At 43.4% G+C, this 67,798-nt stretch overlaps 1 protein-coding gene across 3 annotated transcripts; it reads left to right on the top strand.

The window, feature by feature from the left end:
• Nucleotides 1–10,267: 10,267 nt before the first annotated feature.
• znf516 (zinc finger protein 516) lies at nucleotides 10,268–52,841 on the top strand. 3 transcript variants are annotated; one of them, XM_036539723.1, is made up of 6 exons: nucleotides 12,184–12,444; nucleotides 35,914–37,955; nucleotides 42,729–44,090; nucleotides 47,086–47,190; nucleotides 48,702–48,769; nucleotides 51,775–51,909. In XM_036539723.1, the coding sequence occupies exons 2-6, from the start codon at nucleotides 36,158–36,160 to the stop codon at nucleotides 51,832–51,834; spliced, it is 3,393 nt and encodes a 1,130-aa protein (XP_036395616.1). In that variant the 5' UTR covers nucleotides 12,184–12,444; nucleotides 35,914–36,157; the 3' UTR covers nucleotides 51,835–51,909. The 3 variants fall into 3 exon arrangements, with proteins under 3 accessions (XP_036395615.1, XP_036395616.1, XP_036395614.1); XM_036539722.1 differs by lacking the exons at nucleotides 12,184–12,444; nucleotides 48,702–48,769 and adding an exon at nucleotides 10,268–10,292 and having other exon boundaries at nucleotides 51,775–52,841; XM_036539721.1 differs by lacking the exon at nucleotides 48,702–48,769 and having other exon boundaries at nucleotides 51,775–52,841.
• Nucleotides 52,842–67,798: the final 14,957 nt, after the last annotated feature.

The raw sequence follows: 67,798 nt of genomic DNA, 5'->3' as shown, positions 1-67,798 counted from the left end.
CAAAAACTGGAACTGGAATACAATGTTAAAATATAACTCACATTGTGACAACATAAAACAACAACAAATTTATCAAATTCAGATATTATGAAATGATTATTGAAAATCTAAATTAAGGATTATGTAGTTTACTCAACAAAAGATACAGCCACTTGTTTCGAAAGACGACACCGCAACACAGCGGTAGGCTATTCGCTCCGCGTTTATTACTACATTAGAAGCTGAGCGCTGGCGGCGCACTGAGAATGCGCACACTACATGAAGCATGCGAACTTTGAACTAGTTATGCCCATGGATTTCCGCGTGGTTCTTTTCGGGTTCAATATCAGAACGCTCCACAGCGCAAGCCCTGTTCCCCATGTTGTTTAATCAGAGGGGGAAGGAAAACCATAGACAACAGATGGCATTGTCGGGTTGTGCGGTTCCAGAGGCAGTAACCTGTGATACTGCTCTACTGGTTGTAATATGCAAATTCATTAGGGGTCAATAGCTTTTTTCCAATAAAGGATTTGAAGTTATACACATACACCTCCCTCTATGTATATATATATATGTGTGTGTGTGTGTGTGTGTGTGTGTATATACACACACACACATAGAGAGAGAGATTATATATAGATGTATATATGTATAGATTTATATATGTATCATACACACACACACAACACACACACACACGCACACATATATATATATATATATATATATATATATATACACATAGACAGATACAGATATAGATTGATAGATAGTGAGTAATTATTACATATGCTTTATGTTACTTCATGCTATTATGGAACCAGAAATAAGTGAATAAGAGTGTGTTGGGTGCTGCTGTAGTTCAGACCTCGTGTTTCTGGTCCTCTGTCCAGAATCAGGGCATTGATTCAACAGACACAATGTAGGACTCAGAGAGGAAGGGGGGGTTTACCACTGCCCATCCCCCCACTGCAAAACATCAGCAGCTCTATTATTTCCTCTTCCCCCTCCAGAGTTAAGACACATTTCAGCCTTGTTATTACTCCAAGACCAATGCTTCAGACTGCTGTCGTCACTGTAAATTTAAACTTCACCTCACAGCTATCCAACACATGACTGCATCTTGGTGTCTGTCATAGTTTTGTTTATCCTCAGAAAAAAAGGGTATGATAAAAAAAAAGTGAGTTACCGATTTGCTTATGAAAATAAATAAATGCAAACAACACACTGTATCTTTTGTTTTTACCTTAGAAAAATAGCCTTATTTTCTGTGTTCTTTTTTGTTAGTGTTCTTCCGTTATACAACAAAGAAACAAGGCTGTTAGTCTTTCACATAATTAGGAGTCGGGGGGATTACATTTCTGTGGGGTAATAGGAGATTAGGGAATCGAGTTGCTGGTCTTTTCAGACACATTGGCTAAACTGAAGCATTTGCCTGATTGCAGGACGGAGAAGTGGGCACAGCCCCACGCAAGCAACAGCTGTCTGTCACATCAGTGTCACAAGGAGTGGCCTGGCTACTGCACATGCATCTCAACAACTGCACTCTCCCACCCACAGGAGAACAGCAAGTCAGGGTAGCAACACATGTTCAAAGATGGTTGAAACAGTTTCGTTAATAAAAAAATAAGATCATAAAAATTACAATTAAAAGGGCTGTCATTTCATTTTTGTGACATTTCAAAGGAGAGATATGCAAATAGTTTTGGAGTGACACCAAAAGCGGTAATAACCCAATAAGTAATACCACAATTACTCATGTGTTTCCCTGTGCAAGAGCCAGGTTTCACACTCAACTGTCTGCCCTTGAGGGACTGCATCAAACCACGTGCATCGGTGGAACATGAAAAAAAATAGCCCAGCAGAGAGTCAACCACTTATTCTACAACTGCTGCTGCTAATAACAATGTCATTATTTATACAGAGCTTTTTAAACAGTGTCCTCACAGTGCTTAATAACCAGTGTAGCAAAGACAAAAACTAAACAAAGTATAGTACAGTATAGTATAGTATAGTATAGTATAGTATATAAATATATTTATATTTACAAACAAACTGTAAACTGTTTGTAAAATACAAACAAATATAAAAGGAAAAAAAACAAAATACATTTAAATCCTACATAAATTAAAAAGAGAAATTTAAATAAAGCACAAACTCATTAAATTAAAGACAAATGATATACATAAATCTTTAGGGAGTTAATTTGGGGTATTTAGTAACGAACTGAAACTGAAAACAATAGGGACAGGCCGGAGAGGTTCTGGCAGGACATTCCACTTGGCAAGTGAATGAGGGGCAGGGAAGCTGAGAGCTGACACAATTGTTATCATGTAACTGTCAACTCCCAGTTAACGACTAAACAAACTGTTAACATGCCTGAGCACTTTTCCCTCAGCACTGTTACCATCCTGATTTTCAACATGGACTAATACTCAGACAGCTGGAACCACATTTGTAAAACAATGCCATAATAAATATTCATTTATTTGGTCTGCATTGAAACGCACAGGGGATGGTGGTTGGAGAGCCAAATTATTTGGAGTAGATGGACCTGGGGCTAAATTATACGTGTTTTACCCACAGGGAGCAGGGGAATTACAGAAATAGTTTGGCCAAAGATAATCAATAACTTTCGTTGTGTCGTCTAGACGACTCCTCTTTGTTCTGCCATGGACACAACCGCTCCCAGCGTCTAGCCCTGTCTGTCATAACCCAGTTGTGATCACGGGGGCCTTATGTTAGCAATTATGCTACCGTCTGCCACAGATTGAAAATAATGGAGCAGGATCCAAGCTTTAAAATGAGACAGTGTGTCTGATAATACGTTGATTTGCTTCAGTGTTGTGGCATTTCAAAGTCTTCTTGCTGAAAAAACACAACATCAAAACAATTGCTAGCAATGCTTCTTGAACAATAAACCCAGAGGCATAAGGTAATAACTGACCAATTTAGTCTCAGCAACATACTCTTTCATGTTTACATTACGTTTGCTAAAAATGTCAAAAATTGAAATAAAAATGGAATGATACACTTAATGGATATATTAAATAGAAATGTCTCTTCTATTGTATGTATACTTATTTAAACAGAAGACCATGAGCACAACATTAATACACATTCAATGATATCAATATACATTCTTATGGCTTCTTTTAATGCCTGCTATTTAACTGAATATAAAGTGATAGTGCATTGAACACATCACAGTGTGTGGGGTCAAGTGAGTATGCAAATTTGCAGAAGCTGGTTTGTCTCAAATTCAAACTAATATAACATTATTATTCTCTATATAACCAATCATGTTCCTTGAGTCTCTTCAGGCTTTGATGGGCTTTGTGGAGCGTCACATTTGATTAGCATATTTCACCATACCTTATGCATCTTTTACACTTGCTCATATGCATTGCATGCAAGCTGATTGACTGATGTTTTCTTTCATCCACAAGGACTGAGACAGATACATATGGCTGGAGTTGCAGCTTGTCATCGCATAGTGCATCCCTAGTCCATAGGTTTATGCATTGCACCTTTAATTCCAATATAACCATAAGATGCTGCTAGTTCTTCCACTGCCTTGGTTTTCTTTTGAATTTTAGGTTCTATCATTTTATTCTGTGGCACACTGACCTCATGAATATTATGACTCAGCCTCAATGGAAGAATATCCCCTTGCAGTAATGTGTGTGTGTGTGTGTGTGTGTGTGTTGGTGCAAGGGGGTAGCGCAGATATCCCCGACATGTTAATGATGCACACATGCAGCTGTGGAGCTTCCAGGGTCTTCACAAGCATGTGAAAAATAATACATTTTCTTTATATTCATCGTGTCTAAAAGCCCAATCTGCCATAACAGTACAGGTTATGGACACCATGAATGAAACGGCACTTTACATCTTTTTTGAAAACAATATGTCCCATTTATTTTACTATAACAATACAGCAGTTTTTTTCTGCAAAAGTGAAAGGGAAGTGGACTGTTGAAATGACAATGGTGAGTCTGAAGAACAAGTGTGCCTTGCCAAACGTAAGACGTGAACAGCCGCTGTTCAAAGGCTGTGGCTAATTTTCACAATAATGTTAAAACATCCTTACTGCAGAAGCCACTTGGTGAGTCGGTGAGCGTGCCGGAGACACATGGCCTTTTTTAGTGCCATTTCCTCTGCGTGTGAATCATAAAGTAACAGTAACAGTTTGGATGTAAACCATAACAGCTTTCAAAATGTTTAATATAGGCTATTTTGGGGTGGCGCTGGTTTCAAACTAGCAACATTTGCACTCCTACTTGAGAATGTTAGCTATGAGACCCTCTGTTCTTAAATGGGACTAAAGCTAAACATTTAATTTTTCAGCATGAAAACAACAATTTGCAGAACAGAGCACACCAAATCACAAACCGCATGGTAAAACGTGTCAACTTAAAATAATGAAAAAAATATTTGAAGTCAGTGCCTAAACGACAGTCCGATGTGAATGTGTGTAACAACGGTCTTTTGCTGTTTGAATTTCTGCACCTTTTGTGTCAATTCAGTAGATTGATGAATTGCCAGAATTGTCAGGAAATATAAACATTAACACTGATATTAATAATCTACATTTGGTTCATATTTCATCTTCAATATTTTTTGGTGTCATTCACTAAATTCTGACGAAAATAATACAACAATAACCTCCTATTTGATATAAATTAAAACTGAAGAACTGGAGCTGATATCCTTACATACAGAGAGCACACAGGCAGGCTGCACTTTTGCCATACTGCCATTTTGAATCTTTACACACAGAATGAGTACTGATTTTTGCATTCCAAGAAATGAGACAACTACTGTCCCCAGTAAGGGGATATGGAGATCTGATTCAAAAGCACTGAGGAGGGCAAAGCAACCGCTGAAGTTCATTCTGCTTTGGCGGTAAGGCTTTGTGAAACTTGATATATCATGATTCATTTCACGCCATAAGAAGCCTCTTCTAAGAGAAGGTATGAATGTGAAACTGACAGCAAGAACACAGTTCTGTTGCCTTTCCGTTTCAGTGTGTCTCAGTCAGTAAAGTTAAGGTCTTTATCGGTTAACAAATAAGTTATACCTCTGTTTCATAGGAAATACTCCCTTTCAATCTATTTTCAGAGCACATGTCACCTAATGCTAATATATTTCAGTAGTCCAATAGTGAGATGAATGGAAGAACATACTGGTTTAAGAGGAATAGAATCATCAGTTAGACTATAACATTGTAATAATCTTGCATTCCTCAGATGGCATGTCAAAAAATGTGACACTTCAAGTGAAAAATGCAAATGAGGACAAATGAAAAAAACGGTGTTATTAATGGGACGTTCCTCCAATTTCTGTACTGAGTTATGTCTGGAACACACTCTGTTACTGCTAAAAAGAGAGTATTATCACATGTATGGCCTGTATCATTTCTGTTTTTGATTTCAGTTAAAAATTAGCGTAATTCTTGTAAGACCGACATGCTACTCTGTGTGATGCTCACTGTTAGAGTGTTCAAAGCTCTCCTCTTTTTTAAATTAAAACAGTCACAAAAAACCGAGTCTGAGTGTTGTGAAAGTGTTGTGAAAGTGACCTAATAATAAGATCATTATTACTAAGAAGGTGACAAAGTGCAATGACACATGTCTGTCGTATGTGAGGAGGCCATTACTGTACCGGCAAAATAAACCTTGTCTGACAAGATATTAAGACATGCCCTTTAACATTGTGCTGAAAGAAGAAGATATCCACATATGGGAATACAATGCATCAAGATATCAGACTGTGACGTGCGTTCTGTATCAGTGTGAGCATTATTACTCCTGGAATGACACCCTTTGCCAGTTTGTGGTCATAAAAAAAACCCTCCCTGTCACACGGGCAGGGTATACTGAAAAAGACAAAACCTCAAGACTCCTGAGGTTCCAAGCTTGAGTGTCTGTGTGGCTCGGCTCAGCTTGTTTGAATTAGTTCATTCTACGGTAAATGTATTACAGCCTGGGGTCCACAGACACTTAGTGCTTCATCATTCTGTTCCCTCAGCTAATGTCAACAGCCTTACTCCAGCTGTCAGTGTGCTTTAATACCATGACATACATGCTTACAGGAACAAGGATGAACACACACTGGGGCATTTTTGCTCTCTGGCTCTTTCTGGCATGTTCATTCATTCCAAACATAATAATTGTGTTCAGCAATCATTAAATGGCACAATTTGCAACCTTAAAATCAGCTACTTTTTCATGTTAAGGAGAATAAATATTTTCTTCTTTGTTTAGACCTGTCAGAGATGCAAATAATGGCACGCGTTTTTTAAATAAGCAGATGAATATTCTTGACACTTGTGCAGGTCAAGTGTTATGATTCTACACTTAAAGGGAAGTACTGTCCATGTCACTGCTACCTCGATGGATTATTAATAAGATAACGACATAGGTTTGGGGCCCATCTGGTGCTGAAGTGCTGCGTAGAGCTTGTCATTCTGCGGTTTCCATTGCACATTAGGGCCTGAGGCCGGATGTATTTTCCCTTTGGAACAATGAGGATGGCACAGAATGATCAATTGTACAGGTGAAGCACTCTCTAACGCACAAAGACATAAGGGAACATGATAAGAGTAGCACAAGAAGAAAATGATGGCCCTCGGTCAAAGAAAAAAAGTGTTATCTGGCCGTTTTTCAATAGGGTTGGTTTTGAGGGGTGGGGTAGGGGGGGAGGGGTGGGGTAAGTCGATATCTCATTAATATTTAAAAAAATGTAGTGCAGGTCCGCTGTATTGGAGATGCTCCTGTGGATGTAGCCGGAGCTGTAACACGGCACTCAGAGCCCTGCATTTGTCACCCCGTGGAACACAACTTCCGGCACAATCCATTCGGCACGCCACAGCACTGTGCGTCGGGGGGCTAATCCAGGTCTTTGTCCGTGAATCTGAAGGGTGACATCACCACACATTAACGAGCTCCCCTGCACAATGAAACCTGTTCAGTGCACCTCCAGCGCACAGTGACTCTCAAACCCACCTCGTTCAACAGGGCTGAGGTTTATAATGAAGCCAAATGATTGTCACTCTAAGGGGATAATTTAATTGCAATGGATTAAATGCCTATTTGCTCTAATACTCACACTGAAGCTGTGCGTGAAAAGGGGATGAATACTGACCTGGAAGGCTACTGAGAGTGGTAAGAACATGCTATTTCATGCCATGCTAATGTGTTGTTATTTTTTCCCCTGCAGTTAAGAGACAAGCCACGTGCAGACAGTTAACAAGTGACAAGGGGATAGGTAATGAGCATGGCGCCTGTAAATTTATCTAGAACATCTCACGATGTGTTTGCAATTCACACCACACTCTTAGAGGGCAGGATCAAGTGCTGTTTGTGTTGAAATACACCGGCACTCTGCACACTTTTAATGGCAGACATGAACGCAAGGCCCTAAGCAGTGACTCAGGGGAAATCCAGCACCACAATTCTACTGTAACACGTTTACTCTGTGTGCTCATAGACTCCCACCCTATCTTCTCTGCTTGGAGACTGCGTCAGATAGCATCAGAAGCTACCACTGAATCCAACACATCCTGTACGGTAGAGTTGTGGCAAAATGGTTAAAGACTGGGAGCTGTACACAAAACGTGACAGGTTTGCTATTAACAGGTAAGGAACAATGTACTAAACTTAATTGTTTCAGTTAATATCAAGCTGTGCAGACATACAATGTGTAAACTGTATGCTGTACATATCTTCTTGGATAAAGGCTTCTGCCAAGTAAATGAATAATATAGTATTCAAAACACAAACTTTGAAAGACCTTTGAAAGTTACACCTACACTGCTCCCTGAAAACACACTCAATATTAATGAAACACAGTCTGGAGGAGGACCTCTGTAACCACACAATGTATTACCTAGCTACCCAGCTAAAAGAATAAATGGGGAATGTCATAAATAGCCTGTAAAGGGTGAGAGCAAATTAGGTCAGCTAAGATCACTGTCTTTATAGAAGCTCCTCGACACAGACGCTTTGTCTGTTCCACTACAGTCTAATACATATACACAATAAAGACATAGCAGATGTCCCTTACAAGCTGTTCTATTAAAAACTGTACAATATATTTCGAGGAATACAGGAAAATAGTTTTATCATATTTTTACATCTCGTACATCATATTATTTAGTACAATGGATAGGAATTGTGTGTCCAATTTTCAAGGCTAAAAATAATAAGCATATAATTAACATATTACTTATCTGACATGTAATTTCCATGTCAGATAGCATGCTCGACATCTATATTAGCAAGAAACAGACCATAATTCTGAAGCCAGCATGTAAAATGAACAGCAGCATGCTTTGAACATACAAGCTAGAGGATGATAGTTGTTCTTGGGGAAATGGGACCAAATGGCTAACAGAATGGCACAAGGAGTTCATTTCTTTCAACTCATCATTTGATAACGGATAGAGGTATCGCAGACCTGCCATTGCAGAGTGTCACTAAAATAAAATGCTTTATAGTCTTCGAATCTGTGAAATCTGTAAAGAAGAAAATTGAAAGATAAAAGTGCACATGCACACGCACGCACACACACATACACACACACACACACACACACCCTTGCAAGGAGATGGTGAACATCTCATGACTCATGAAAACATATATTCAAAATTCTGACGTTTTCTTTCTTAAAACAGACAAATCTGCTGGTAGAGGGAGGGACAGTAAGCAGCCAGTTACTGAAAAAATTTCAGGGTCAGGAAGAAGACAATGGGAAGTATATCCACATTTAGAGGTATAATGAGCACAGCACTGCTCAGGAACAATGTCTGTTGAAACAAGGTTTAGGCTCCGCCTTACCCCAAAGCCATCTTAACAACATCAATGGTAAAGCTGTCATTAGCATTGCCTGTTTATGATGCAGGTAATTACTGCATAAACACAAACTAAAGTTGCATTCCTTTCGGGGAAAACATCTATTTGCTGTAACTACATAACGAAGAGGTATTAATGGATCTGACAAATACTCGTCGTCTTGCTTGCAAATCTAAGACCCCTGGCAAGAAGTGCTAGGATTGAAATAGAATAATAAAGCCCTTTTTTCCAATGAATGTTCCACAGTGTTTGTCCTAAAAAATTAAAATCGGCTCAAATTCCAATCCCACTCAAACATTCAAAAGCCGACCTGTTCATTTGGACAATGTTTGGATGCCATTCAAGTCTTGATTTCTCCAGCGTTTCTTCCTGTACAGTCTTTTATGAACATTCGGCATTCTTTACATATAGAGCAATGACACAAAACAACCATGCAATGGCGTTTGCTACCACGTTCCTGCTATCTTGTCAAATGTTGTCAAGTTTCGGACGTTTCGACATGTACACGTTACTTTCATCGTAGGCAACTGCAAATTTAGATTGCGGCAGAGCAAAAAGCACCACTGGTCAATCACGGAGAAGGTCACGCCGATGGTTAACAAACGTCTCATTCAGGGTTTCGTTTTCAGAAACCTTACCTGAAGGAAAAGTAACGGATATGCCATTTACAAATAAACTGTTTTTATATGTATATTATTTTTTTTCAGGAAATGTATATTATACATTTCCTGTAAAATGTATGCTCCAAATAAGATAAATAAACTAAAAACTATATATACATATCTATATATATTTGCACGGAGATGATTTCCAAACACAACACATAGCCTGCTTAATGTTTAGATGCGTAATTGTAGGCCTATGAGACAAACTCATTTTGAATCTCAGGATATGAGCACACCCAAAATCAACGCAATGAATAATTTAGCAGCAATTAGCTAATACGTTTGAACGTCTTATGTCAATATAACCACTTACAAACAATAAGGGAACTGTTACTGAAATGTGTCAGAACTACCCCAAAGTACACAGTAAATGTATTGCACATTACGTGCGCTCATAGGGTTCAAATCAGTTTCCCTGCAATGTAAGAACTTTATGCTGATGAGACAACAGTAGATAGTGAGTGCGGAAGAAACCATCCGTTGCCTCCAAAAGGTGTAGCACGACAACATTTGACGTGCAAACACAACCTGCATTCCTTTAAAAAGTGGATTATCCATCGTGGGTCTCGATCGACTCTAGACAACATCTTCTCGTTACGACAGTCAAAATGAGGAAAGGGTTGTTTTGAATTTTGGTCAGGATACGTACGCCTGATTTAAAGTAATCCCCTTTGGAATAATGGATCCGACTCATTCGTGTGCAGTTCTAGATACAGCGCATGGTTTCACCTTCAGCTTTTTTTCTTCTTTATAGCTCTGTCCATTCTGAAATATTGAATATAACAAGAAGGTAAGTTTGATTATTATGTTGCTGCTGTCTGCTATTCTTTGTTGTGCGATGCTATTCTAAAATACTCGGACTCACGCTGCTATCCCAAATAATTGGCATTTAACGATATGAAACAAAAATGATAAACTTTCCTTTACCAGAAATGCATCGTTTTGGTGTTGCAGCGTTACACTCAGTGGCATCCCCTTTAAAGCCATACTGTATAGTTTGCGTAGCAGTGACGGTCCTTCCATTATTAAGTCGAAACGGTTGCACGAATAAACGAATAAAACCGTGAGCAGAACAACAGTCGTTCTAAATTAGTCGTGCGTTTTTAAAATATTATTCATTCAATGTGTATGTGTATAATCGTTAACGTTATGTTTAATGTCGTCACCTTGACTGCGCAAACCAGTTTAGACCTAGGGACATATATTCCTTTCTCTATCTTAGGAAGTTGCAACTCGTACAGATATAATCATTACCTTGCTATGATTTTGTTTTAACTATACGGAGCACAACGACAGTCACATCTCAATCACGAGTGGGGCGATGGCACAAACAGAGTGTAACACTAAGCAAATATCTGTAAGTGCCGGAATTCAAACGAAGACTTTTCGCATCGCTTTCTTTTACTAGAACTGTCCTTACAAACGGCAGAAGAAAAGGAACAGAGTTTGAGAAAATTAGCCATGGGACTTTGAGGTGGAGGTGGGGGTGGGGGCGGGATGCAAAGGGTGAGTGTGTGTGTGTGTGTGTATGTGTTGGGGAGGGGTAGTCTTAAACTCCTGATGTTCCTGACAGGATCCTTATGAGATGGCAATGGCTGTACATTAATGTTGCCATTATTATGTGTTCTCTCCGGTGTGGACATATTCGAAGAGGTGTACATGACATCGATTCTCATCCTCGAAAATTTCAGAAATACTTGTTACTTTTAAAAGACCGATAGCTAATGTATTACGTAATGGTGTTAAAGGCTACGTCGGATAGGTCGCCGTCGACAAGACTGTATCGAGCACCCCTGTACAGTCATGCTTTGGTCAACCGTTTGTCTCATTTCTGGATTAATTTTAAGACAATGACCGTTCCCTTAAATTCACATATGGGAAATGCGAGTGTTGTTGCAATCCAGTGTAATTGTACCACGCGAACAAAGACAAGTGCACTTAACATGTGTAGAGCGAAAACTGGTGTTGCTATAATTGCCTTGAAACAGACATAATTAATACGTCCCACTAAAAGTGGTCTAGACATTTTTACAGTAGCCTACCTACTGTGTCTACGGTGAGAACCAGCTGTTTTATGATGTAACTAGATTAACTGCACGGTCTATATGATTCTTAGTCTCGCCCGATAACGCCGCGGTCTGTTATTTCATCCGCAGACTGAGCATTTCAACATTAGAAATACAGGTATCACACTGAAAGAATGTAGACACGAGTATGAAAGGTGAGTTATTTTGTTCTCCTCCAAAGCGTTGCGTTCTTACAATGATGTCAGGATTTTACATCGTTTTAGAAATAAGATTTTATTCAGTGCATACCGGTAACCTACAAGGAGCACCCCTGATGTACTGTTTATGGCGATGGCAGTTAATCATATAAACAAGTGCGTTAAGATAACAATAGCAGGCATTGTGTGTCTAGAGTGAATATTTTAATAGCTCATATTATTGACAAATACGTCTAAACACGGAAGTCGGTGTTTGAACGGATGGTGAGCTTTTTTGCTTTTGCCGTTGCTTTTACCTGACAGTAGCTTGTGCTTGTAGTCATCTGGTCAAACACTCAGAACCCCCCCCCCCCCCCCCCCCCCCCCCCCCCCCCCCAAGAGCCACTTGTCATCCGTGCTCACTTGCGAGGACGTCACGCCAGTCTACTCTTTCAATGCAAGTGAATCGGCAGAGGAAGTGAGGCTGCGAGTAACGACAAGCAGGGTACAAAACTTATAACCTTTGTGGTGCCGAGGGACAGACCGCGCGTCAGGAATTTACCATGCGATGGGAGTATATAGTCGAATAGAAAGAAGAGCGAAGAGGAAGACGTTCAGATCGAGAAGACTGTAGGGCACTCCCGCAATATCTACAATCGAGTCAAGTGTGCGTGCGGATGTATGGATATATCTGTTCCCAAGGAGGGATATTATTGTCTTGCTGAATCGACGTAGTCTGGTAAGGAAGTTATGTTGCTAAGATTTCAGGATGATCTTTTGAGGGGTGTGTTCTCGGGTGCCAAGAGTGTTATGGCATTAGGGAAGTGGTTATTTTGGAAGTTTTGTTTAATTCCTTTTCGTAGCTTGTAAAGGTTCACAGTGGTATTAGAGTGAGGGAGCGGTACTCGTTTTTTATGTCCCCGTACATTCTTTTACACCGTCTTTCACCGTTCCTCTACGTCTTCATGTATTGTCATCGTGTTATCGCTTGCTTGTTCATAGTCTTGTACTTTACGAGTAGAGACTCATTGCACGAAGTGCTCTGACTTTTAAATATTGTTTTCAAGGGCTCGAAAGCTGGCTCATCATTTTGGATAGTCATTTGGCGTGCAGTGTTTATTAACTTTTTGACCTACAGCGCTGTCTCTGGTTGTTGGTTTTATGCTGCAAACTAAGGTTGATGTAAAAGAAGCAATACTGAAAAATATTATTGTATGTCGGTTTTTATTCGAAGGTTCAATTTAAAACGTTAAATTAGACCAAAGATACCAAATACACCTATACTGTCTACTCATTGGTAGACATTTTTGCAGACATATGGCACAGTAGGAGAACAATAAAGTGATTGGTCAATATGAGCCATCTGTCATCCTCCTGGATAGTTTAATCAGAACTTGGCGTGTAATAATAACTATACCTTCTTAACCGATTTTAACCTATTTTAATTTTCTTCAGTGCCACCTACTGTTAGTTACGGATATTGCAACCAATAACACATCAACAAGCAAACAAGGCTTTTCTTGCATTTATACACATCACCGGACCTGTGGAAATCAGTTAAAATTTACAATAGTTAAAACAACAACAACAAATAATAAATTAGTATTATGACAAGTATGTAAGCAGGCTCGATCAGTGGCAGCTCAATAATTTTGACTTTCTGATTTATGTCAGGCAAAAACAGGTCTGTGGCATGGCATTTCGAAATGTTCGCCTTAAAAATGAACATCCTTTGAGTTGCTGAATTTGAAACCCAACCATTACCAGCACTGTGGCCTCATGATATTTAAAAGTAAGATTAGGTGGTATAACACCAGTTAACCATAATTCCAGATGTAAAACATGTAGAGGCCGTTTCGCAAGTGTCCTTCCTGTGAACAAAACCTCCTCAGTCTATACTGAACCCCCTTGCGAACTGGATGGCTAAATTGTTTCACTGAAGAATGTGAAGAATTTTTTGAAACTGCTAAATGCAGCTGATTAGGGTTGCCCTCCACAAATCCGTTCCATATATTCCGAATGAATTGGAAATGGACTGCACTAACTAGATTTCTGTGACCTCAAAATTAACCCCCTTTGGCTACAGAGGAATGCAGAGGAATGCTGTTGAACACTGAAGCATTTAGTTGTCAATTGTGTGTAGTTCTGCGACTGGAGGTATTCTTTGGGTATGCTGTGGTATGAAGATATATTATCTTATTCCAAGCAGGAATTTACAGAAGCCATCAGTGAGTTCTTGCAGCATGGTTTCTTGTCCTGTGCCTTGCAGTTATGACTCAGACCACGCTCTCCAGCCACCAGACCTCTAGTGCTTTCCTCATTGGTCATTCAGGAGGGTGACTGTTAAGACAAAGAAGATTAGACATGGAGTTTTTAGTTAAGTTTGAAAAGGGATGGTTGAATAAAGAACACAGAATTCCCTTAGGGTCATTTGAAACCAACGAGTAGCAATCCAGTACTCTGTCATTCTCTGTCCCACAAGAAAAAACTTACACAGGGGTTTTTGGATGATAACAAGGTAGACAAGGTACCACATTTGATTGGGCCATTTTAAGTATGTTAGGGTTTTTTGTCCTTTTTCCCCGACATGGTCTTGTTTTTTTTTTTTTTTTTTTTGTTTCACGGGATGATCTGTTGCCATGTCAGTTTTTTAGGGGATTTTTAAGAAAATAAATCACTAATTTCTGTATTTGGTAGCTGCGAAAACCCCCAGATTTTACCCAGGGAAATCTGAGATAGACTTGCTAGAAGAATGGTCCAATTGGCATGGCTTGGTCTATTGTGTTAGTCTGTGTCTCATCATAATCCTGGTGGGAAGATGGCACTGTTTTGGCTGCTAGGGTGAGTGTTAAATTTTGATTGGTCGCCCAAGTAAAGAAAAAAAAAAGTAAAACCCCAAACCTCTTTGGTTGCTTGTTATTAGGTGGGCATTTCGTCTCACAAAAGTAAAGCCATTGCTATTACTCTGATCTCTACTGAATTCAGATGGAGTTCTGTGTGGAATACAAAGCAGTCTCTTTGTTTGCGTTGAACTTAAGGAGTTTTGTTTTGCTGTTGTGGCTTTGTCAGGACGAGTAGACTGGGGATATACCACAAGATATTAACACTGTTTTCAGAGGCTTTGAAATGCTATGCAGAGGTATCAGTCCTTGTCTTTATACCCTGTAAAGGGTTTTTTAAAAAGAAGCCAACAGAGTACATGTGATATTAACATCTGTGTCACTGTGGTGCACTTTTTTTTTTGAAAATATAGACACCTATTCTCTGAAAGAGGAAGCAGTGCCACAGTTTCGAGAACAGAACAAGTGTGGCAGTGAATCTTTGGGCTGATATCAAACTCGAGTCATTCCTGGCTCCACCTGAAAGATTGCATTTTTTCATTCAAAGTACAACAATAAAGAAACATTTCAAACTTTATGAACTCTTTTGGAAGATTAATTCAGTGCTGCGGTTGAAGAGAGTTTGATATTCATTGGAAAGCCCTTGTAAGTCTTACATATTCATGAAACATTTCACAGTGGCTCACACACGATGGAAGCGAACAATTTATTTGATTGCCTCCTCCAGTGTAATTTGTCTTCAGTACTTGGAAACGAGGATGAAGACTTGAGTGCTTAACAGGTCAATACCACCCATTCGTCTTTGGCAGCTTATTTATTTTCTGGTCCCCTCTGCCTGCATATTGGTAGGACTCAGCACTGCGCGGTGTGTACCTTTACTACATTTGTTCAATAAAGGTCATTGTTTTTATTCTTCCTCCCTTACTGCTAGAGTTTATCAGCAGTATCACCCTTTGCTTCTGTTGTGGCTGACAGCATGAAGTGTATTTTTATTGTATAAATGAACTTTCAGTTCCCCATCTAGTTGTGCAAAATGTTACCCCTGGCTGCCTTTCATTACTTTACTTGTACTTTTTCAAGTTACTCATAAGTTCATTTTCATTATACTGTAGCGTACTCATTATTGTAGTGTTATTTTTTGAAACAGAAGTCTCTCCCCAGGGTAAACACCTAAAGTAATTTTCTAACTACTTTACAGCGGCCCACCACAAGTTCAAACTCATGTCCTTCAGGGCCAGAGTTCCGGATTGGAACCAGTACACAACACATCTCCCTGTTTTGGGAACAGAACAGAAAACCACTGAGCATGAATCGGCATTGGTGCAATCCCTGTGAGCAAGACGGAGAGCACGCCCTAAGGTTCAGTACATAAGCACACCGCTGTGTGTAAATGCAAGAAGAGCCAGGTAGCATAGCAAGGGCACGTACTTAGCTCAGCGCATAAACAGCAGGCCGCTGCATTTGCATACAGCGGTGATTTGAATAACTGAGTACGGCTTCCAGATGAAGGCGAAGCTTCTCTTTTTCTTTTGCCCTGAAAGACTTAACGTGCATGGGTTAAATTATAGATGAGAAGCGCTGGACAGGAAACACAAGAGAAGCAGACGGGTGGTTTTTTTTTTCCAAAAGGAAGTTGTTTTCCAGGGGGAAAATCTGTCTGTGCTACAACAGATTTCCCTCTTCATCCGTGCTGCTTGGGCTTCATTATTTACAAGTGCTTGCAGGGTTAACAGGTGTGTCTTAATCCCACTATTAGGGTCATCTTGATCTGCGTGGCCATCGGCAGGAGCGTGTCCAGCAGCTAACAAGCAAGGTCCCTGGCAAAATTTGAACGAAAGAAAACGATTTGGTAATCTTCAGGATTAAGGGAGGAGGGGGGTAGGATAGGGCCTGTGCCAGGGGTGATTTAATAGGCCACATTTGGTATTGCCTGGTTGGTGGAGCAGGCCGAGGTCTCAGGAGGAGATTGGTTTGCTCTGGGGTTTTCTAGGTTGATTAGGGATTAAGAGATATATTGTCCTAATTTGGTGGGATTTTCGTTTGGAATCTATTTTACAGGGAGTTTGGCTCCATCCCCCTTTCTTTGCTCAGTGCATTTATTGAATTAAAAATAATAATCTCACATAGAATAGACTCATTTTTTGTTTTCCTTTGCCTCTGACATTTAGAGTTTTTAATCCATTATGAAATAATAATAATAATAATGATAATAATAATAATAATAATAATAATTTATCAGAAGTCGTAATACTAGTTGCCTTAATAGGAGTACTAGTAGTGACACATGCTCTGTATCTTGCCATGATGGTCTTGTAAGTCTTGTAAGGTCTTTTAATGGGTAAAAGCTAAAGTAAATATCCGTAAATAATTGCTGCAATAGTAAAGAAATTACACCATCCATATATTGTGCCTGGTTTTTACCCTGAAATATGATGTGAATGTAGCAGTGGACTGTTAGCAGAAAGGGGCCCAGTACAGAAACAGGATGGTATGCTGATCTGTTATTGACACAGCTGCTGTATTAATGCACAATAAATCAAATTGCATGTGAGAGTAGCTCCTGGGAATTTTCACTGGGATATACAGGCCTGGATGGCAGCCCCTTGCTCATGGATACTGCAGTACCTTGAAAATGATGGCTGCCGTCTGCTGTCTCCTGCTGGTAGTGAAGTATTTATAATATTCTGAGGGCAGCTCTGTGAGACGCCCTTCAGTTGGTGCCCTCGCTGTTACCCCTCCCATGTGGCAGAGGGTTGGGTTGATGTGGGAAGGATGAGTGTCAGGTGTCTTGGAAAGGGGTCAGGGTGTGGCGTCAGCCGTATGGAACAACAAGCACCGAACTTGGCACGCTCCCTCAGAGGCCTGTAAAAGACTCCAGTTCATCAAGACTTCGGCAGCTGCAGGGGTACTGTTGGCCCTGCCGCAGACTGCTAATATGCACATATGATGTATCCCACACTGCATTTTGTAAATATCCATTTGCTGGGTATTTATTTAGTCTGTTCTGGGTAAGCACCTTGCTCGAGGGTACCAGCGGCTCAAGGGACTTGCACCTGCAGCTTTCTGGATACAAGCCCAATTCCCCGACCGCAACACCAAACACCGCCGTTACGAGGTTGCATCACTGTGTTATTAAGGCGGGTCATGAGTGTTTATTCTCTCTGCTAGTTAGGACGAGGTGAAGAGGTTGAAGTGGTGTATTCAGATTAGAAACAGTGTGGACTGAAACTTCAACTTGGACATGTCACAGATAAGACATCAGGGTTTGCCTTGATATGATATTTTCATTCCACACTGTATCGTGTACACCATTCAGTTACCCTTGGTTGTGAGTGAAGTTAGATGATTCTGATGGCTTGTTTTCCTTCCTTCTTTCAAATAAAGAACAGCTTCCCTCCTGACTCAGAAAAGTTGATGTCTTCTTAAGTCCTTGACTCATTTTTGTGCTGCTAGAATATATATATATATATATATATATATATATATATATATATATTTTTATCTCTCACCATTTTAAAATGAATGTTTCTTCAGGAAACAGGCCTACACTTATTTTTCTGTCTTAGAATAACTTTTCCACATTGTCTAAAGTCACATATAAACTGCAAATCATTCAAATTTTAAATATAACCTCTTTTCTGGGAAGTAATATTTGTATAAATAAATTTACGTGTTCCATTCTTGAACCTCTCGGTGTCACTTTTGTGAGCAAGCTCTAGCAGTCTCATTGCTGTCTTCGCCCGCTAATTAGTTTACAGGGTGTGTTTCGATTGGTGTTACACCACACATGAATCATTTTTGCTGACTACTGAAGGGTCTAAGCCTTCTTAAGCAGTTTCTTTTCAATCTTCCTCATGTGAGGTTCACTCTTGCACTGTGCATGCCATTTTTTTGTGTGTGCACCAATTATCATTAAGAGTTTAGGTAGAAGCGAATGAGCTTAAGGGATGTAGCTGGGTGTCGCGTGGCAACGGGCTGGGATTCATTCAGGGTCCGGTTCTTTGTCAGCCCCAGATGTCACCGCTGTGCTTGTATTGATTTCTCCCCCCTCCACACACTGCTCAATAGACTAATTACATTATAAGCAGAGTTTGTTGAACTAAGCTCTTTTCTCCCCTGCACAGAACTATAACAAGCGAAAATGATTCATTCAGCTCAATTTTCTATTTTTTTCAATTTTTGTTGAAAAAATTGTATTAGAAGGAGTTTCCACAAGGATAGTGAGCAATTTTTTTCGTGCGGTTTGAAAAGGCAAACAGAAAAAGCCAGTGTGCCAGTAATGTGAAATGATCTGTCAAAGCAAACTATTTAAGCGTAAAATTTTATAACAGTCTTCAGATTGAAAAACTCTACAGCTGTTTGTCTCATCAAACTACTGAAGATTTTGACTACTGAAAACTTCTGATAATAAACCTGACAATGTGGAACTCAAGATTTTGTTAATACACTGAAGATCAATCAAAAGCTTCAGGAGGAAGAGTGCACCTGCTGTAGTAAGGGTGCGGGATGTGTAACCCTGGAAAGATTAAAAAGTTATCTGAATTGCTTCTGCAGATGTCCAACCGCAAACATGCTGTGTGGATAATGTGTACAAACATAAGCTTTGTCAGTCACTCTGGGTAAGCTTGTTGACAAATAATTAAGCACCCATAAGTAACCCATAATTATGTACCCATAATAATTATGCACCCATAAATTTTCATAAAGTCTTTTACAGCCAACAGGCAGTGCTTATGAAAAATCATCGGCTTTGCAACAGGAGTTTGCTGTCGCGAGCAGCGGAATGCTTATGAATACGCCCCGGTGCTTGAGGTTGCTGTGGTGTTCCTGGCAGTGGCGCGGTGATCCTCACACCACCGCCACGCCTCTCTCAGTGTGCCACTCAGCAGTCTTCTCTTACCTGGGCGCCTCCTTCATATTTCATGAGCCCTGTGCATGAAACCGCGGGCCGTACGGGGACGACGGGGGCTCATGTTGCAGGCGGGCAGGGCACGGGGCCAAGCCTTACCCAGCCTCGGTGTCCACGAGGGGCGCCTCATTAAAAGGGATTGCTCCCAGGGCTCCGCTCCCTCTCCGCCCGTTCGTCCGATGCGCGGAGCCGCTGTTCCCGTGTGCTCCCGGTCCTGCCCCAGAAAGGCTCGGCCCGGCTGTAGGGTGGACCTCCTGCTCAGAGAATGCATCGGCTGGGGGGGATGGTGAAGGTCTGGAATATTGATGAAGTACAGATGCTGCGATTCAAAAAAAAAAAAACAACAAAGAAGTGCCGCCAAGGGAGATTTACATTTTGTGGGCATTGCAGATTTATTTATTTATTTATTTATTTTACTGTACAAACACGATAAGGTGCAGTAATTAAGTGCTCTCGCTGTGTGGCTTGTGTGGCACAGTGGGGGTGATTAGCATAATTAGATTAGCTATAATTATTGCCATAATTAGATTAGCCATACTGCGGTATCTGAGAATCCTTCTCTTTTTCCCCCCGCTAGGGGAGACTTGTTGGGGAGTGTGTCTGCCTGCTCCTGGCCTGGATTGCTCAGGGCCCGTTGATTCAGGGCAAAGTATACAGTGTAATTACGCCGGGAAAGAATCAGTCACTGTAGTGAGCTGGATTTGCGACCAGGTCACTGACTGCTTTTGAGGTGTGCAGCGGCCACACCTTTGTGCCCAGGACACACCCGCGAGATGCGTGGTGAGCTTTGGGACTGGGCCTGTTCCGTTTGTGTCACCTCAGCAGTTTCGCCTTCCTTGCATCACAGTGCATTGAGAAATAGATCGGGAGGAAGTTGTGATTTTGATTGACACATACCGTACTGCGGCGCTCCAGCGTAGCATGCACGCATTGCCTCTGCAAGATGTCACGTGACCGGATTTCAAGGCCGGTCCAGCTGGGCATCTTCAGCGCAAACCAGATGGATTATAGGGCCGTAATCCTGTCGTTTTGAAGAAGTGGACAAACGTCTCGTGGGTCCCTAGCTCCTCTTCCCCCCAAAATCATTTGGCTGAAATACAGAGGGGCGCAATTGCTGTTAACTCTAGGCTGTCCCCTCTGCAGTGTTACCGGCCAGGAAAAAAGCCGCTGGTTTCATCACCGCTGTCACGTTAGTTGATGACATCAGCTGTGCGGGGGAAGAAGTGGAATCAATGCAGCCGGTGTTATCAGCACCATGAGATTCTGTGAAACTGTCTAGCTGTAAAGGGTACTGACACTAAATGTAATGGTAATAACCGAAGCATTCATTTCAACTGAGTTTGTGCAGTAAATAGCTCTCTGTAATGTTATATGTTCTGATTGTGGTTAGTTGTAAGATTATACTGCTTTAAGATATTAGACATCAGACTTTGAAACCTGTAGGCAATGAGTTCAACTTCCAGATATGACACTATGCCCCTTTACGTAGGTACTTAACCCAAATGTATGTATAATGTAAAATAATTATGCTCACATTTTGAAAATATGCATCTCACCTGATGACATCTCACCTGATGACCTGATGACACTTCTACAATGAAGACGTGGCAGAAGAAGAGCAGTTAATTTGCTGATTGCAACCATAAAATGGGGAGATGTTGGATGTCTGAATAATTTAGAGAAACAAACTGGAAACGTCCCTGGGCCACAGCTAATCATTTAATAGGACAAGCGTGTCGATAAGGCAGGGATGTCCCGCTAACCTTGCCTTAAAGCAGGGGGGGGTCGAGGGGTCGAGGGTGGTGGGGGGGTGGGGGGTACGGGGGTATTTGGGGGTTTGTGGCGGTGTAGCGGTAGGTTTGTGGACGAGCTCTGGGACGTGAGAGGCACAGTGGTCAGCGCAGCTGCATAACTCTCCCTGTTCCCCTTTTGGTCCCTCTCGGACGTTAGCCCCAGAGACGGGAGAGGGGCCCCGGAAGCAGGCCTGCTTTCAGCGTGCATCTCCTCACCCGACGCGCTCATGCGGAAGGCGGAGAGGGAGGGGATTAAAGGAGAGGTCGTTCCGCTGCGCTGCGGCAGCACCGTACTGTCGCGCAGTCAGACCGTGAACGTGTGTGTTCAAAGTCCACAATAGGGGAGGAAGCGTATGTGCCAGTCTGGCTAGTTAGCTAATGCTAATGGTGTTCACTCTGGCTATTTTTAGAGCTGTCGTAAGAAGTCTAATGCAGTTTGGTTCACACATACATTTTGCATTCATTGCACTCGCAGTCATTTAAAAATAGGTAGATTCTCCCTTTCTTCAGAGAAGTATTCATGCTGCCCTTGAACTTTTAATTCTTATCATATTCAGAATTAAACTAAAGCCTATGAATAAAATTGACATAATTAAGTCATCTTCAGTAGATGCTTGCTTTGGCCTTTATTTCAGTAGTGTGTTTTGTCCTGAACTTGGAGTCGGAGAATTAAACAAGCATGGCTTTTTTCTAAAGTGAAAGTCTCAGTCTGACATTACAACACTTAGATCAGTGACTGAATTGTAAGGACCCGGTGTGCTGTGATTAGATTGAATGGAGACTCACAGCTGCACCTCTTTATTAAAGAGGTGTCTCACAGCACTCGGATAAGCTGCGCTGGAGGTATCGCAGTCCAAACAAAGTGAGCTAGCACATTGCCCAGTTCCTCCCCGATGGGTCCTTAAAAAACACGTGAGGCGCCCCTCTCTACCCCCCACCGCGTTCCCACATTGTGTCCAGATGGGCCTGGAGGGCCAGGGGCCAGGACCCGGGGCCCGGGGCCGAGTGGGAGAAGTAATAAAACCAGCCGCCGGACCCAGATCCCTGTTCTGTTTGCTTTACTTTACGCAGGAAAATAAGATTTCACGGTGTAGGATTACCTGAGTCGGGCAAGGCTCTTTCTCACCGCTCCCGACAACTTCTCCCTGAGGTTGCTGTTTCAGAGAGGCGAGTGAGATACGAGCCCCTTCTTTGCGAATAACAGCCCGTGTAAGCGGAAAACTGCCTTTGCAATAACAATAATAATAGCTGGAAATGGACGTATCGATCCTTCATTGTCCTTTTTACGCCCCTCGTCTGAAGTTCGAACACCAGTTTTTTGTTTCCCCAGATGAGAGATATGCTGTTATTAAGCTTTTTTTCCCCCATCGTGCTGATCTCAACTTTTCTCGAGGCGCCTCTGTTAAAATTAAAACCGCTCTGGCGGGAACACACGGAAACGGAGCAAGAACAACAACCGAGAGGAAATGTGAAAATATATTTGATGTTTGATTATTCTGCTTGTGTTGTGTAGCTTACCCCTAAACTAACCGTCCCATTGAGGTGGCTCAGATGTCCGATCCAGATCGGGAGCCTTGTTGTGGGATGAATGGTATTGATCCCTGGGTGCTGTGAACCCCGTCCTTCCGTAGTGCCCCACAAGGTCATTGGTGTGCCCTGGATGGAGCTGAGAGGCACATGTGGCAGTGATAGGGGCAGTCTTTATCCATAAACATCAAGGAGGGTATTGTTTATTGTTGTCGAATGTATTACTATTATTATTATTATTATTATTATTATTATTATTATTATTATTTTCTTTACAGATGTTCTTAGTCATAACTTGCATTTTGTTTTAACATGCCATTCCTTTATCCAGCTGGGCATTTGCAGGTGCAGTTCAGATGAAGTGCTTTGCTTAAGGGTGCAACTTCAGCACTTCGCTGCCCAAACATTCTAATACTCAAGTGATTGAGGTCCCCCCTTTATCTTCCCCCCTGTATGTGTGCAGCCTCTGCTTCCTTCCTGTGGAGACCTCTCTGTCAGCCTTGAGGATGAATGAAATGTGGTTTGTTTTAGAACAGGGTATTATTTTAATATGGGCTGGACTTATCTCTTGCCCTTGAGAATACTTTATTATGAACGCAATTGTTTGCTTGGTTAGCATTCCTCATGGTGGAATTTAAGGTCTTGCTCCTAACTCACAGTGCATGCAGTTCAAGAAAATGTATCCCAAAGCATGGTAATACCTTTGTAAACAACTGGGAATAACTGTCGTCTGTGCTGAAAACTGTGGTGCCTCTCTGCTGTTTCAGAGAATGTGGCCCGTCCAGAGCACTGTGGAATGTCATCTCGTTTTTATTTCCGGTGTAACATATTGAGTCTTGTCTTTATCTGGCCGGCACGGGGCATGACCTTGCACGCAGTGTTATTTCCTGCGCTAATGGGAAAAGATGACCTGGGGAACGGCTCGCCGAGGTTTTCCGGTCTAGGAGGAGCTCCAGCCCTGCCCGCCTAACGGCTCCAGCGGCAAGTGCAGGAGAGGAGAGGGGATCATCTGAGAATCTAATCCCTGCCCCCGTCCACCGCGCTCTATTTACAGAGAAAGCTAATGCTGTCGGATTACTCTCGGACAGCTCCCAAATCATCCAATTATTGGTTGTTGTGATGGGCCCGAAATGAGAGAAGCTGTATGGATATGAACATAGAGTAGATGATGATCACCAGTGCCCGGAGTCTTGGGCGTGAGGGTCAAAGGTCACGTGCACAGACACCCCAACCCCCTTCCTCCAAGAGAGATCATGAGGTGAATGAATGAACCTCTATCCTGTAAATGCTCTATATTTAGAGGGTCTCATGGAGCAGCTAGCTGTGTCATGCTGGCAACAGTCCACAGGTAATATTGATACAAAAAAGACACACACATATACACGCTGCACAAACTCTCCCTGGATCTTCGGCTTGCAATTTATACTTATTCCACAAGCTCCTCCACAGTGCGGTTTCTGCAAGGCCGATCTTTCCTCTTTGATCAGGCATGTAATATGTAGAACAAAAAAAAAGATCTATTCAGTGCATCATCAAATGCTGAAAGAATAGGCCTAATCCTGCCTTATTTGTTGTGTAACAGGTTTAAGGATTTAGAGGTAGGCTGTGGCGTCACAGGACAGTGCCGGGAGCGACTCTTGCTGTTTTACCGGCCATAATCTCGGACTTTCAAGAAGCACAGCGAAAACACCTGCAGCACGACCCAATGGCAGAGATTCCGCCGCTCATTAAAAACCCCCTTGGCCCTTAATGCAGACAGTAGGGGTGCCACCTCGTGTCCTGGCAGCATTTTCAGTCTGGTTCCCAGTCCGGCCCCTCGGTCATCCACCAGTCTAATTACCTACTTAAATCCGTGTCTCTCGACCTCAGTGACTGTTTGGGCACAAAATGGCTGCCGTGCATTACCCAGGTGGGTGTTACGTGTTTGCTGGGGGATGAGAGGAGTCACTTTCTCACTTGCTATATATAAATGCAAGTCTTTAGCATTAACAACAGCACACATGCATGACAAGTCTGTTCCATCCCTATGCCTTTATGGCTATGTAGTCATGAGGCTTTTGTGGTTGTTTTATCCATTTATAAATTACATATAAAACACGTGTAAGTTTATACCATGTAAAATACATATGTGTATTTTATTCATTGACAGGTTAATAACAGTGTTTTGCGAGAGATTTGCGGCATTTCGACAGCAGTTTCGTCTTGAGGCTACGTGACACATCTCACAAGACTTTTTAAAATAGATCCAAGGAGAGGCCCCTGTGGTACCAAGTGTATCAGTACAGGCTCTTGCATTTGGAGTGCTAGTGAGTTATATTTAATTACAAACCCCATACGTGATAAAAAAAAATGGTAAAAAAAGAAATTATTCCAAGACAGCTGTTCAGTACATGACTTCTTGGGATATTCTGAATTTGTTTTCCTTTTGTAGCATACTTTTTTATCTGTAATCCACCAGAGAGAAGCTACAAACACTCAAAGCTCCCTCTGTTGGACTCCCACACTTCCTCTTTCTGTTTGTGTTCGCAGCACGGAGGCTCTTCTGTGGCTTGTTGTGGTTTGAGCTTGTGGTCTTTTGACTATTCCAGTAGGATTAAGATATCAGATTTCAGCACGCTGAGCGCGCTGGTAGGAAGTTGCAAAGACCCCGCTCAGATGTGTAGCTAAAGGTGGACTTTCTGTGGGAGGTTTTGGCCAAAAGAATTGGCAATTTTACAGACATTGCAGGTGCAAGAGGTAGAAGTGCTCTTGTATCGTTTAGGGTCTACTCTGCTGTTACTCTGATACTTTATATAAATTGTTTATAATTATCACAAAGTGTGTCCAGAACAATGACTCCAACTTTTCTTTTGACTTCACTTCTGAGGTTTCCTGAGTCATAAGGCAATTTCCTCCAAGGAGGGAAAAAAAAGTTGGTTCTCACAGACAGTATTATGCTTTTTTCTTCAATCTTCCGATTTCTCTCTGTAATATATTTATCCAAAAGCCAGAGGCACAGAGTTATTATTCTTGCCCTTTATTGAATGCCCAGTGTTACAAAGGAACACCATGTTTTTGGGGTTAAATCGAATTTTATCCACGAGTGATTTCATTTCGCTGCTGCAGTCATTTTGTTATGTACCATTCTGGGCGTTCAGTCGTTTGCTGACACACTTTGTGCGGAACCCAGGGGAGTGAAAAGGTACCCCCAGGTCTCTCTCCAAAACTGCAGAGCACTGTCCTAAATATCGTATCATGCTAGTGTGTCACATTGTACCACAGTGTATTGGATATGGCACAATGGGATTGTCCTATTGGATATTAAATACTCTGAGCCCAAAAGACCAGTTTACTATAAGTGTTTTTATAATTCTCATCATAATTCACACTCATTATGTAAGGAGTGTTAAAATTGGGATGGCTTTGTTTGTGATGGCTGTGGGTGTGAGACTTTTTCTGAAGTAATGAGGGGCTACTCACCTCTTGTCCTGAAGGTTTTCCAGTACTCTCCACACCATTTAAACTCTCAGCTGTTAAGAGGATAGCAACAGTGGCCCAGTAAAGACTACAATTTTTTCAAATTACAGTGGTTTACGATGGGTGGAACAAAAGCCTACAGACAGTGTAGAGTTGCAGTAGCAGTAATGCTATACGATTTTGAAGGTACACTTCTGCAAGCAAGTGCTGAGATAAGATTTTGAAGAGAGTCATAAAAGTAGTTATATATTATATTGTATAGGATATTGATGTTTTCTATCACAAATATTGAACAGCAGGGGTGGCTGTGCTGGGCCCTTGAGAGCTTCGTGAATAGCCCCTGTATAAGTGTGAAGTGTACATACCCATTACGAATTATTGCTGTGCATACAGATTGTATTGCTGGGTCCTGTGAAGTAAGTACAGTGGACTAACATGAGGGAGCAATAGGTGTATCAGGTTATCACCAGAAACAAGAAGACCAGCAACAAGACTAAAATCTGTGTTTGACAAAATAGCCATTCCTTCAGCCCCCCCCTCATGTTGAGTGTAAAATAAAACCGGTTTCACATTCAAATGAATGCATGGATGGATAATGTTGCATGTTGTATGGGATTTTGGCAGGAGGTCATCAATAGCATGGTTCTATTGATGGCCCCCTAGCATGGTATAGGATTTTGCGGGGGGCCATCACTATCGTGGTCCTATAAAATGATGTATAGGATTTTAAAGGGGGGTAGTCTCTGCCTGTCCAGCGTGATGGCCCCCCGGGTGGGCTTTATCTAAAGAGCCTCAGAGCTGTGATGTCATCCTCCTGGAAAGCCCCTCATTCCGACGCAGTGCACAGTAGAGGAACAGCAAGGCATTGTGAGAAGACTTTCACAGCCAAACCTATCTACATAAGGCTCACTGGGGATCAAAAGCTGGAGAATTTCTGTTAGCTTGCATTTTTATGTTCAGCCCCCTTAAAATATCATTCAGTTTGACCACAAAAGATAAAAGTGGCGCTCTGCATATTTTCAATAAACAAATTAGGGTAGATATTTGTGTTAAATGAGGCTTTTAATGTTGGTTACATTTAGGTATTAGTGGACTTAGAATGCTAATATAATAAAATTCTATGTTTTAAAATACACATACATGCACACACACTTACCCTAAGACATACGTGCACGCACACACACACACACACACACACACACACACACACACACACACACACGCGCATGTACTTGTATACTCACATGCACACACACTTACTAATATCCATTTGCACACTCACATGCACATATGTTCAACTTTTGAAGCTTTTCATGGGAATATTTGATGTGTTGTTTTCTTGTGAAAGTTCTGTAAAGAAGCCAGTTTTGTTTTGATGCTGAGTGTCTGTTTGGGGAGTAAGGACAGGAGACACGGTATGTCGCTGTAGTATGACAGGCTACATGTAACATGTTCTCACCAGCTCGCATGGCCCTGGCTCTGCTGTAACCTGCCGTAGCCTTTTCATGTACGTGTTCTCGCAGGAAGTGTGACTGAGAGTTTGCTCTCCTTATTGCAGCCCGGAGTGTCTTGTTTAATTAGGGTGAGTGAGGGATTGTGGGATTGTTATGCAGAGTATCAGGGTGTCTTTGACTCAATGGTCATTCTGCTTACCGCTCAGGCCCTCTCTGTGAAGGCGCTGCATAGCCCCCAGTCCCACCCCCGTCTCTCCCCTGTTGATAATTATCAGGCATTGGCCTCTCAGTAACACTGATAAATAGGCAGGCGCTACTGGCTTCCAAGGAAACGTCTGTTTACAGTAAGTAGTCTAGAGAACGGTTTAAAGTATCTGGTGTGTTTGAGTCCTGTACACCGGATGACTCCCCTCTTTCTGGCCCAACTCATTAAGTGTGTGTGTTTGTGCATACGTATGTGTGTATGTTGAGAAGGGATTGCAGAACAGATGAGTATTTGTCATGCCAACGCTATAGCCTTGTTACAGAGGCAGTTGTGAAGTCAGTCTCAGGACTCTTAGGACTGTGCCATAGCTTGGCTTTGTTGTACTGAGAATTGTGGAGTCAGTCTCTTTCAAGACCCTATTAAAGCTGCATTCTCTGGGGGGTGTCAGACTCAGGTTCTTGCACTGCTGTGACATGACTGTTATAGGTGACAGCCTTCATGAAGTGCTGATAATGAAAACACTGGAGCCTGTTTATTAGTTAAGGAGCAAAAAAATAGTCAATTGTTTCAATTATTATTAGCAATATATTCAGAGATAACAGTCCAACACAAATGTTTCTTGGAGGTGTGGAGCTGTGTTGGAACAGGTCTGGTTTGCACCTATGAAAGGGTGGCTATCTGACAGCTGGATGAGGAACTTAACAAAATAATGCTCAATTAATAATAGTAAGCATAATAATAATACAGATAACAAAACGTTTATTATTATGGCGTGGCAGTATAGTTTGTGGAGAGCTGAACATTTGTCTGGAGTGCTACATTTTGTGCTTTTGATCAGCCAGGAAATAATGACTGCAGAGAAGCCAGGTTTGTTTTGTGTTCGTGTTGCTTTTTGCACCACTTGCTCCCTGATCTTTGCCCTTGTCCTCTGAGCGGTTTCTCCATAGACTCGGCTCCTGGTCCTCTCCGCGTTTTCCTGTCTGAGGATGCGTGTCTGAATCCCACAGTGCTCCGTCTGAAAGGTCACGCCAATCTGCGCGGGCGGGAGACCTGTGGGAGCAGCCAGGGGTTAACGAGCAGTGTGAGAGGGACCTGGAGAGAAAGGCCTCCGGGTCACAGGGCTTCTTTAACTGCGAGTAGAGCACTTCAGCTAAGGCATGAGAATGCTGGTGGGTGTGAGGCAGAAGAACGGGCAGAGCCGCAGTTTTCTGGGGGGGCCTCAGCACGCCTTTTCCAGCAAATTAATGGCTGTTTACAAAACTGTGGAGGTATGAATTATAAATGAGGGGGGCCAAAAATTTTATTTTATTTCATCGCTGCCCTAAACCTGTGTTTTTTTGTCTTTTTTTAAAGAGGCTAGCAGGTTCATGCAGTTCTGGTAGCAGCTGATTCCGTTCTTCTTGACTGCATTTAATGTTGTAGCCCTGCCTTGGAGCGGTTTGTGTGAAATCGCTGCAGTTGTAACGAAAACAAAAGTCGGTCAAAAAAAAAACTCTGGTCTGTTTGTTTTGATTGTTTGATATAACCCGGCCTCTTTGTTACACTCAAAATGATTTAATGTGACATGTACTGAAATAATTCTCCCACACAAGGTACAATTTGAATTACAATTGCAAAAAGAATTATCTCGTGATGGTCTATCCTGGCTAAAACTGGCAAGCTTGTCGCTCAGGAATAACAGGCTGGGGACCGTTATCAGTTTAACGATAAGTCCTCTGCCTCCCTTTTTTGTATCCGACCGGCCGCTGCTGCCGCCAAAAGCATGCATGGAGTGCTGTGAATGCAGTAGATATGTAAACTGTGTATATCCTCTCAATAACACTGGGGCAAAATCACAGTGATGTTAAAGTGTGTCCAAAGTCATCGCTGAGTGAGGCGAATTGATGACTTTAACTTCAGCTGCGGCGCACATGGAAATGGGGACACCCTGTCACGGTCTTACTGCTATCTGCTTTCACTTAACACTTAATAAAACTAAGGAGGAGGTATTCAGTGTAGGAAAGCGTCTGGCCTTACCTCTCGTTGAATAATTTAAGCCAGTGTTGTTTTTCTTACAAATTTACACTGTCCCTCTGTTCCATCAGTAAAAAATGCGTAAGTAACAGAACAATGTAGCCCCGTCTTAAACCTGTATCTACAAAATGCCAGGCCAAACCTCTCTGCACTTTGACCTAATGGCTAAATGTGTGTGCTCTCAATAACTTCAGCCGGTACAGCACTGTATTCTCTCCACAACATGACAGCGTCAACCCACCCCTCCCCAGCAACCACCTCCCATCTCCCCTTCTGTGGGAACAGACAAGTATTTTCTTTTGAAGAACATTTAAAACCCTGAAAGAGGGACTACCTCCCCGCTCACCCCCACCCCCCTTTTTGGGGGTCGAGCAGGCCAGCGTGGAGTCTTCCTTTGTCTGTGTGCCCAGACACATGTGTGTCAAGGGTCGACTGTGGGGCTACCCCAGGTCCTCAACAATGAGCACCGTGATGGCCCTGCTGTCCTCTGCGGGTATGAAGTGATCGTCTTTCAAAGGCACCTACGCATTCACTGGCAGCACTCAGGTGTGGAGGGCATGCCAAGGTAGGTCTCCACCGGTTGGCATTGCTGTTGTTTGAGCAGCTGGTAACTGACTTTGCAAATTGTGGAAATATTTTGGTTTCCCAGTCCAGCTCTGGCATCTCTACACATATGTGAAATGTGGATGTAGATCCCTCTTTCTTTCTCATTTCTCTTTCATCACAAGGACTAAAATGACTAGAATTAAAAGTGCAATAACTGATTATTTCTACAAGGCCCTATTTTGATTTGAACACAAGTCATGCCCTGGCTCCCAGAAATAAAGGAGATCCCCACATTTCGTTCCCTTAATTTGTCAACTTGAAGGCAAATAATGTAGCCCCCCTTTTCAAGAAGTACACAAATGCATTTAAATCGTCCTATATGGATGGAATTGTGACTCCTGTATATTTTTGATAGGAAACTTCTGGAAACAGCACATTTCACTTAAACCAAGAACAACAGCAGTTCAGTTTGAAAAATGCACTGGTCTCTTGTGATGGTGCCTCGAGAGCAACTGGCAAGTGATGTTTAGATCAACGCTGGGGTCGGTTCCCAGGGAAATACCTCAGTATACTTAAGTCTTGTTATTGTACACTGATAAGTCCACACCTCCTTTAAAAATGCAACAGTGAAGTGCTATGTATGTGAGGGTGTAATTATGGAGTATGAAGGTGAGAGTTGTCAAAGGAGGTATTCACAGTGAGTGGTACATCATTTGTATTTAGTTGTGTTATCATTTTGCAGAATTTATGAGTAAAAATGACTTTTTAGCATGGTTACCTTTTTGTCATAATGGTTAGCTGTAATGATAAACGTAACAATCAAATAAATGTGCATGGTCTGGATACAGGTTATTTGCTTGGGCTGCTGGAATAAGAGAATTCCCCCTCTTTATAGTTATACATTTTGACAACATTCTTGCTATTTAATACTGTTTGGCTCAGGCTGGTGTTAGCCAGAAGCATTTACATATACCATACAGCAAAATAAGTATATTAAAACACACTAGCTGTACTGTATGCTAATTTTCTGGGCACAAGATTTACCCCAAAACACTAATATATTTATGCAAGTAAGTAAAAGAGGGGTTTATGCTTTCGAGAAATCACTGACCTGAGTGTGGCCCCTCCTTTATGCATTTGTATTATTTTCCCTTTCCTTTGTTGAGGGGCATACAGTACTCGTCTTTGTCCGTTTCCTGGACGGGGGGAGCTGAAATGTAGTTGGTTCATAATGGATTATTGATTGGTCTGAGAACGGCCGGGCTCGGGGGCTCGTCCGCGTTGGTACTGTTCTATTCAGCGCTGAACGCATCGCTTCATTCATCCGCGTCAAGAGCCGGGCTCTGAAATCGTTCATTCTCTCGGGCGAGAGCGGGATGGTCTCACTGAGAGCAGCATTGATTCCCCCCCCTCCTCACGCACACACAAACAGGACAAATTTGTTTATTCTAATTAGGTTTTTTTTAGATGGTTTTCTTTACCGAATTCCTCCTCCTTCTCCTCCCCCACCCCCCGCCTAGTATTTTGCAGACTGGTGTTGCCTTTCCCACAAGGGCATTCAAAATGATGTACAGCTCTCCAGGCGGACAATGCAGTACATCATAACATGCTAAAAATACGGGCTCCTTTGCGGCCGCGGTAAAGAATGTGCTCGGTGACTATCGCCAGATGTCTCAAGAATCCGCCTGGGGGAAAAAAAAGAAAATGTTTGAAGAGGTTCGGTATATTTGGATATGATGGGAAAATAGTACCAGAATGCCAGGATTTCCTGATTTCAGGATCTGCACTTTCTGTCACAAAATATTAAAAATCCTATTTGTGCTCTGCCTTGGAATGTTGTCAATGGGTGACAGAATTATCTTATTATAGATTCCACAATTATTTCTGTTTTCCTCTCTGTGATTATGAGCGTGTTAAGCCAGGACCTGGGGATAATGGTACCACCATTTCCCTGGTTTTCCACTGCCCTCTGTAAACCAATTTGTCAACTTTACCCGTGTGTGCAGAAGCTAGCGCGTTGTTTCTAACTGAAGTTAATCTCATTACAGATTAATTTGCAGAGCATGTGACTGTCTGGTGGATGACAAGCTTAGCTCTGGATTCTGGCCCATTCAGCAAACTGATCTGCAAACAAATTAGATTATTTTTTTAGGGAAAAGAAATTGCCAAGTACTACTGTATTAAGACAGGGAGAGAAAGAAACAGAGAGATATAGAGAGGGGGTTATAGAAAATAAGAAACAAACAGAAAGGAAAGGAAAAAGAGTGAATGAGAGCGAGGAAGCAAATGAGTGAAAGAGGGAGGAGAATACAGTGATATTATACAGACTGCTGTTGAATACTGAACGGCAGCGACGTACTGACCCAGTGGGGGAGGGGGGCAGGAGCTGAGGACACAGGGAACGCTGCCTCAGATTATTTACGTTGCTTGGATTTAATCTGCGTGGGGGGGGGGGGGGGGGGGGGCACCGCAGTACTTCCTGAATCCCAGCCCACTCCCAGGTATCACTGTGTGTCTAAGCCAGTTCATGCAGCGAAGTGCTGTCTTTGTGGACCTCATCCCATTCCTGCACTGTTTTCTTCAGCTAAACTGGCGTATCAACCCAGGACGTTTGTGTGAATAAGCAATTCAGTCCGGGCTGAACTGAGGGAGAATAATCCGGAACCGCCTCCCTATTAAGTGGCGTTTCCATCAGAGAGCAGATTAAAGTTTAACGTCTGCGGCGGCCTCTGTGTTAGAGGGGTAGTGTTTGTTGTGTTTGTTTGTTTTGGTTGTTTGAAAGCGAGGTGAAAAAGGAGGCCCCACACATGTAATGTTGTGCAGGTTTAAACTTAAGCAGCTTTAAAAACATGTGGCTCAAAGCAGTCCCACCCTGGGGAGTCTGTAGGCTGTTAGTCAGGCCATGCTCCTTGCTTCAGCCTCCATGAACCCTGTTCACCACAACCCCCCCCCCCCCCCCCCCCCAAAATGCACACAGAGGAAAAGGCCCGCAGGCCTTAAGCAACATGTGGGGGGGCGGGGGGAGGGGGAGGGGGGTTTGGGCTGTACCATGGAGTGGAAGGGTCAGGCTGTGCTGTGAATGGCCCCGGCAGAAAAAGCCTGAATCAATGGCAGTGGGACTAAATGGTTTGGGCAAATCAGCAAGAGGTGGGTGATGCCCTCCCAGCTCTGGATTCTGGAATGCGTCTCTTGTGCCCTTTTGTGTTTTCAGATTGTCATCACATTCTTGATCCAGCAGGGGAACAATGTGCCATTTTCTCTTAGCCTATGGGCTGGCTGAAAGAATGGTTTTGGGGAGTGGCGGAGAGTGAGTGCTTCCTCTCTTTTTTTTTTTGGTGTGTCTTTTAACTCAGGAGATTTAGTGCCTGAAGAAGCAACAGGGTTCAATCTGCGCTCCTCACTTTTACACCTCCCGGGGTCTGTACCGGGATACAGGCCCTGTTCCATGTTGGCGAAGTTTGGGCCATGATACACACTCATAGCTCTGCACTGGGGCCCATTTTTTTGGTGGGGGAAGCTCCATGCTGGGGCCATTACTGTCAAGGCACAGATAGTTCCATGCTGGGGTCTGTTCTCTCTGACCAAGAAGCTCTGTGCTGAGGTCCATTTCCCCTGACGTGATAGCTCCGTACTTAGTCCCATACTGTCTGACATAGAAGGCTCCGTGCCCAGTGCCCAAAGTCTCCAAAACAGTAAACTGTTTTCTTTATCCTACACTCTTTTGACAGCTTCATTCTGGAGGTTGACCATGTTTCCCAGTCCAGAGTGATATCAGGAACAAATATATATGTCTGTAGATCCTATCTGGTGGTAAAGCTCTTGGATGATGACTAGATCTTTATCCACTTATTAACTGTGAGTGATGTGCTGTATTGTCAGTTTGAACCGGCTACTCAGACACGTACACAAACACACAGACTCTTGTGAGTGGAGTCATTTATCTCTGCGAAGACGGGAGATGAGCCAATCTTGATGTATCATCTGAGACCTGAATCTCCGATACTCGCTTGTCTAGCGGACATGATGTGACAGTGTTTTAATTTCCACCGAACGGAACAGTGCCATTAATATTCAAGCAAGTTTGACAAATGAGCAACAGACAGGAGAAAGATTGCTTTGTCTATGACACATACTGTATGAGTGTGTTTCTGAACAGAGCACAAAACACTGACTTCATCTTTATCCAGGCAAAGACAAGGAGAAAAGACAAGGGCAAAAAACATGTCAAAAAGTTTTGGCTCAATGCTGTGTGATGACTTTGATAGAAGTTCCTTTTAAAATAAAGGCTGTGAGAAATTCAACATGGCAGCTGTCATTTGGAACAGACTAAATGTGTGCTGCTTTAGATCAGTGTCTTATAGCCTGTAGGTTCTACGGGCAGGAGCCGTGTTTAAGATATTGATTTTTATATTGCTTTTGCCCTTGAACAATCATCTTCATATCAGTGGAGGGTCAGCAATGAAACGACTGAGACAGTAGACCCTCTAATGGGTTTTGAATGATCCGTCTTGGCGTTCCTTATTACATAAAAAAAGATATTGGTGGAAAAAAGTTAAATCCTTTGCATTGTAACCATCAATAAAATATGTGTACTATTACGCAGGAAGATTCAGATTGGAATTCTAATGTGTTTTTTTTTCAAATGAATGAATTGAATTAGTTAAGTATGTCTTGTGTTTCTGATATCATTTCATATTTCCTCTTTGATTCTCTGCACGGTACTGGCTTAATGGTGTAATCTAAGAGCGTAAAATATTAAATAGTGAGGTTTTTTCTGTGCACTTCCTGTACTTCATGACATCCAGGGGGGTTTGGTCGAGCTCACATTGTGAACCCTAGAGCCACTGGAATATAGATGGGAATTTCTGATTTGAGAAAAGTTAGTAAGGATCAGATCTGTGTATGCGCTCTCCGAAAATGATGATGGAAAAAAATGCACCAAATGAGCCACTTCCTGTTGTGTTCTGGAGATTGTACAGGACTGATAATGTGGGCTAAAGCAATGCTTTGAGTATGGCATATCGTGGCCTAAATTTCTTTCTTGGTGATGTGAATGTTGGTTTTCATCTTCATTGTTTAATGTGTCAACTCAGATCGGTGTACCCCTGGCTGTCTGGCATGTAAATCATTTAATACGGGTATCCAATTCGGTGTAATAATTCAGAAACAAACCAGAAGAACTGGCATTTTTATCTTTCAGAACCTTTAATACCACTATTCTGTAACATTTCAATGAAAAGAGTTTCTTTCCCTGAACAAATGGTTATTCTGTCTGCCTGTGTACCCACACACACGCCTACACCCCCACACATGAAGAGGGTTGTGTGAGTAACAGAGTAGTTTATTCAGAAGAGTTTTGGATGGCATTTTGCTGAGATGTTAGGAGCAGCACTGCGAGTTTCAGAAGTCGCCCTTTGCAGTTGCTCGCTGACACACTTTTCCTTTCTCTTGTTTTTCTCGCTCAGGTCTTAGGACTGTGGCAGCCGCGCGCCTCGAATGCTTCAAGCTGGAAGCCGAGCAGTGAGGTGCAGAAACGTGGTTTCTCTTGGATCGGAGGCGGCTTTTTGACGAAGAGGGTTTCTGCAGAGAATGCGTCACTGAAGCAAGGAGAGGTGCCCGCAGTCCTGCTCCGCGTGTCATTTCCACAAGCACTGTCACGGGTCGCCGGCGGTCCATCGGGTGGGAGTTGGGAGGGAGAGCGTGGCGACGATGGAGCGTCACGAGGGCTCTGAGGACGGGAGCAAGGCGAGCAAGAGCGACAGCGATGAGGACAAGGCCCTCTCCCACGCCTGCACCATCTGCGGCAAGAGCTTCCCCTTCCAGAGCTCCCTGTCGCAACACATGAGGAAGCACACGGGGGCAAGGCCTTACAAGTGCCCCTACTGCGACCACAGGGCCTCCCAGAAGGGCAACCTGAAGGTCCACATCCGCAGCCACAAGATCGGCACCCTGAGCCAAGGGCACGAGGAGGAGGCGGGGCTTGCAGAGCTGGGGGAGGGGCAGGTGGGGGAGGGCTCGGACGGTTGCTCCAGCCCCACCAAGAGCGCCTCGGCCTGCAACGGGACGGTGAACGGGGACGCCAGGGAGGACAGGGCCAAAACCCTGATGAGGAGCGTCAAGAGGGACAAGACGGGCGCGCCGTCCCTCCAGTGCGTCTTCTGCAGGAGGATTCTGGGAAGCCAGGCTGAGCTGGAGCAGCATGCGCAGTTCTGCCACAGGCCCTACCGCTGCCGCCTGTGTGGCTATGAGGCCCAGAGGGAGGATCAGCTCCTGAGCCACGTGGAGAAGGCACACATCACCGTGGATGCGGCAGCGCGTGAGGAGCCGGACGGCGAGCCCGGCCGGGCAGAGGAGGGCGAGGGCGACTTCCCCTGCGACATGTGCGGCCAGGCCTTCACCCAGGCCTGGTTCCTGAAGGCGCACATGAAAAAGCACCTGGGCACCTTCGACCACGGCTGCCGCGTGTGCGGCCGGCGCTTCCGCGAGGCCTGGTTCCTCAAGAACCACATGAAGTCGCACGGCTCCAGGGCAGGCGGCAGGAGCAAGCCGAGGGGCGACCCCGAGTGCGCCGCCACCATCAACGACGTGGTGCAGGACGAGGCGGCCGCCGCCAGCGTCCCCTGCCTCTACCAGCTTTGCACCAAGTGCGGGAACCTTTTCCACACCAGGGAGAGCCTGCGGGCCCACGATAAGGTCCACAGCCACGGCCATGGCACGGCTCCCAGCGGGGAGCACCGCGGAAAACAGAGTGACGGCGCGGACTCGCCCGCTGCAAAGAGGCGGCTCCTGGAGTACCTGAGCCTCAAACCGGTCGGGCTGAAAGACGCGCCCACGGAGGGGAGGCTGGGGAAGCGCATCCCGGAGCTGGACCCGGTCTGCAGCTACCAGGCCTGGCAGTTGGCCACACGGGGCAAGGTGGCCGAGGTGACAGAGAACGGCAGGTACCTCGGCTGGGACGAGGTGCTGGCGGACGCGGACGTGGCGTACGACCGGGAGAAGGGCGAGTACGTCCTGCTGGGGCAGGAGAAGCGCAGGCGGGACCCAGACTGCCACACCGGGGCCGGCGGCGGGAAGAGGAAGAGCAGTGGCGGGAACCACGCCGCCCAGGGCGGGAGCGGCCAGCCCTCGCACCAGCGAGCCAATGAGAGGCACGGCCACGCCTCCCCCGGCGACCTCAGCCCCGAGAGCCTGAGCGACTCGGAGTACAGGCCCCCGTCCCGCCAGGGCCGCCGCGCCTCCCGCAGCAAGAGCAGCGAGTGCTTCGAGTGCGGGAAGGTGTTCCGCTCCCACCAGCAGATGGCGCTGCACCTGCGCGTGCACCGCAAGGAGGTGCGCAGCGGCAGCGAGAGCGGGAGCAGGGCGCGCTGGGGATCCGCCAGCGAGGCTGAGTCGGGATCCGCCAGCCGCCCCAGCACCCCAGGGTCAGGGGGCTCACCGCCCTCCTCCGCCACAAGAGAGGACATCACCGGGAATGGGATGGGGGACAGAGGCCAGCTCATGGTCAAAGGTAAGGTGGACCTTTCTGTCAGTGATGAACACATCACCCCAGCACACATCCCTTACTTAACATAGAATACAGTGTGTGTGTGTATATACACACATTTAATCAGATTTTCTAAGAATTATATTAATTTTTAGTTTAATTGTCTCATTATGCAAAAATATCTCATGGTATTTTTTGATCCCTGTATTTTGTGGCCATTGATTCCTCTTGTCGATATCCTCTATTTGTAATAAATTCTAATTGTATTTATTTTTACATAAAAAGTCAGATATGTACGTAGTTTAAGTTCAGCATCTGTTCACAATAATGGTTTGAATTTGAAGACGGCAACTTAAGTATTACAGTGTTCGCTTAGCAGACTCTTATCCAGAGCAGCTTACAGAGCTTATCTATCATCCATTTCATGCTGCTGGATATTGACTGAATTTGGATTAGGTGCCTTGCTCAAGGGTACTGCAGTGCTGGGGGAAGTGAACCGGCCACCTCCTGTTTACAGGCCCCGCTCTTTACCCCTGTGCCACGCTGCTGCCCCTCACTTAAAGCATCTTATCCCGAGGGAGACGCTTCACCAGCGGCGGTTCTAAACGCTGATGTAATTTCCTGCTTTGTGGAGAGGTCCACTCATTGCTCACGTTCACTTTAATAATTGTGTAATGTTAAAGCACAGTGATATGAAGCTGTCTTTTTTTACGCTAGCAACAGCGGAAATAGTTCAGCTCTATGACAATGGAATGCATACTTTTAACTGGCTATTTTTGTTCTGGCCTTAAACTCTCTACCATCAGAGATAACATTTACATACCGTTCCCAAGTAACTGTATTTTGTTCAAATACTAATACAAATTAGTACAAATACAAATTAGTATTTGTACAAATACAAATTAGGATTTGTATCAAATACTAATACAAACGTCTGCATTGTGCCAATTCAGAAGACGTTGATGTCTTTGTTGGTGAATTACTAAGGGCGTTAGTTTGAACCCCGCAGGCATTCCACAGCAGTCTATCAAAGCTACAGCACTGAATGCAAAATATATGGCACATGTGTTAAAGGAGAGCAGAGGGCTGTAAATATGCACCGAGCCCGGGCAGGGAGATTCATAAGCGTGGCCTTAATTGAAGAACTGGAAGTGCAGCACCTTTGTTGTGATACTGCGGTTTGCATGAGGATTAGAATTGCAAAGGCAGCGCACGCTGTCGGGTGTTGTCAGCTGAGGTCGTCCCGAATGACTGTAAGCTCACTCTCTCTAATGGAAGGATAAAAAAACACTCCGCGCTCTCAGTTTATGCAAAGGGCAGAGCAGCTTTATCTGTGACAGCAAACAACCGTGGTGACATTCGACATGAAAGACAAGAGTGGGCCTTTTGTCCTTACCACAAACGCACCGGTGCGTCTGTTTGTGCAGTCGCTGAAAACCGCAAAGCCTTGGAACCAAACTGAGTGGCCCACATTTGTGGCACGTCATATTCGCAGTGCTGCGCTCGAGTCCTTGCTTTTGAGCAGTTTGGATGTACGCAGATGTCAGTGAAATGATTGTTGTGAAAACACACTATCGACTCAACCCAAAGGGGAGGACTAGTGGAGGACTAGTGGAAGCAGGAGACACCTAGTGGTGAAAGTTGTGCACACGCTGGTTGTTTAGTTGTTCAAGTTCTAAACTTGGAACTATTCATTTTCCCTGAAGTCTAAATATATACCTATAATAAAAATCTAAAATATATGATATAATATAAACTATAAAATATGCCTTCTGTATGTACCTTTTTTAGAAAGTAATACTTTCATGCGATAGGATATTGGACTTGTAAACCATGTAAACTTTGCAAAGTAAAACTTGTCAAGGATTTTTCTCCTTTTCATTTTGAATGATATAATAATAAAATGTACTTCTGTGAGGGTTATGGGAATCATAAATGCACCAGACAAATGTAAACTATCATAATACTGACATCTTATTGTTTTCATAATCACATATTTGACATTTATGTAGACAAGATGTATACACAGCAAGAACTATATGTTTTCATTCTATCACCTTTTAGTCTACAATTACAAATCTAAATAATCTCTACTATACTTCTCCTGAAGTGTAAATGTCAAAAATAGGCCCAGCTGTCTTCAAACTTGCTTTGAATGTTATTTCAGAACTTCCTGTCTCAGGAACCAACCCTCCCCCCCCTATACACACACACACACACACACACACCCCTTTCTTTTTTACTGTCAAAATCCAGTTGCCTTTTTTGGTTAGGCTTTCATCCACAAGGAAAACTTCAGAGCCTGGAGACAGAGCAAAGGAAATCCATGAACCTGAAGCAGAGAGATCACAGTTATGAGAGAACAATCACCCTTCCAACTATACACTATGAAATATAGCGTGGGTACTTCATGCTGTCAGCAGCTGTTCCGGGGTCAAAATCAAAACACTACATTTTTGGGGTTAGGATTGGGGGTTAACAAGCTGATCTTTAGATCTGTTGTCAAGGGCAGAAAGTGTGCAGAGCCTGAACCACAAGGTGGGTACGGGAGTTTCCTGTTTGCAAGAAGACAGAGCTATTCCCAGTGCTGGGTTGAAGGATTCATTTCTTGGGCTCATATGGTAGTACACAGTGACCTGCCCAATTACAGCCGCATTTGACTGCTCTGTGTGTCACTTTGCAGAGTGCTCTGTGACAGCCCTCTCTGAAGGGCAGGGCACCGCACAGCCTATAATGCGATCGACCGGTTGATCACAGAGAATCATTCAGGCCGCCCCAGTGTCATGTTGAGCGTTGGCTGCGGTAGTGTTGCGTGTCGTTACCACACGAAAGCCGCTGGATGTTTCCAGCGTGTTAGCCGCGCTCAGCAGCACACACAACACTATGGTTATTTTTGGTGGAGCATGTCCACCTTCTACAGGTGCCATGCCAGGCTAATGCTCACGTAAGGATTAGCACGCTGGCTGTTTTAAGATTGTTGATTGTTTCCCCTGCTGTTGCTCTTCCAGAGGAGCTGGATATAGACAGGTGAGAACACAAAAGGAAGTAGCCTGTGAGGGTGGGGGGGGGGTTTCTGCATCCAACATACCACCCCACTTCCAGCCCTCCAGAAACCGAGCTACCAGCTCACCCACGGCATTATCCGTCCCACGGTTCTACTATAGGCCGCCAAATCAAAAACAGATGGCCGCCTCCTTATCTAATTGAAAAATTGAATGGAGTCATAGCCCATCTGTTCCAGTGGCAGAGAGCGAGGGAGGCGGAAGCGGTGCTCCTTCGTAGACTCGCGGTATGTAAACAGCCGTATTCCTGGAGGAGCGGAGGAAGCGCGTGGTCTCTTTCCCAGGCCCTGCTCAACAATTTATTGTCAGTGTTATGCATTCCTGCGGCACTCTGTGGCGGCTGCCACAGGAAGTCATAGGTGAGCCGTGATGTGTGGCTCCATCGTGTGGCTGACTTTGGTATTGCCCCCACCTTATCCATGGTGATATATTGTTTTCTGTTTCTGGAGCTCTACTCTGTAGATTAAAGAAATTTTTACATACCTCCTGAGGATTTAAGTGTTTTTCATGAAGAATGTCTTTAATAGTGTAAATTTTAATAGCATGCAATAGTCATAATCATCATAATCAATTGTTGAAATATATAGTGAGGATCATAGAAATCTTGATTTACTATGCATGGCAGTGTCCGTACACCTAATAGCCTTTCTACAATCTTTAGAGTATATTTAGCACATTTATATTTAGATCAACCTATTTTTTGACTGTGAGTAAGCAACAGAATTTTGTGACTGCTCCATTAAAAATGGAAGACCAAATTAAGGGTTTTGCTATGGAAGTTGGACAAAAAAGTCTGAAAGAAATTGGTGGTTGAGCCTGTTGCCAACTTGTATTCCTGTTTGGATGCACGTTCACATATTTGTTATACATTTTGTTGATAAATTGTAGCTGTGTCCCACTGAACGGGTGCAGCCAGTTCCTTCATCTGGATCTGATCAAGGGTTGCCAACATTCCCTATTGTACGGTGTGTAGTCATATAACATAGCTTGTTTAATTCTGCCATCTAGTGGTCATACACCATCATTGCCTTTATCGTGAAAAAGGATGGTTTTTTCATGGAGGACATGCAGTACCAGTCAAAAGTTTAGACACACTAACTCATAGAGGGGTTTTCTTTATTTTTACTGTTTTCCACATTTTAGAATAGTACTAAAGGCATCAAAACTATGAAATAACACAAATGTAATTATGTAGTGAAAACTCATAACTATCTCATATTTTAGATTCTTCAAAGTAGCCGCCAGAAATATTTCTTTCAAAAATTTCTTTCAAATATTTTCTTTCTCAAAAGTATTTCTTTCAGACATTCATACATCGGCATCAACTTCACTGTTTATATTTGTCTAAGAAACAAATTTCAAGCATTTGTGCATAAGACATCAAAATGTCTTAATCAGGTGCATCCAAACTTTTCACTTGGACTGTAGTGGCAGATTGTAGTCTTTCTAACGTATCAGTCACATTGAAGTTTCTGTCTTATTACAGTTTTGGCCCTTCTCATAGACTTTGTACGTATGTGTGTATGTGTACATTGGCGATATTTCTTAACGAATCGTGGTTGACACGTACATTTATAGTTCATAATTTCACATGAATGAAAAACAGAAACATTTTATGAAAATGTAAGTCTGTACTGTAGGTTATTTGTCATAGAGAGAGAGTGTTTTTTCCTTTTAGACCCTGTGTATGTTGCAGAGCCTTGTATTAATCCCGCTGTGCCTGTGTCTCTTGCAGATGAAAAGCCATACGTCTGCAGCCTCTGTGACTTTGCGGCCTCAGACCTCGCCTTCTTCACGTCGCACGTGCAAGAGCAGCACGGGGGCGTGGGGAACTCCTCCACCGCCGGCCTGTGCAAGCGAGCGCTGAATTCAACCGGAGGCAGCGCAGAGAGGGGAGGCCTCAGCGGTTACCCCAAACTGAGGAAGGTCCTGCTGCAGCCCCCTTTCCGCCGCTCTGACCCCTATACCCGCCCCGACGAGGCCGCCTCAACCAGCCAGAGCCTTTCGCACAGCAGAAGCGGAGCGGGGACGCCACGCAAGGATGCCAGCCAATCACAAGAGGAGCACTATTCGGATGGGGCCTGTTCGCCGCCACTGAATCTGACTGTCCAATCGGACGAGCCGAGGGGCGGGGCCTCCCCGGCTCCATCGGACGGCCTGGTCAGACATCGGTGCTCCTATTGCTCCTACATCACCTGCTACCCCGAGGTGCTGTGGATGCACCAGACAGTGTCCCACAAGATCAACAGCAGCGCCCTGGTGCCCAAGTGGGCGATCAGGAACAGCCTCAAGGTCCCTAAGGAGGGGCTGGCATTCCAGAGGCGCACGGGACCCCCGCCTGTGCTGGGGGGGAAGGACTGCCCGCCTCTCCCCGCTCCCCGGACGGCCCGCACACGCCCTCCGGCTCCTAGCATGTCGAGGAGGGACAAGTCCAGCACAGCGAGCACCAGCCAGCCCAGCACCTCCCAGGGAAGGGCCCTGCACTCATCAGCAAGAGCGCCCCCTGCTGCCGCGGGGCCGCTTGGCGCCAAAAACCCCAAAGCCACCAAACACAAAACGGAAGAGGCCCCGCAGAGCCGCCCCAGGGTGGAGATTTATCCCAAGGTGTCGTCAGCCGGGGCCTTTGAGAAGAACGCCGGGGCCTCACAGCGCTCCACCCCAAGCCCCAAAACAGGCAGCCGGCTGGCTGAGAGGTACCTGCTGCCCCAGGAGGGGCTGGGCTTCATGCTGTCCAGCAAGCACGGCCTATCGGAGAACAGCAGGAGCAGGGCGTCCCCTCTTCCCCAGCTTCCTCCTCATCTCTCCCTGGGCAGGACTAAGCCACACGCACCCCAGGCGTCCCCGACCTTGCGGCAGCTTGCTCCCGACCCGTGGGCTGTGGAGAGTGTCAGTGGGAGTGGTTTTGGCTCCTCCCAGTCACACGGGGGCGCTGTCTCCAGCTCCCGCTCCCTGTACGGCGAGATCAAGCAGGAGGCGACAGTCGAGACGCCCGACACCCCCGCGGACATCCTCAGCTTCCTGAAGAACTGCAACTCGCATGACCTCGCCACCCTCTACCACCGCTGGGGCTCAGCCAACCCCCTGCTGGATCAGACAGGTATAGGGCCGGGTGCTCAGTGATTTGCATATAGAATACGGTTACACTGTACAGTGTTAGGATCCAGAAATAGGTCAGATATCTGCACTGTGAATTCTGGGCGTGGTAGCGTTTGTATAGTGTGAAGTCCTTTTGAGTCCTTTTCCTTCCTTTTTTCATTATGTGCACCGGTGCGTATTCTGTACCTGTGTGGGACTGTGTGTGTGGGTGGGTGTGTGTGTGTGTGTGTGTATGTGTATACATGTCTGTCTTGCTGTGTGTGTTAAGGTGTGTGTGTTCAGTACCTGTGTGGGACCTAATGTATGTGAGTGTGTGTGTGTGTGTGTGTGTGAGACAGAGAGAGAGGGGTCTGATCTCAGAAGTAAGTTAGATTAGACGGGAGCACCACAGATTAGCATGATGTACTAAAGTGCTCCTCTGTACTTGCGGTGTGACAGACTCGAACCACCTGCCAAAACTGGGGACACTTAAGGTCTGTGCTCGGAGTGTCACCGCGTTCCATCTGTGGGACACAGAGAAGCTGTCAGAGTCTGTTTCAGCATCTGAGGAGCAGCTCTGATTACTCAGCCTGCCCCACTTACACCCTTCCTGGTCGAACTGTTTTGAAGAAGCAGGCAACAAAGGCACATTCCTTAGAGGATTCCTTACTAGCAACTTTTCCAGGAAGTTTCCTTCCACCCCCCAAAGCTGGCTTGCAGAAATCATGTATTATTTCTCACAGATGAGGCATTGCTTTTTTATACTGAGAGTATACATAAGTAAGTAGAATCTCTGCAATTATAACAGGAGGGTGTATAAAAGGGTGTATAAAAAGCCCCACGCACTCCCGGCGTGTGGTGGGAGTGGCGTCCCAAGGTGAGCTGATTTATGTGTGAGCGTGGGAGATGCACGAGTTTGGCCCTCCGCTTTTATTAAGCGCTGACAGGCACCTGCTGTGTCTCATGATTGGCTGCGTGACAGGTGACATTGAGGTTACATATCTCCCGACGTGCGCGTGCTGCGACTGGACTGATTCATTGCGCGCTGGTGGAACTGGTTTGCGAAGCTCCGTGGACGACTCGGGCCCAGGTGCCAAGGGTTTGGTTTTTCACCGCCCGGCTGTTTAAAACAGGTGATTAACTTGCTCCTTTTGAAAGTACGCTCATAGTATCGTAAATTTAAGCAGGTTAACGACCAGCATTTCTGTTCTTACTGCCACAGTCTTGGAACCTGTTCAGAACTTTCCCTAATACTCACCAAAGTGTCAGAGGCCTAGTATTGTGAGATGTTGAGCAGCCCTAGAAAAAGTGTAATTTTTTTGCTGTAGTTTCCATTCTATTTGTGACTTTGTGAGGACAGGACATTAGGTGTGGGCTGAAATATTATTTCTGGGGAGAAAACAGAACTTGCCCGTAGAAGTGATGGGTAATGAATCTCAATATGTCAAAATACACAACACAATAACTATTCTATTCTATATTTAATGTATTTAGACATAATATATAAATATCATGTAGTACATGTCTATAAATTACACATTATACTTAAATATAATATATTTTTCTACATATATTAATGAGATGGCATGCATGAAAGCCACTGTGCACTCCCACAGCTTGTCTGATTAAAAGGGATAGGTGCCTTGCACCACTCTGAGAGTGCAATTTTACCAGCTCTCTCACAGGCCGGGCCCCAAGGCGTCTCCGCAGACCGAGATAATGGAAAGAGGATTGACGGACAGAAGCGTCGCCTGCTCGTGACAGCGTCATTAAATAATTCAGGGGAGGTGCATTAACACAGGAAGTCCGAATCCCCTGGAAGACCCCCCACACAAGGTGCTGCGTGTATGTGTGGAGAAGACCTGAGAGGCGCCCCCACACATGTGAGGTTAATGAAATTATAGGCCAGTGTTATGTTATTGACCAACGCGCAAAACCAGCTTTTGGCTCCTAACACTTTAAATGGCAGACACGGTGGCCTCCCAGGCTGTGGCAGGGTCGTTTTTTGCCGGGCACCAGAAATATGCTAAGTATCAGCACAAGACAGAGAGACAAATGACATTTAAGCAAGCAGCTGCTTTTCAAAAATGGCAACATTACAAGACAACGACAAAATTCATATTTGTGTGTTTTTTTCCCGGTTTTGCGGGAATCTTCCTAAGGTCAGGTAAGACAGCTGAACATGCGCCAGGTCGCGCGTCGTAAGGAAAGAGATGCGGACGGAGTCTCCGTCAGACGTCAGGGGAGATATCGTCAGGCCTCTCCTCAGCCCTTTGAGTCAGATGCAATAAAGTGACCTTTCCGAAAAGCAGGAGGGTTTGTTTTGGTCCGGTGGCTGGCCCTTCCTCTGGTTAGCGTGAATGCTAATGGCTTGGGGACCGGGGCTTTAGCAGGGGCCAGAGGAAGGGGTCCGCTGTACGGCTGCCAGCGGGGCTCTCTGTCACTGCCGCCTCTCGTTCCAACAGCCAGCTCTGCGCCGGTCCCGGGGTCACCCAGCCACCGGCAGGCAGGTGGACAGCAGGCGATTTGTGCCGGTGGAGGGGGGGATCATGACCCTGCTCACTCGTTCCATCCCGACCCCCCAGCTGGGTCGGTTGGTGGGGGGGGGGGGGGGGGGGGGGGGGGATTTTGTTCCGCTGGCCACGCCCACGTCACTCTGATTGGCCGCGGTGTCAGCGCCAACCCGGGTTGACGGCTGGAAAAGAGCATCCAGAGAGAGGAGGGGAAGGGGGGGAAGGGAGTGAACACCTGACATGTGACACCCCCAGTCCTGGAGCAGGGACATCACGGGTGACGCGTTTTAATTGGCTGTAATTTATGCGGTGCCAGGGTCTAGCGTGTGTCCGGCTGTCATGCCCTGCATTGATGCGGCCTGACAGTTGCTGTCCAGGCCCTGGAGGTAGCCCCACATAATGACACATTAGACATACTAATGATGCCTCCCTCTCTCTGCTGCAGCCAGCCGCTCTGCTGTCTCCTTTAACTTTGTGTTTCATTCCCCTCTCTGTGAACCGCAGGGGCGCTGAGGTCACTGGTGCGCCAGGGAGACTACATCTGTCGGGAGTGCGGGAAGAGCTTCAGTCAGCCCAGCCACCTCCGCACGCACATGAGGTCCCACACAGGTACAGAGCACACACCTTCACACGCACAGCAGGACAGAGGTGTACACATACAGGCATACATGCATGAACGCGCGCGCGCACACACACACACGCACACACACACACACACTCACACACAAGGTCCCACACAGGTACAGAACATACACCTTCACACACACAGCAGGATAGACTTGCACACACACACACACACACACACACACACAGTCCCACACAAAATACACACCTTATTGCACACAATAAAACAAACACACAGTCAGTGAGTCAAACATACACTTACACTCAAAAAATGCACACACACACACACACACCACTACTTACACAAGATTGGCTTTTTCAAATTGCTTACATTTTTAGGTAAAATTATTATTAAATTCTATTTATATATTTCCAGCTTTGTGCATAAATCCAATTCACTGTCATTAAAGTGCCAAATTTAAGACAACCTGCATTATGACTGAAAATATAGTGCATTACTGGCAAACATGTTTTGGTCTTTAAAGTAGTACGTAACATGAAAGGTCATCTCCTATGTGTGTGTGTGTGTGTGAGAGAGAGAGAGAGAGAGATACAGATTAAGTGTGACTTTGCAGAAGTGTGCGTGCGTGTGTGTGTGCGCGCGTGTGTGAATTCTCTATTGCCGGGCTGACAGTGTCGGTTTGTTTTCTTGCGAACGGACATGGTTTGCTTGTGATGTTGACCTGTGAAAAAATCGTATACATTATTAATCAGATGTCAATTAGGGAGATGTAATTGCGCATGCAAATGAGATGCACCGCCACCAGCGCTGCGAACATCAAATGTCCATTTCAGCATATGTCTCCATTTGCACACACGTCTCTGTACCCGGGCCAGTCTTTATTCATGTCATTTAAAAAAAAAAAAAAAAGAAGAAAAGAAAAATCATTTCACAAAATGGCCGTGAGGGGAGCGCCCTCTCGGCCGGTGGTGTCGGTGTCGCGGAGGCGAAACACGGAACAGGGAGCGACACCGCTCCACCCCGCCACCCCCCCTCCCCGCGATCCGCGAGTCACTAAAGCTAACGGTCGGCTCGGCTCACGATGCCCCTTCAGAAAAGCCGGCACTTTATAGCGGGAGACAGCCAGATCAGTGAGTTCTTTATTGGAAGTGTGAATGATGCACGGAGGAGCCAGTGTGATGCAAAGTGACAAGGGCCAAATGGTAAGTAATGCAGGGGCGAGCCTCCGTGCGCCTCTGTGTGCATATAGTCATAATTAAAGTTGGCAGTGATGGCTCTCTTTGGCGTAAATGTCCAAATTAAAAAGGGCAGGGCCCCAGGCCTCCATTAGCATGCTCGGGAACTCTGTGTGTCATGTTAAATCGGTGGTTTCAGTCCAAGGGCGACCTTCTCTCTTTTTCCCTTTCTTCTTCTTCTTCTTCTTCTTTTTCTTTTTTTCGTAAGTAACTGGTGCCGGGTGATCTATAATGGTCTCAGATTAATGTTGGCTAACTGAAAGTCTGCGGTCTTTAACCAGCCCCCTTGTTCCCCACAGTGGTTTTTGAGTCCAACGGACTCCGAGGTACTGACGTTCACTCCACCCCAGCTGAAGTCCCCAAACAAGTATGTTCCATTGTTTGTTGGGTGTTGAGTTTCTGTGTGTGTGTGTGTGTGTGTGTGTGTGTGTTTCTTTGCTGGTTTTGTTTTCCACATTCTATTTTAACTGAGTGATTTGAGCTGTGGATGCCTCAGTCCAAGGTGACTCGCATATCTCACATTTTGCACATCATCCATATGCACTGCTGGACACTCACTGAAGTCATTTGGGTTAAACACCCTGCTCAGTGGTGCAACCACAGTACCCCATCAAGGACTTCGAACCTACAACCTTCCAGTTGGTTCCAGTTCCATAACTACTACTTCACTCTCCACGGCACCAGAGAATGTGCTTATCTTTTGGCAGAGTTTCCAAAGCAGAATATGTAGACTGCTGTACTGGCTGAGCCATTGGTATGGGTGAGAAGTAGTCAATGCACACTTGGGCTTCAGGAGTTGTCTGACATTCGAAGGTTTGAATCAACAGGGACAAGAATCTTAGATGCTGTCTCATCCCACATGCCTTTTTCATAGCACACAAAGGCAGTGGAGCAAAGCTCATCAGCTATGATACAGGATTCCGGAAGTTATCTGTTTTTTATTTAACTATTTTTTTAATCAGTCATTTGTCCATAAACATCCTGTGTAAGCCCGCATCACACCTGAAACGATCATCTTATCAGCCCCATTCCCTCCCACTGTTCCGCCCACATACACACGTCAGTTAATCTCTTGTTAACTTTGTGTATTTTTATCAGCATCACTTAGTCCTTGTCGTGTCCTTTGTTATTTTATTTAAATACGTCACCCATTTTTTGTCTGCTTCCAAAGTGCTGTGATGAGAAGTGAAATGCGAGATGGCACATCCACATAGCCGCATGGCAAAACACGGCTACGGCCAGAATAATGCTGCTTATCGGATGTGAAGTGCCTCATTGCTCATTAGCCATCATTAAACATTCACCTGTTTTGTATTCCTGATGCTTCGAGGTCAACGGCTATCATAACGCAGGCACACTCACAATGCGGAGTGTATTTATTCAATTTTGATGCAAGTGGCACTACTTAACACGAGCAATGTATTAAATATAATATTCTGATGACATTGCAGGTCATTGACATTGTAATTGGTAATTAATTTTTTGTGCCACATTTTTTTCAGTATTTAACATATCAGCAGTGTTTTAAGAGTACATAATTAATTTGCACACTATAAATGGCAAAATTGACACCGCTGAAGGGATGCAAGAGCACTGTAGTTAAATTTCGACTCTCCCCCTCCGGTCATCACATTCAGAGTGTCCGTTTCTCTGTGTTTAGTGATTGGTAAAATCCATAACTGGAATTATGAAATGAGGAACTGAGAAACAAGCAAGAGCAAAGCTGAGCCACAGCAGTTAGCCAAGTGCTGGTTTTGGGCGCGCACCGCTATGTGGATTGGCTCGCTCTTTGTGAGGGGTCTTTTTTTTTTTCACCACACCCATCTGTGTGACAGCGTGAGCTGAACCCAAATATCCCTACCCGGCGACCTCACCCCGCGCCCTGTCACCTCCCATACCAAGAGACACCGAATCGAAAAACCGTCCGCCCGGATTTTTTTTTTCTTCCCCTCAACCTGTAAAACATTCTCCAGAAGAAACAGGGCAGATAAATTATATCTGCGTTAGCATTCAGAAAGTCCCAGGTCTGCACTTACGGTGGGACCTCTCCATTAATTAATCATACTTTTACATTTATCGGGCGTTATGAATGATGAACACAGAACCCGAGGAAAGGTCCAATTAAATCTATTGTTGGTAGTGCGACGCGGTGACAATAACCTTTAGTGTAATTTAGTGTGTTGTTTCTGCGCGAGATTTTCACTTTCCTCTCAGGACGCGTAGCCATAAAAGTGCTCGGCTCAGACTTACGGCTCAAGCCGCCGCGTTACCGCCCGTTCGAGATTACCTTGATTAATTGTGATTAATTGGTGGAAATTCGCCCATTTTTCAAAACGATAACGAGGTGCAATTAAATGGCAGTCTCATTTGTTTTGTTCAGGTGTGTGTTGCTTATTTATGGGATGGATTAAGAGGCATTGTAGGTCAGTCTAATTAAACCTAGAGTGCAGCGCCCATGGTATTCTTGTTCAACAAGAAAAAGGGCGTGTGCAAGAAGTAGGGCTGTAGCGCTGTCAAGTCTGACCTGCTGTACAGCTTGATGTAGAAGGGCTTCAGACCCCTGTGTCAGGACTGGCTGCCGTTTGAATCTAATGGTAATGCGATTTGTCCTTAACCACTCTGAGTAACAGATTTAAGTGTTGCTTTCCCTTTTCTTTCGCAACATTTTCAGCTACTGGCAAAATCATGTTTGTGCAAGAAATAAAATAGCAACCTTTTCCTTAAATGTGTTGCTGAAACGTGCGTTGAGGTCGAATGGAATACAAGCCATTGTACTGCAGGGTTTAAGATTAGTGGATGCTATTGTCGTAATTAGGTGCAGATTAGAGTGTTTAGATGGAAGGCCAGTGGGCAACAAAGACATATGAGCATTATAATATTTTTAAATCACTAACACTCTACACTACACAACAGCTAGAGAATGTACTTACTATAAGTGACACTTATATTCATTTTGTGGGACAAATCTCCGAGCAACTCCCCTGAACTAATGCCAGTACCTTTGCATAACCACTAGATGGCGAAAGGCACTAAAAAGGAGATTTTGAAAGTAGTCACCGCCATAGAACAACACATGCTCTTGCATTTATTTATCATATGCGCAGCTGAAAGAAATGGGAAAGAGAAGTCTGATTCGTCCCCTCGGGGTAAACAGTCAGCCGTCACCATATGGCCTGTCGCTGTTCCGTCAGTCATGAGTGTGCTGTCACCCTCCTCTGGTAACCTAACCTGCCTGGTTCCCTTCAAAGAGTGAGAGACGTGACTGACCTGCTGCCGTATCCAGGGAACATGCTTGTCTGACTCCAAACCTCGACCCCCCCCCCCCCCCCCCCCCCCCCCCCCCCCACCCCCCTTTGTGTTTGTGTACTGCAGGCGAGAGACCGTTCCAGTGCCGGCACTGCCCATACAGCGCCTCTCAGAAAGGCAACCTAAAGACCCACGTCATGTGCGTGCACGGCGTCCCCTTCGACAACGCCCAGTATCCCGATGGGAGGTCCCACCAGCCTGGGGCCGGTGCCCTCAGCCAGCTGCACGAGGACCGCCCAGCTGACCTGCTCCAAGACCACTCCCCGTCCGAAAACACCGTCCTGGACAACGAATCGGCCGTTTTGACTGTAAATAACAGACAAATAAGAAACCCTGCAAAGTGATTGTGGCCCAGCGGTGAAGGAAAACTCATTTTCCGTATGCCTTTGGGTTGAACGGAGTGTAAATGTAAGCTTGTCAGAATGTACATTTGGCAGCAGGCCTTTTTCAAGATTTGAAAAAGAATGACACTGTGAAATGGATCACTGGTTTTAGATCAAGTGACCCAAGTTTGGGCTATGTCTCGGCTACCACCACTCCCCCCAGCTTTTTGCAAAAAGTCTGCAAACCAAACACCTCTGAAAGCACTCCAAAAATCCTTCACCATCCACTGAGAGTCAGGAGACATGTTTACATGGACCGCTATGAAGCTTTAACCACCACATACTAATTCGCCATGAATCTTACCAAACTTGAAAGCCATCAGTCCACTTCACATGTGGCACGTAGCTTCACTTCGTTTTGCCTTCATTTTGCAGTGTTTTAAAGCCCTGAATTACTGTAATGGCATTTCCTTGGAATTTAAAACATGCGCTCACTAAAGCACAGGCTTGAATGGACAGGGAGGGAGGGAAAGGCAACTGAACTCTGATTTAGGTCAAATGGCGGTCATTCAATGACAGTGCGGTTACCTTTATTGCTGTGATGAAAATGATTTTCAGACATTCATGGGCTAGAACTCCCAATCAGGAAATAGGCAGTTGAATGGTGAGCATTGATCTATTTAAGGGTATTGGTGTGGACTTTCTCAAAATTTCATTTTCTCAGGACTTGGACCACCATTGTTGGTTTATTTTGTTTGCTTATTTCCCTCTGTTCTTCCCCATGCTCCTTAATATTAGCTTGATGCATTTGAGCGCTTACTAAAAAAGAAAAAATTAAAATCCAAAATTTAAGGAATACATTTTAACTATATCAAACTGGCTGTAATTCCTAAAGCATACAAAATATGTTTTAGGACATATAGCTAGTTTTGCTCTATATGTCACATACTGTATGTCATTTTCTGCATATGTTGTAAACTGCATCTTCCAAATTGCACACTTTGTGTGCATTTTAAAGATTCAACAATAGATACACTTTGTCTTGCATACAGCAAATTTTGACATGTACGGTATGTATTTAAAATGTATTTCATATATTTCAGATTTCATGTTCTCATTACAAGGTACAATATTGACATATTAATCATTTCTCAAAATTTACATACAGGATACCTCCTTTGCTAGAAGAAAAAAAAACTTTGGCAGGCCAGATATATATTCGTACTGAAAGCCATGTGGTATATGCAATGATTAGGCCACCCCAGAGGTATTTATTTTACTGTAACCTTTTACCTGTTGTTGTCAACTAATATCAGGTTCCAGCATTTGCACATGCAACTATACGTTATTACATTACAGGAAAAAACTTGCCTTGAGACAGATAGAACGAGAGAGGGAGCAACTAATGACATTCTTTTTTTTTTTTTTTGATAAACGCATCATGAGCTGTTTTGAGCTCTGCAATGTTGTATAATAACAAACACATAATAGAAATTCCAAGCATGCAAATATCTTTATATATTTTGAGATATTAGTAGTTTTTACATGTACAATGATGGTATAATTTCTGTAACAATTGGTTAACTATATACATAAGATATGTGTATGCTTTCATAAAGGTGCGTGTACAAAGAATGATAGTAATGCACTTGTAACTATGTCTGATGCATACCAAATGGTGTGAGCAGATTTAGCAGTTTACTAATGTTATTGTTCAAATACATTATTTGCTTTAGATTGACGCTAGTTCCTCTGTCTTGACTTACTGGCCTTGGACTGATTAAGCAGAAACAGAAGGAGCAGTGTATCCTCTTTCTGTCTAACCAAACCCTTTACAGCATCAGATACCAAATGAGTTTGTTGGTAAACCTTGGTGCACTTAATGAGATGATCTTGCTTTAATATTTATTGTGTTTCTCTCTTGTTTGGTGAGGTGAAAGGGTGTGAGTGCTTAACTAACAAAATGTCATCTTTATTATTTTTTCCCCACACCCGAGTACTTCAAATATGATTTCTAATGTGGGTTTGTTGAAAATACATACTCTTGGAAAGCCATTCTTAAGAGTTAGATATATGAAGAAATTATGGGTAAATGCCATGTATTAATGGAAGATAAGAATATAGGAAGTATATCTAGACATCGCTGTATGAGAGGCGTGTCTTTTCTACTGACTGAAATACATTAACCTCGGCCCGCACACTTTACATTTAAGATTTACATCTAAGTCAACTCTGTGCTCCGCGGAGCATCGATTTTTCCTGAACATGGACGACTGTAATTTGTGCGCTGTCCAAAATATTCCATTAACCATTCCTGGCTGAAACGAATGGCAGATAATCACATCTGAGACAAAATTACTGCATCCATAAATCAATAACATATAATTATTGTATCTGAGGAAAAAAAAGCACAGTGCTACATCTGAACCCGTGTCAGCCAGTGGCTCAGGTGTGCGGGCGAGCCGCCGCCCGAACGTGACTCGGGTTTGTCTTTGCTCTATGTTTTACCGCATTCCAAAATCTCCCAGAAAGTGGGAACAGCAACAACAGCAACTGCTCCCAAATGACTTCTCTGTAGTTAGGGTTTGTTCTGTTGTAGACGAGGGTGGCATTCCAAAGAATCAGGCTAGTTTCTTTGTTTTGTTTTTTTTTTTAGACTTTTGAGTTGTGTGTTTATGAGCAATTTTGTATTGATTTGATTTTAGTTGTTGAATAGGTAATAGTATTTAAACTGTATTTTGTTGATCACTGTTTTTTATGTAAAATTATCAGTTATAATGGATCAACTTAAACGCAAAACCATGTTTTTTTAAAGTTCCATGACATTCTACAGATTCCACTTGACAAACTGTTACCAATAAGAACTTTTCTACCTCTCCTGATACATGCTCATGTCTGAACAGTTGTTTTGTACGTGGTTCCAATGGTAATGCAATTTCCACATTAAAAAGACGAATAAGACAGCCTCTTGTGGACAGTGCGAAATTGCTTCTGTCACCTGACGACAACATAGCTTGCAGGTATCTGCAGTTGATAAAAGAACTCTTAACGCAAAACAACAGAACCAGGTCGAGGTTCTACCTTGACCTGTTTAGATGATGCCTGATTTAAATTTTGCTTTTGTTGACTCTAATACATCAGTGCATTGTTTGTGCAAAGATGGTCATGTGTTTGTACAACAAGCGAAATGTATGTATAAAGCCATGTAAGCACAGGGCTTTGCATTCTTTTGTTTTGGTAGTTCAATGCCAGGATGTGCCTTGACCAAGGTTTTATTTATATGTACATATCTGCTAGGGGGGTAGTTCTGACAGTAACTGGACATCAGTAATGGTAAAGAGATGGGTTGCTGCCTCCAGCCAAGCTTGGCTTTGTCATTCACAGAGGGCTCTTTCTCCTCTTTTTCTCATGGTAGATTAATAGTGAAGGTTGCCCTGGAACTGGGCTCAGGAGAATTATATTAACCTGTTCAGCTTATGCCTCAAATGAAAACCCTTTCCTGCTTCTATTATGAACAAATGGGCCAGGTGAAAGGACCTCTAGCACACTCACATGCCTCCCCCCCAAAAGCCACAGTACTCACAACAGGGCCCTTGTGCCACAACAACCTCTCATACTGAAGATATAGGAAAGAGTAGGGAGAGCAGCGGAAACCACTCCTCTGTACATGGTAATGTTCACTGTAGTGGAAAATCTCCCACAGCTGTTCAACAGGGTATGTTCAAATGCATGTTATTGAGTTGCAGTCTGGAATAAGTCGCTGTACTCGTGGTCTGGCGAACACCTGCTGTTGCAGTGGTCGCCATGTCACCAAAGATACACCTTTTCTCTCCACTTTGATGTGAGGTCAGCAAGAAAGTATCCACTTCCAAACAGCAGTCCGCTTAGAAAAGTGGGTGAAATGTATCTACTCTCTTAACATTTTCATTAAATAACTATCTTAAAGCAATGATATTCTGAAAATAAGTGTTACAGTGGGAGACCTTTTAAATAGGTGTGAAGTATCTTAAAAATGCCTTTCATGCATAGCTGACAATTTTAAAATCTCAATCACCTTCAGGATTTATTTTTAACATTCTTAATTATAGTAAAGTAAAAATACCCCCATATCAAGGTCAAATCTCTGAAATACTCTAGACTGTCACAAGACATACTTATATTAAAAAGAGATTTGATGTGATTTCTGGTAGGTTTTCATGCAGACATCTACCCGGGTGATATGCTAAACAAAGAACTGTGTGATATGAGCTCCCTGGTAACTCCTTTCTTCAAGGATGTTGATCACTATTCTCACAGAGGAGAGACGGAGTACAACTTTCCCGTCAAATAGGACTGACACCCAGAGAATGTGTCAATACAAGTGACTTTTAAAAGAAGGAGGCCCAATGCTGCCTGGTCATCCCTGTGACCTCTCACAGTTGGGTCATGTCCAATCAAAGGGAGTAACTTTGTGTTTTTACTGCTTTAAACATTGTGGTAACATTGTGTACCAGCCCATCTGGTTGGAGCTGTGAACCATTCTGGAGGGATTTGGCAGTAAGATGGCCCATACATCCCACCACTGGGAAAAGAGTCCAAACAGGGAACCCAAATCCTGCCACAGCCTATTTGGAAATCAAGATAATCCGGAATGCTACTCGGATCAAAACAATCCTGTTTTTAATGAATTCTGCAGCAATAACCAACTTTCATCAGAAGGTCACCTCACAACTTGGCATTGCGGCCCAACCTTTAAGGTCTTGTAGGGGTGTGTGTAAATGTTTTATGAGTGGCGCAGAAAATAAATCACATCCATGTAATCAATGGCATGAATGAACAATCCAAATTTCACACCAGTGCAGCAAAATTCAAATACCATTCCATCTGTTGTGTATTGTAAATGAAAAAAAAAAGGATTACCATGTAGTATTTTTTGCTCCCTCTCTGACCATTTGGAAATGTAATTAAGGTGCTCACTCACAGCTGGAGATCTAGGGCCACGAAATTTCAAATGCTGCCAAGTTACGGGCTCTGGATCTTTCGGCGGCGCGGTAGCAATCTCACCTGCTGTGTATGACTCTGCGCCTCGCGGCTGGGGCTCTATGCCATTTTGTTTGCGGGGAGCAGCGATTTGTTTTGAGTGACTCTGGATCCTTGTGTCAGAATGAATTGACTGGCGTCTGATGGCTTTTTCCAAGCAGATGGCGTGTGACGCTAATGCGTGTGACAGTAATGCTTGTGAGGCCCTGGGCTGAAAAATGAGAACTGACTGGCACTGCTCGTCAGCTGCTGAAACCGACGTTCCAGCCACTGGTCACTGAAACCGAGACTTCTCCTTTTAACCTGTGTGAGCCAGATCAGAGACAGCACCTGTCTTTGTCAGGTGGATTAATGTCACAGAGGGAGATAAACTAGCATCCCTCCCCATCTGGGTGCCGTTATAATAGTCAAGGAATGTAATGGATAGCTTCATATGTTTTATTGCAATTTTAGATGCATTTGCATATCAGATAACTAAGAGAGTCTGAGGAGAGTATTCCACAATCCGTGAGCTCCAACTGCAGTGTGGCTGTCTGCAAGTTCCGATAAGGGTGTTTTTTAATGTGGATTAACACATTTTGGCTCTATCCGACATCAAAAGTTTAGTCCATTTTACAATTATTAAAATATTGAGTTTTCAAGTACCAAGTTCATTAAAGAGAGATCTTGAAAAATACTTTCAATCAAAACAAATTCACAATACACTTTTAGGTTCAAGTAAGAGTTCATATAGAAGGTTAGGGTGAATTTAGGGTAAGGGGCTGGAATAAGGATTGAGGTTAATGCTAGATGGATGGGGTAGGGTTCAGTTAGGGTAAGGGTTAAGGTTAGGTTTGGAATGTCACATCTGTGGATGAGATTGCTTTGGACAAGACTACCTTTTTCGGACAGTTCTATCTGCCTGCAGCCAGACCCTTCAAGGTCAAGGTTAGCATGGGCAAAATTTCATCCATCCATCATTCTCGGAGAGATTTGGAGAGGACTTGCTCTTGTGTTCTGCACTGGACAGTTGATGAATGTTTTTCTTTGATGTACGGGATAATGATTCAGCCCACAAATGGGTCTCTACATCACAGAGTGCAACTTGCAAAACTTGAGTGCTTTGCTGTACAAGCTTGTCAGTGGAAGTGCTTAATGTATGACATTCTTTGCATACAGATATGTTTTCACATTATGCGCATAAGCTTTGCAATGACGGGTCACTGAAATATTCTTCACATAAATCACCAAAACAACTTTTTAAATGATTTGAGGAAAGTCAAACTTCAGGGGCTTGTCTAGTTGACAGAGGACACGGTGACAACCCCAAACTGTCTAATAAATGCCTTAAAGGTGGTTATAGTATTTCTCTGAAAAAAATAATAATAATTAGCTCAGACAAATATCATTACTTAACATTTAAATATCAGCAGAAGCTTCAATTTATTTGCAAATTTTCATGGAAAAAAGTAAGCATACATACGCGGACATGAAAAATGGAAGTCAAAAACGGCAGAAGAGCTGAGATGAAGAAAACTGCAATCAGTAATCATGACAAATCTTAACTGGTTTAAGTTTCCTGGAAAAACTTGAGTGCTGAAAAATGAAACCCTCTGAAATTTTTGGACATTCTTAGCAAAACAAAAAATGTAATGATGGATTTACATTTGTAAACACTCGTACCTCCATTTACTGTGTTTCAGAGAAGAATGACAGATGCCGTTTAATAGTGATAAAAAGCATGATGTGCACCCTGTAGCAGTGGACATGGGGAGGACACTGTAGGCATGCAGTAATACACCCGTCAGTTTTTTCTCTCTGTCTGTCAGTTGCTTTTGAGTCTCTTGCCTCTCCTGGTATTGACACCAGACAAGCCTACCAGTTCCACCTGGACCCAATCTCAGCTGAGTGCGAGCAGTCGTGATTGGACACTTCCTCTCATGGGTACAACGTTCATGTCCCCGGCAAGGTAAAGAATGCAGACCTCCCTCAAAAGCGTCCTAACAACCAAATGGTGCAGTATTACAGCAAAGGGGAAGGGGGGAAAAGGGGAGGGTGAAGGGGGGAACGAGCAAACGGGGGGCCCCGTTAGCGACGAGAGCTCCAGCAATCCAGGCAAAAGGCCAAACAAATTTACAACACTTCAAGTGCTTCCGACACCAGAACATTTCCGCTGTGGAATATGTAAATATTGCACTAATCAAAGGTTTTTGGAATTGCAAATGCCACAAAAGGTTATGACCCAGAGCCTTGCTAATAGAGGACTGGGGGCTCTCTCGGAGAAGGCCCAAGTGACAGCTACCACAGGGCGTTTTGCATGAGGAGGACCTCGAGTGTGTGACCTCTGCCTTCCGCTTCTCACTGCACTGACAGTAATGAATGGAAAGGGGTGTTTATGAATATCAAATGTTATTTACACGGAAACAGCTGACAAAAAAAAGGAGGATTGGAAGCTCCTCCTCTGTATCTCTGTGCATTGTAGGCGACTTCTGTACAGCGATTTGGTCTCAGAGAATTGGAACAAATTGTTCATATTGAAAAAATTGTATATTTTTATATCTGTTTTTTTTTTCCTTGAAATGCAGCTCTGTTGAACTCGATATATAGCAAAGAAGCACTCACAGCCACAAAGAGCTGTGAAAACATTAAGAAGGATTAATTTAGGAACATGCAGTTTACTGTAAATGCTTGGATTGCATGTCCGTTTGAGGCGGGTTGTTGCTGCTTAAAACCATTTTCATCAAATCTATATTGACTGTGAAGCTGCTGAACAATTTTTATGAGTAGAATTAACTCCTTTAAAGCACACAAGTCTCAAACCCACAAACTAAAACCCGTGCCATTTCTAAACCTGTCGTGCCATTCTTCCAGTCATTTCAGTTTTCAGTTTAAGATTTTCAGTTTTCCATGCTCTGATTGCTTTTGTATTGCACAGCAAGGGTTAACACAAGAGCCTTCAAAAGAAGCACATCACACGTTTTTCTAAATGGGGATAACCTCGAGAATAACCTTGAACCCGAACAATGAGATATTCCAGTCGCCTCCAGTACATTTGTGTTTTAACATTCCATGCCATCGTCCTATTGCACTGCCTGACTTATGTCACCCTGTGTTAGATTTAGCTGGATCTAAAGTATGCTAATCAGAACCTATTCAGCAGGCCTCCATTCTTAAAAGTGAAAATGATTCCCAGGACATACTGTGACATTTAACATCGCCTTCACTAATTTGTGCTTAATAGCCAAAAAGTGATTAGAGTTAACATTAATGACATTTCATACATCGCCCCCCCTTCACATTAATTTCCCTTTCGCTGATACTTAACGGCTAATGCTTGTGGCTGGCTTTTACAGCTTAAACTTAATGCAACACTTTGGCAGAAATCCCTCAGTTACTTGCGTCGCTGCCACACTCTCTGTGGAGGGGAACAACAGAAGGCTGGAAAGAAAGGCGCTCAAACCCTAAACCCCTTAACTTGAAATCTATTCTATCGGTCACCAACTTGTTACCAATTGACATCAGCATTGCCGGAGATTAAAGGGAGTTGGCTATTTCCAGTGTGCCTTGTAATATAGTTTGGGTCCTCTAGTACTTCATTAATTTTGTACATATATATATTTTTTGCCAAAACTAAATCATGCAGAGGATAAAACTGGCTTTTGACAGTTGACATCTACTTTTACCCAGAGAACTGTAGACTTTGGAAGTTGAGCATATAATGTATGCATTGTTGGGCAGGAAACACTGTATCATGAGAGGGAGAGTAGTCCAGGGTGGTGACAGTCATTGTGACCTGAGCCTTTTTTCAAGGCCTGATGCCTGTTTAAGAGTTTAGGACCTGTATTCAACCAAACTGCAGTACACTGTTTCCCTAACTGGGTCATCTATTTGAACAAGTTATATTTTTTCTCCAATTGTCACACAACATGATATGTTTAATAATCACTATGGTGTTAAAAAATAAAGCAAAATCAGTGAAATTTGCTTAAAATTGGCTAAGCAAAGACAGAGCTAAAGACCAAGCAGAGTGCCGTTATGTTGAACAGAGGCCTTGGTTCTTGTTTTGCTCAAAGTTCTCTACAGTATAAATACAATATTTCTTCCACCAGCTCTCTGAATGAGATGTGGTCTCTTTTGGTAGATGACTTAGATACTAGATATTGGTTTATATTATTGTATCCCATATCATCTTTCCAACTCACAAGCAGTTGAAAAAACAGGATATCTTGTGTCAATGTGTGGCACCAGTCTGACATGCCATCCATTTTATGATGCATTACAAAATAAATGTGGGGCACCCAGTAACAAGTTTACTTTAACATTGGTTGTTCAGAGATCTTTAATAAATCTGCACACACATTTGATTATTATTATATATTAACCAAGCGTGTGGCTCACATACAGAAATTCATGTTACCATTAAGACATTTGCAGCCATCATTGCTGATCATTATTTAGTATGCATCAACATACCATTTACTTGTACAAATGTTATATTGTTCACAACATACAAAGGCACTGCAAGTTAGAGTCAAGGTCAATTTTTTTTACTGACCTAGGAACCTAATGAACAGTCTACAAGAGGTCATGCAGTAATACAACATCAACTTTTTACTGACCTAGGAACGTGATGAGGTCACGCAGCACTACAGTTATGTCCCACACAGAGGGAGCAATAGCAAACATAATTCAAATACATAACAACCATTAAACCAAATTCGCTCAGCAGCAAGAGACACCGCATCGGCACTGTCATGACCCATTGACGCACGTGTGATGAAATGACACGGTCTGGACCTGGAAAACTGCAGGGCCGGCCCTCCGAAGATCTCCTCGTGTTGCTTGTAATTGCGGCAGCTGTACACTTCCTGGGGGGATCATGGGTGATGGCAGGAGCCGATGCTGACGGACAGCCCAATCTCCCGACCGGACAGGTTCAAGAAGGACGTGTCATTCCGCCCCGGCCCCGCACGCTGACCGCAGCCTTTGGGCGCTAAATGCATATCGGCAAAGTGTCCGTGCCAATGTTATTAGCGGGGAGGCTTAAACTCTGGTGTAATTTTCTCAGGGGCCTTCTTTATTGGCACCTGCGATGGGAGAAGTATTTCAATGGGAGCTGAGTGGAATTGTGATTAAGGCTCTTGAAAGGCATTGCACTGTAATGGACGGACGGAGGTGGGGGAGAACAGGGCAGGATTCTCCTCCACGCACCGGTCTGCCCATTACATTGAACCGCCAAACGTTGTGTCTAATTGTACAGGGAGTGTCACTCAGACTGTGGCAGAGAAAGACACAGAAGCAAAGACACAGGGTGGAAAGCCAAGCAAAAGTCACCAAAATTCCTTCCTCCGCATGAATTTTTGTGCTGCATGGATTGATTTCAGTGCAGCCACCAAAAATAAATACATAATTTAGAAAATATGGCCTTTATGGGTTTTTTCTTTTACTCTTTCTACAGAAAGAAAGACATAGAGAAAGGAGTAACTGGAAGAGGGAGACATCTGCACAGTGTTGAACAGACATGAATATTTCACAACTGAATCTTAATACAATATATTAATACACAACATTTTCGTATTCTCAGGGGCTTGAACAGTTTTAATCAAAGTGTCAGTGCTAATACCACCACAGTATTAATAACTCCATAATTCCCTCCACTTTCTTACGCATACTGATTCCCATATTTTGATACTGTAATCACAATCCAATGCTGCAGTATATTATATGCAATAATTATATGCAACAATAATATAAGCAATAATTGACTGTGTTCTTGTCCTGGCATGATTACAATAAAAATCAGTCAAGTGCACATCCTTCCCTATGCATTCATGGGTGACAGAATGCTGGCTAAAAAGACTTGTGTTTCACATGAATCCAGTCCAACTGATACCTGCTGGCTGAGTGGTTGGTTTCTGTTGATGGTGGGTATCCGCTAACAGTTGTCTCAGACTCTTAAAATACAGCACACTCACCTATAGAATGTCCTGTATTCAACTCAACAATGTAAATAAAATATGTTGAAGAACATGACAAACTCAATGGACTGTTACACTCACAAAATGTGTTCATAAAGTACAGGCCTATACTGAAGTCTCTACTAAAGACCAGCATGCAAAATGCCAAGCTGGTAAATCTGATAACTGATGAAATGTGAATGAAGCGCCCTTAATAGGAAAAGTTAAGCAATGTTTCACTGCAGTGCTGGCAGAAATTAAGTCTAGAGCTAGTGCAAAAGCACACCACAACCTCTGACTGTGGACTTCAGCTCTCTTCAGCACCAGGTGCACCACATTGCTCAGTGTGTGCCTGTTGAACCTTTCCTAGCACTTTTGATTTTCTCTTCACCAGGGGCAGGTTGCCAGGTGGCTGATTGATGGTTCGCATCTGATTGGTCATTCATGAGCGCAAAGATTACTAGTTTGAGTTTTTTTAAAACGGCTGTACGCCATGGCTACACAATTGTGTACGTGTATCACAGTGATTTAATGCCAATGCTACGATGCTGCATTTGGGCTTGAATTCCTCCCCACACGCTGCCGATGACATTCAAATCACAATGCCACGCTAAAGACATGATACAGTGAGTCTAGCTTTGAGCTTTTCCAAAGTAGCACCATTAGCAACAGCAAACATTGATGTCATATTTATAGATTCAGTCTTTCATAGAGAAACCATGTTCTGTTTCCTATATGTTGTCTGAACATCCATCTATTACTATTAAGTGTATTAAGTTGATTCCATCGCACATTAGTATGTTAGTAAAAGCTGCAACTCAGAAACCCTGAATTCCAGAGCTGTAATTATAATTGAACTATTGCTTCAGGAAAAAGGGGAGGCATGTTGAGATTTTAATGAGGGCCGTTTTAACGATAAAACACTACATTAAAGCCCAAATGTTGAGTTTTCTTTGCGACACTAGTAAGACTAAAACATTCATCTCTTTCCAGGGCCATATCGTTTCGATACAATTATTCAAACTTCATACAAAGCAAAATTTCAAAACCATAGCCATGGAATTACTGTGGTACAGACACAGCCCCATTAGTAATAGTAAGAATCAAAATCCATTTTCCCAAGACGCCATTGAGATTTTCCAGTGAACTTGAATATATTTAGCATAGAACCAATGCTTGAAGCCCAGGGCCTCGCATTTTCATAGGAACATTTCCATCTATAACAGCAGTTCTTCATTTATTAATATCACAGACACATCAAAAATGGTTTAATAGAGCAATAGAAAAACCTTTTTCAGAGAATGATACTGACTTACATATAGTTTTTCATTTTACTTACTGATCAGGGACAATGTGCAACTAATTTATTGCATGACGCTCAATGCACTCATTACAACCTTATGTGGAAATAAAAAGCATTAGCAGGTAAAGTGGGAGTGCTATCATTTAGCCTATTTGATATTACGGATAATACGTGTAAAGCGATGGTAATATATTAGACGTTTTCTCATTGTGAGCGTTTACAGAGAGTGCCGTATTGAGTTATAGGAGTCCTGGAGTTCTGGCTTTTACCTGCATCCCGCCAGGGAGTAGGCTCAGTCAGCAGCAAAATGAATACATTGCAGCCTTGAAAAAAATTCCAAGTGATTTGGGTTCTTTGTGCTGAACTTGAAGATCAGGTTAGAATCTTTCACCCCAGATATGCTAATCGGCTACTCCCAACAGGAATCATTCAGAGGGAACACGGCGCTTAATGTAGTTTAATGTATTCTCCTGTTGCCACATTGTCTACAAAACCTGCACACTTTCTTTAAGTTTCCACTGAATGCAGGAACGCCTTAGGGTAGGCAGGGAAGGCCGTTGCAATGGGTATGTTTACAGTGAGCTACGAATAGCTTTATGAAAGTGAATGGCACGTCTATATTGTGTGTATTGTACATGAATGATCTCTTCTTTTAAAAAAAAAATGATATAATCACATGAAGGATTTGTGTTTGTGGAAATATCTTAATTCTGTAGGTTTACAACAGATATGTCCTGAAATAAAATGCATTGCAAGATCATAGTGAACAAGCCTTATTTTCCCATTTTTTTGATTTTCATGAATGATATCACTACTGAAGACATTTGTGATTTTTTTCCCAGTGCAATCAAAATAGTTCATCTTTGATGTATATATTTAAACCACGTCCTTACACATGCTAAAATGGCAGAGAGAAAGTAACGACACCATAAAGATTAAGAAAAAAAAATAGCATTCTTTCCAAATAGCATTGCTGCTGCTCTTCAGAGAAATCCTACAGGACTTATTAGTACTAACTAAAAATGGGTGACTCATTTGTTGCTATCCCTGATTAAATAGGAAACATAACATAAACATAACATAAATACAAATAAATAAACAAAAGGCTATGTATTCATTTTAACAGCATTCCGCAAAGCAATGTCAGGATTCACAAATGATGAATTTAAATTTGCACCTTTGTAAGGATTATCTTTATCTTTCACTTTCCATCAGTTAGCACTGGCAAGTCGGACCCAGGTAGACCACCGAAGTCTGACAGCTAGATGTCTTCCACAGAGGTGTGCCACTGTGTGATTCCCAGACACTAGACAAGAGCTGTTATAGTGTTTTTTTGCCAACAGAAGCCAAACAGCCAGAATGAGACTTGCTGAAATTATATAATGCTGAAATTCTGTGCACTCTACAGAATAAAAAAATACTGTGCAGAAGTGGAGCATGCAACCTAAATATCCAGGTTTTATATACAGTAGCATATTACATATTATTTCATACCCACAGTGCAGTGGTTAATAGACTATAGACTTTATTCAGCATGTATTTGAGAATATTTACCATTACTGTCTGCCATGTAACATGTAACTGTGATCAGCATGTCACTTGTGACAGGATATGAGACACCTATTTTTGTTACTACAATCATGGCTCTGACACTTTGAAAGCCAGAAAAGCGTAACCTTTTGAAAAGCTAATTTGAAAAGTAAATCACTTAAACATGTTTTCATACAATGTCTAAGTTGACACAAAACAGAAGATGACAATATTTAAATCATATATCACTTTATTATGACTTAACGCCTATAAAGCATGAAACTGTTACCATATTTTAATAGTTCATTCACAACTTTGTTCATCTAAAAAGTTTTGTGAACCTGAAATGCATATGTTGACCTGAATACATTCACAGCTTAAGGTTTTACACTTCTGATTTTTTCCCTACACTGCATGCAAAGTCTGAATATAGTGTAAAACCTCACTCCAGCCATTTAGCAATGGTTACACATCCTTGAGTATAGTGCTAGCCTATTCTTCTCATGAAGTGTATCATGGTAGCCAACACTAAAAAATCCTGAACGTCTGGCAAATCTGCCTTTGACAGCTACGACATTAGATAGAAAGAGTACACATTTGGGTAACGTGGTTCAGATGTTAATATGTGAGGAGGTAACGTTACAATCTCTGGCCATTTGCACCATGAAAATTTAGGCCATGAGTTTTTAGTTCTCAGTGTTTCCACAACGTTGACAGGCGATGAGGCGAAACAAAGATTTATAATGTATTTTTACTTTCCATGTTACTGATATGTCAGCTATGGTAGGAGACCTATATTAGTTGCTGGATGTTTTCCAAGTATTGCTCTTTAGCTGAAAACATCAAACAAATATAGCAGACGTACTGGGTATGGAAAGTTTTTGAAAATCTATTTCCCCATTGGCTGAGATGCTGTAAACTGTAAGAACTAACTAAAATCCTGCCACTGTGGGTAATAAACGACTGACGTGCGATTGATAAACACATAGGCTATAGGTGTAATGACACATTCACAATAAGTCTCAACCTGAGGAACACAAACAACAAAGCTGGTCAGTATAGGTATATCAAGTTTCACATGTTCCTTACAAAGACTTTCTGTTGAGTTCTTCACATATGAACTCAATATGAGAATTAACAATGTACCATGAGAATATGTGTGTGTCGGTTTTCCTACCGCCAGTAGATGGCGCACAATGGTAAGAGGAGCCCTTTTGTGAGAAATGGCGAAAAATGTGTGCTCCTTGTACTGTAGATAACATTAACGGAGGATTGTCTCCATAATTTTCTTACCACGGAGGGTAATGGTCACCTAAAGGTTTCATAAAAGAAAGAGAGAGGAAGTAACATAGCAACACTTAAGTTGTAATAATGGGTATTGCACCGCTGCATCATTAAACGCTTACAGGTAACACGAATGTGCGACCCAAGTGAAACGTCTCTCAGAAAATCCACACACAATGAGAGCATGGAGTTGGGGGTAGGTTTCATTCCTGCATTGGGGACGTGTCATAGTGCTAAATATTGCTGTCTATTATAACTGCTGGATCTGTCTCACGAGTACTTGCCTTACATCTCCCTCCAATGACAGCAGTCACCTGCTTGCCCTCTCTCTTTCACTCGGACAAAAGACATCCTTCACAAAAGCAGAGACGGCAGATCAGATCTCCACTCATATCTTAATAAGAAATTATTTTCCTTCAGCCTGCACACGCTGCCGTTTGTTTGTGGGTCTGAGAGAGAGACAAAGCATAAACAGTGCTGCAGCTGCCGATACCTTGCTGTGGCACTCGTGCGGGGCCTCGCACGCACAGGCGGTTATCATTTGCAGCCAGGAGTTGCGGTTAGACGGTGAGCAGGGAGAGAAACAGTTCCGCTGTGCTGGGGAATTCTTCAATTCAATATGACAGGTTTCAGGAGTCCCTCTAAAAATACATCTCTCCCGATTTCCCTCTGACATCTGCTCTATTAGCTCTACT

Source organism: Megalops cyprinoides, chromosome 10 (genome assembly GCF_013368585.1).
Source record: "Megalops cyprinoides isolate fMegCyp1 chromosome 10, fMegCyp1.pri, whole genome shotgun sequence".
NCBI classification, from domain to species: Eukaryota; Metazoa; Chordata; class Actinopteri; order Elopiformes; family Megalopidae; genus Megalops; species Megalops cyprinoides.
This window is presented reverse-complemented; position numbering and strand designations above follow the sequence as displayed.

What these genes read in the sequence shown, in the direction of transcription:
- znf516 (XM_036539722.1), top strand. Translation starts at nt 36,158, where the DNA reads ATGGAGCGTCACGAGGGCTCTGAGGACGGGAGCAAGGCGAGCAAGAGC. An exon ending in AGGCCAGCTCATGGTCAAAG is followed by an intron (nt 37,956 to 42,728) that starts GTAAGGTGGACC and finishes TGTCTCTTGCAG; the next exon opens with ATGAAAAGCCATACGTCTGC. An exon ending in CCCCCTGCTGGATCAGACAG is followed by an intron (nt 44,091 to 47,085) that starts GTATAGGGCCGG and finishes TGTGAACCGCAG; the next exon opens with GGGCGCTGAGGTCACTGGTG.